This window comes from Ambystoma mexicanum, chromosome 6p, assembly GCF_040938575.1.
Source record: "Ambystoma mexicanum isolate Mex_15411 chromosome 6p, UKY_AmexF1_1, whole genome shotgun sequence".
NCBI classification, from domain to species: Eukaryota; Metazoa; Chordata; class Amphibia; order Caudata; family Ambystomatidae; genus Ambystoma; species Ambystoma mexicanum.
Window position 1 is genome coordinate 448,094,894 of NC_090935.1, and position 72,089 is coordinate 448,166,982.

Sequence of the window (72,089 nt, forward strand, 5' to 3'; positions counted from 1 at the left end):
ACACCATTGGAGGAATCATCGCAGAAGAGACAATGGGAAGGCCTGAGAGCAGCACGTGCACCGGAAGCCGTCATTATTTGCCGTTGTACTGCTGCCGTTTGAATTAACTGGATTTCTTGTTTTGATTTTCTTAACAGAAATTAGAAAAGCAGGTAATGCAATTTTTCCCTGGTGAAAGGAAAATAATATCTTGCTTTTTATACTTCTTCAACTCGAACACAAAACAAAACGAATAATTATCAACATGTCCGTTTTGGAGTTGAATACTTCATTAGGTTTTAAATTTGGGAAAATGGTGATACTTTTAAATATTTGTAAAAAAGCATATGCGTGTTAGTAAGGGTTTTCACAACAAGCAAACGATGTGTACGTGATTAAGGCTGGGACTTAAATTTGCTTCCACAGTGAATTGTGACAACATACATTGCAATAAAACAACGCTACTTTCTATAAATGATTAAAAGAAACATAACAGCAACATCAATGTATTGAAAATATGGTAATTAAAAAAGGATTATTTAGAAATCAATTTGAAATTGATTCTGAATTAAAATTATCCCGTACGGTTCAATAATTAACACAAACAGAAGAAATTCACTATTGAAATCGGGCGTGATATACACCAAAATTGGTTGTGCATCGAAATAGCTAATTATTCTGATATTCAACTCGATTTTGCATTTGCAGGGATCTAAAATAAACTACCCTTTTCCCAGTCTATTTATTATTTAAAGCATGGCACAACATCATCTTCCTTCAGTGCTGGGTATATGATAATGGCTTTTCTAATAGCATAGACTGATTCGGATTGCAAACTCGCTGCGGAGGTACAAGCAGAACCACGCATGCCGCAAAATACGCATTTAATTCCAACATGTCATCTTTCAGCCTTGCAGCGTTTCTGTTATTGTGCAATTGGTGACAGAAAAGTGTATTTCTTGCTTTTCGAATCCAGGTTTCCTACACATAGATTAGAGTGTTCATGGCAGTAGCATATTTCCTTTGACAGCTGGCAGTTGATGTATTTTTGCCTTGTAGTGGCTACCATTTCTTCAGTGCTTGTTATGTGTGAACATGCTACACAAAACCATAATACTCTCTATGTTAATGTCATTCGCACTACGTTATATTGCTGCAAGAGAGGCGACGTATCAGAGAAATTATCATGCATTCATTGGGTTGGTTGGGTAAGTACGCGAGTAAAGAGTTGCTCACTTTCAAGAGTGTATTGTGTAAAGCTTACACAGGGAGATTTCAGGCCAGGCACCTCCAAATGATATTGCATCTGAGTTAAAACAATACAATACAATACTGTTTTTTTAAAGTAGTTGTCTAACTTGAATTGTAACATGTTAACATGTAACCATCTACAGAGCACTTCACATGTGTTGTAACTTCCTAGATGAGATTCTGAAACTGATTCTGGAATTGTTGCACTGTTCAAAGTGAGTTTGCACTGCTGAAAAGTGACTTTCCACTGCCGACACAAACCCTGATTCATGGAACTGTGCAAAGTGTATTTTTGCAGTGCAAAGTCAGTGCAAGCGGCCATTTTTGTAGCACTAAATGACTTTGCACTGCAAAAATGCACTTTGCACTGTTCCATGAATCAGTGTGTTTGTTGGCAGTGCAAAGTCACTTTTTGCAACAAAAATGGAGCTGTGCCAACACCAAACCATCCATCTCCTGGTATACTCAAGAGAACTCTATCAACAAATTGTCCCTTTGAGAAATGTTGGTGAAAGGTCCAACTGAACAATTTTCCAGAAGGATCTCATGTATCAAGGTAGTCTATTCCTTAAGGCCTTATGCTCCAAATTGTGGACCTTGATATCTGAAGCCAAGGTTATTTATTACACAATCACCATTATGGCTGCCTCTAACAAGAGCAAACCCATTTTCGCTGCAGTAAAACACTACTCAAACCCCATACTAGACCCAAAGGCACCGGAATCCCATGGGAATTGTGATTTAAGTACTATGTGCTTTTTTATCAACAAAGTCAGACTCCAAATTGAGGGCTCCAAATCTTTTAATCCCCTGCTCTATATCCACAAACAGGCCATTCAACCCTGGGCTGACATTTCTCACATGTCCCCGAACACGTCTTGTACATACTTATATCCTTAAAACCAAGCTCTTACACCAATGACATACTGTCTACCAGCCTTTAAAAAACAAACCTGTTAAAGATTCCCTTTAGGGATGGTGCATTTCCAGACATCCTGACGCATGGTTTATAATCCCACTCCTCGACCCAGGAGACCCAGCAAAGTACTGGCCTATTAGGAGCTACCCTTTTTATCTGCAAACTTCATTAAGAAGGTAGTTGCTAATCAACTACTTATAAAAATCGAGCAACTTCATCTGATTTGGGATGACAAATCTTGTTCCACTTTAAATGCATCACTAAAACAGCCTCCATATATGTGGCCAATAATCTCCTTAAAATTATCAATAAAGGAGGCATATGCCTGCTAGTCCTCCTGGGTCAACCATCACATGCTACTTACAATCCTTGCACATAGGATTGGCACTTTCCTGAAAAGGTTCTTATCCTACCTATTTGTAAGACCCTGGGCTGCCTAGATGTGCACCCTCAGGTCCAAACAATGCCCCATTTCCTGCAGAGAACCGCAGGCTTCCATTCTCTGTGCAGTCATCTTTAACCTCTATATGGAACTGCTGGGCTCACACCTAGATAACCCCACCATGATAAACTAGCACTCTGAGGATACGAAGTTGTCCTAAAGGTCAATGGCCCATAAGAAATTGATTGCCTTCACTCGTGCCTTGAAACCATTCAAATTTTGATGACAAGTGCCTACTTAAAGTTAACTACAAAAATACTGAATTTTTATGTCTGGCCACCCAAACAATTAATAATGGACTCATGTGTGGCTAGATGAAATGCAAATTGCAAAGGTTCACTGATGAAATGACACAATCAGCAAAATCCATAGGTTTCATTGTGGATTGCAATCTATCCTTCCAACAACACATCAGACAAAACGCTCAAACAACTTTTTACAACATCTCTCTACTCTAACAGATCAAGCCATTCCTTCTGCCCGTAGATTTTCAAATGGTGTTTCAGGCCCTGGTTATCTAGCATATTGTCAAGGATAACACCCTCCTCGCAGGTCTCCCAGCTGCTCTCTTGACCCCCATCAAAGTGGGCCACCATGCTGTGGCATGCCTCAGCACCAGCTCTAAGAAACCTGACCACATCACCTCCAACCTGGCTGTGACAGATTGCCTTTTGGCATGGGTGTAGAAACCCTGATTAATATGAATTTAATTAAATTATGTAGGTAATTCCATCTCAAACGGGAAATCTGCTGATCAGATTCCACTTTCATAAACTCCATTCCAAAAGCATAGTGTACACCTGTGCACTGCTGCATCAGTAGTCTGATTGTAGCTCTGGTCCTAGTCTAGCACAGAACAGATTTAGGTCACAAGTGTGTTCTTGACATCTGAAGGGACAGACAAAGTGACTGCAGCACTGGGTAGGCATTTAAGATATGTACCCCTTTTCGAAAGAACAATGACTATGAGTAGCACTTGCAGGTTGCAGGGTAACCCCTAACTATACGCCATGCCTGACTTAAGGCATGGTGCATTTCACTGCTCATAATAATTGCAGCCACATCCAATTTGATATCACACATTTGTCAGCTCCTATGGGTCAGCTCTACTGTGGAAGGTGCTGTGTATTGTGGGCAGGCAGGCTGATCCTGCAAGTGACAGAACAGGAACCTGAATGGCTATGTCTCTTCTTTGTTTTCTTTGTGATGGTAGGTAATGCCCTCCACCAGAGAATGCAGCTCAACAGGGAAATGTCCTGGATCCAGTCATCAAAGGAGCACACTCATTCAAGTGGCATGGCCTCACACTGCGGTGCTTTGATGATATTTATGAAGGGGGGTGGTATGAGTGTAGACACAGAGAGCTATGTGCAGTTGGGGAACAAGTCCACCATCTTGTTTCTCTCTGCCTCTCTCTTTTTGTCCCTTCCACTAGCACAAAACACTTTGGGTGTGATGTAAGAAAGGCAAGGTCATCTAAGTATAAGAACAAGGATGGGACTCCTAAAGCAGACTAACTTTCACGTGTGGACCTTTACATTTAAAACAAGGGGTCTCACAACACCTCTTTGATTTACCCTGACCTAAACACCTGAGAAGGTTTCATTGGACCTCTTTTGGGAGGGTTGTATTTTCAAAACCCCTCAATCCCTGAGGTAAAGAAGAAGCAGTTCAAAGCAGAGAAGAGCTCTGCCTCCTAACCACTTCTAGGGCACATTGGGGGTGACTCTTGCTGTAGACCAAGGCATGCCACACTGAAGCATAATCTCCCAAGGTTGGGAGAGCTGACTCTGAAAGACTCATCCAGTCATAGAGCTCCTGGAGTGGGTCTCACAGCATCTGTAGGACCAGATCAGCAAAGGCTCACTGTACTGCAGTGGTGAAGCATTTGAGCTGTCATTGAACCATGTCCAGCTCTCATCAAACCAGAGGAACCCCACTGGCATTGACTTTGGCACTCCACCAAACATTCAAACTACAGTGCCTGCATCTCATACCAGCTGGACGCTGCATCATGAGGAGCTCAGCAATGGTTTGAAGCAAATGTAAATCAAAGGAACCAACTCGAACCACTGGAGAGTCACCTGTTCACTCCGTTACACCACAGCTCGACCCGACTCCCTTCAAACTGCTGCTTCGCTGAATCGCAAACTGGAGCAAAAGGATCATAGTTTTGAACCATCAACATCCACTGACTCGAACCACTGCAGTGTCATTCACTGACCCCTGTTGGTGGTTATAAAAGGACACAACCGGCTCGACTTCAAACAGATCCTGGTGCGTGCCCTGACCTGCTTCGCCCAAAGCTGCATCCAAACCACGCAGTTACAGCATTCAAACCTGCTCAATGCCTGCTTGCAGCTTGGACACACATGATCCAACGTCCCCATACTGATTTTGAACTGCTTGCACAACATGTCAAAACCTGGTTCAATGCTGTCCAACTAGAAAGAACTACGAAAATGTACTATTGACTATTAACTTCTACCTTGTGTCAGTTCTGGGCCCTAGAGACTAGTTAGGTAACTAATTCCCTTTTTAACAGAAATTGTGGTTTTCACTTAACTTACAACCCTGTTTCATTACTCAGCGTGCTGCATTGTGCTATATTTGCTTATTCTCTGTTATTTCCACAGGGGTTGGTTTTGTGTAGTGTTTTCTGTTTAGTTAGTTTGCAGATGGTATGTTTCATTAAAGTATATCTATGTGTATAGAACCTTGAATTAATATTCCCTTTATTTTGGGCTGTTATGCTTTACTGTTTTGGTTGCTACTGAATTACATTCACACCGCTCTTAAGAGTATAGCCTTCCCTCAGCCCACTTTACCACAAAAGGCAGATGAGGTATATATCTCAACTGTGCCTGTTTTGGAGTTTTGATTTTGCTGGCTCTTAGTTTGTAGCTGACTGGGCATTTTAGCCTTGTAGTTCTGGAGGCCAGAATCCAATTTGTCACATTGCCTGCAGCAGTTGGGATTTGAGACAGACTGTGCCTATAGCTTGGTTAGCCTAAATAATATTGTGAAACTATTGTTAGGCTCACTGCCAAAGTATTCATTAATTTTTGTGATGTGGCTATCCATGAACATGCTGTCTTCACAAGCTCTGTGAGAGGTTGGGTATCCCAAATGGAAGTATGGTTAGAACAACTAAGTTACCAGGTGCTGGGGGAATTTCATTTGATTGGGAAACTCACCAAATTTATAGTGAAGAAGATAGTATCACAGGTGGTGACACACAATGACAGCCTAGGTGCTCAAAATCCCCTAGGACATAGCCCAACCATCTGAGGTGGGGAGTAAACATGTCGAGGCATTTACACATCAGTCTTTCGACTATCTGGCCCTTATTCACAGATTATTTTCCCAAGGGGTTTTGCTATTATAAAAAACTTGAATTAGGCCTTCTGTGTGGATGAGCCACAGTTACCAAGGTTGACACAAACCACATCTAATTCAGATGGGTGTGAGAATATCCTTGAAAAGCTTGAGATGGACTTACACCACTGCTTATGGAACAAGGGTGCAGACAGGTATGTTAACACTCAAGTCTGCAAAAAGACAATCAATCTTACCAATTTCAAATGATAACAGTAAATGCATGAAGGGAAACAACAGAGGTTCTGACCCTTCTTCCAAGATAGGTCCCCAAAAAACTAAAGGGTGATCCCAGACCCAGTAGGTCAACTCCCACTGGAAAGCAGAGTGTGGGCACCTCTAGCTCTGAGGCCCCCACACGCTCCACAACAGAAGATTATTTCCAGTGTGGAGATTTGACAGATAGGGAGGGAAATCCTCCCTGCAAAGGGAAAACCAAGTAGGCCATTGTGAGTGATGGTCCCCTCGGTGTAAAGGCTTAAGTCAGTGTCTTAGCAGATGAAGTCCTACTATGCCAGGGAGTAGCAAAAGGTTCCCTCACTCTGAGTGGGGATGGTACCAGGTCCTTCGAGGGGGCTGCAGTTACTGCCAAGTCTCAGATGTTTCTGTATATTTTGAAACAGGGAAAAGTCTTCCACCTTGCGTCGCACTGATACTATTGTCACAGCTGTCCAGCAACTGGTGAAGGTAAGGCAGTTTACCACAGACCAAACTTGCAGCTAAGAGGTTTGATGGTCGGAGTTACCGTCCCTTGGAAATGGTAGGGCTTAGCTGGATGGGCGTACCTTGCCTGCAACATATTTCAGTCAGGGTCTCCATTCCAGTAGCATTTCTGGTAGATAATTATCTCCATGACCCAGATGTAGTCATGGCAGTGACTAGAGTGGAAGCTCTTGGAGCAGCACAGGAGGAAGTGCTTGAGGGCTACAGCCATGAGTCATCCTCAACCAAAACGTGCATCTGATGCCTGTCCTGGAAGCTCCCAGTCCAAACCTGAAGTCTCCAAAAAGGTGCCATCCCTTGCAAGAGAGGGCCCAGTGGCTATTGATGTGACTAGTGTGCTAACACCAGGTTCAGCAATCTCAGAGTTGCCTGTTGACATAGAAAAGCAGCCTGAGATGGAGGACTGACTAGCTTCTAGCCTGAAGGGTACTCCGAGACTGAGAGAGTTGTGACCCATTGGAGACCCAGGTTAAGCTGATTGCTCCCTGAAACAGGTGAGTTGAGGCAGACCACTGAGCAGATTCAACAACAACAACCAATGCAGAGCGAATGCCTTGGCCTGTTCCACAAATAGGATGATTCCTCAGTTAGGGAATGCAAGAGATCAGTCTCACAGGGGCCTACCCTTCCAGACCTAAAGACCCCTGATGCGTCTACTCTTGTGAGAGACTGTTCAGCATCCATGGAGGTGACTATTGTGTTTGCTCTGGTTTCAGTGTTCTATTGTTGCCTACTGGCATGTAAAATGGGCCTGAGATGGTGGATGGAGAAGTTTCAGACCTGAAAAGACTGCTGGTACTCTGTCCTACCAGATGGTCAAACTAGAAACATTGAGTGGTACACAGTCATCTCGAAATAAGATCATCTGAAGGCTATAAACTAGACCAACTCACAAGGAGAAAACTAGAAAATAGTCCTTCTCAAGTAAAGCTCCAGTCCTGGTTCTGTACAGCACCAAGTCTCTTTCAGTTTAGGACAGAACTGTAGACCTGACTCTTCCAACCACACCTTGGTGTAACCTCGATTCCAGCTATCGTGTGTGCGCCTCCATTTGTTTATTGTGCAGTGATAATTATACTGTAAACTTGATGACTTGTTAAATTCTTACTACTGTGATGATATATGTCCCATTCATTGCTCTGTTGCTCAGGAGCTATACGTTCCCTATAAAAATGCATAAAATAATAATAATAATAATAATAATAATAATAATAATAATAATAATAATAATAATAATAATAATAATAATAATAATAATGCATAGCTGATGGTTATTAGGGACTCATCTTTTTAAAGACACTTTGGAGCAAAAGGTGCTCATCCACTCTTTCAGAATTTGCATCTGTCTGGGAAAAAAAGAAGTGCAACACCAGCTATGATTCGTTATTCAATTTATACTTTGATAGGCATTGTTGTTCTTCAATATTTCTACTCTAAAGCTAGAGTAACTAAAGGAATACAGAAACCATATTTGTTTCCTCATGCTCGCTCTATAGGTGAGCCCCTCTGATTTGATGTACGAATGGCATAATTATTGTCCTTGATTTTTTCTACTAGTCTGTTTTGTGAAATTTTAGGTTACAAAATGTCAATACAGCACCTGATACCTAAAATACATTTTGTGTATCGCATAGTTTGTGCTTTCATGCAATTTTGAGGTGAAGACGAATATGGGCTACATTTAATCTTGTCTAATTATCAGAATCAGCTATAGCGGCCTAAGCTTTGGTTTCTAGAACATGTTTACTTCTTTGTTTCCAATGATAATGAGGTACATCCAAGTTTTTTCTCTTTATAAAACTGTCACTTAACAAGCTGATTTTGATGTGTTATAGGAGAGAATTCTTTCTTGCACAACTAATTTTGGATCTTTACCACCTAAAGGAAAACTGCCGATACTCTGCTGCCCAGAGAATCAAAGAGTGCTTTCAAATTTTTCATTGCATCTTCGTTTTCTGAATTGAGCAATTTGACATTATAAAGGAAGTGAATTCACAAGCAATGCCATCCCCTGTGTCCCTTTATTCAGACACCTCCTTTGGTCCCTGCTGCGGTATGAGGGAATCAATGGCTCTGTGTCGAGGTGGCAAGGAGTTCCAAATACGAGGGCCAAAAATGTAGAAACATCTGTCTCTTTTCTTTATTCCTGAAACATGACAATGAAGCAATGAACATGTTGCCCTCCAATGGTCCAATTTTCAGGGGGCTCTCGATAGTTGGTGACAGTGGATTTTGTTTTGCAGTTAATGAAAGGTTGGTCCATGTATTATTTTAAAGCACAAGCATGCCATCTAGAAGAAGGTGATTCTGACAGCCCTCTGGAGTAAATGAAAACCTCTAAACTTGGTTGAAACTGAAAAATGCTTTTAAGGCTATAGATGAAGCAGCAGCTGAATGTTGGACCTTTTGAAGATGATTAATTTGGTAAGACTGGAGGCCTCATAAAGCGTTTTGCCATAACCCAGACTTAAATTGAGAAATGGGCTCTTAATACCATAGTATAATTTTGACGTAGAATGTAGGTGACAAATTTACACTATAATTTCAGGTGCAAGAAGGATTTTTTGATCACATTGTTGATTGGGACATTCAAGCTCAGATCAGCAGTCAGCATGACACAGGTTTCATCCATAGGATGATAAGAGAGCAGCTGCTTGCCTTGCAAGTGTGGCTGCAAAGAATGAGGGCAGCAGTATTGAGGTCCATAGCAAGACCAAAAGAAGAGAGATACTTTTCTACCAGTTTGATGACAATTGGGCCCAGAAAGAGGATCATGCGTGAGGAACGAAGATGTTGGCTCTGTAAATCAGTATCCTGCCTAGAGACTATGCCACATTTGTTAACACCATGCCCCTCTCTGAAATTGTGGTACATGAAGTTGTACAGCAAATATGTAAATAATATACAATCGATTGAGTCAGAGGAATTTTGGTTGTATTGTTGTTCGGGTCCAGCTATAGCTCTCTCTGGCTATCTTTGTGGGCTTTGAGCCAATAATATGTAGAGATTGGAATCAAAATCATGATGCTATAGCTTTGTTGCTTTTAGAAATGTATTCTAAGTGTGTGTAGTCGGTTATTATGACAATGAGATATTTATTGGAAGTTCTGCATGTTTTTGCAATGTGTGTCATGATCTCTGCTTCCAAAAGGTCAGGGTTTTCCCAACTCCCTTGGAAGCAGATCCATAACCCAGGTTCCGAGTGCCAACCAGTCCCAATTGGGACCTTTTGGACCCAGTCCTGGCGCCAGTGGCACCAGGCTCATAAATATGCCCAGTCCCAGCGCTGGAAGCGCCGGGCTCATAATGCTTGGGTGGACTTACCTTCAGCAGACCATGCTGCTTACTTGCCTGCCAGTTGAGCCTCTGATCCTCTTCTGTTTGTAACTACTTTTCCTGTTGGGTGGGGCTGGAGCCACTCCCTAGATTCAGAACACTGGAACTCTTCTGGAAGGCAGGAACTCTTTTCTTACCAGGAACTCTTTTCTTACTTAGGCGTGGCTGTGGAAGGAGACACCTAAGCACTACAGGAGGCTATTTAAACCACACCCGGTGGATGAATCTTGCTTTGCGTTATTCTGCAACCTCTGCAGCAGAACGCTCATCGTGTCTTCTGCATCCGGTCCTGGGCCTAAGGAAAAAGGCTTACCATCCTGAATCCAGTCTTCAGCAACACCTATAAAGACAAGAAAGAACAGGTTAGCATTCCGGCATCTGAAAGGCAAAGGCTTACCATCCTGAATCCAGTCTTCAGCAACACCTATAAAGACAAGAAAGAACAGGTTAGCATTCCGGCATCTGAAAGGCAAAGGCTTACCTACTCTTCGTGCGCTCCGGAGGTCTTCACACTGCATTCCGGCATCTGAAAGACAAAAGTTTACCAACTCTTCGCACGCTCCGGAGGCCTTCGGCGCTGCATCCCGCATCTGAAAGACAAAACAAGGTGCGTTTAAAGACATTGGGGAACTTTAATACTCACGTGCCATTACTCCTTTCCACATCTAAAACAGTGGGTATTCCGGCACCCTGCAGCCGCTCCGAACTCGTACCTGCAAAATAAAAAGACAGTTAGAGCGCATAGTGAAGCAGGCAACAAGCGCTTACTTACGTGCTTCCAGGCGCTTCTATTCATCACACGGGCTCCATCTTCAACTCACTTCAGCCCGTCACCCGCCATCGCCGGAACCCTGCAAAACAAGAGACATCATTACTAAAAACTTTAAAGACATTTGAATGACTCGAAACTTACCGTTCGTGCAGTAAACGACGGACAGCAGTCCTCTGAAGTCAAGAGGCCTGCGCTACCTATCCAGTGAAGAAACTGGTTACAGCACCCTGCCCCGAAGCAGATGGAGAGCTCGGCATTCACTTACCTAAGACATCTTACTCTACACGTCAGGCATACAGTGCACAGAGGTACAGCCCAAAGAGCCAACCGGGTGCTACACATCACCTTTGAAGATACGGTAGTCGCCCAGTCAAGACCGGCGCCTCTGCGAGAATCAGGTGAGCGTTACAGAACGCAAAGCCTACCGCAAAACTCTCGCCCAGGCGCTATGGAAACCTCGGATACTGACCCCCTAGCCCGGTTACTTGGGGAACTAAGGGCAGAAGTGCATGCAGCTCGTCAGGAAACGAATGCTCTAACAAGGGAACTAATTATTTCCAAGGAGAGAACAGACAATCTTGCTAGACAAGTGCTACAGTCACAAGCCGGACAGACCCCGTTACCCGCATCAGGGGCAAATCTTCCTTCAACATCCTCTATGAATCCAGTGCAGATCAACCTACCTGGGAATGTACCTCTGGCTCCGCCCGAACGATTTTCTGGTGACCCAAAGAGGTTTGCAGTATTTATCAATCAGTGCCGGTTGCACTTCTTATGCCGGCCAGCAGCCTTTCCAACTGATCAAGCAAAAGTAGCTTTTGTACTTTCGTACCTTAGTGGCAATGCGGCAGACTGGTCGATCCCTCTAGTTAATCAAGATGATCCGGTTCTCCATGATTTTCAAGCCTTTCAGCTTAGTATGGAAAAACTGTTCGCAAGACATTCACAGGGGCAGGCCTTGGACAATGAGCTTCTTTCGTTGCAACAGGGTAATCAAGACCTTTTGGCTTATATTGCATCTTTCAATAGACTAATAGTGGAAACTCAATGGCCTGAGGACAAAAGGATTACGCTGCTTTATAGAGGTCTACGTGGAGAGCTCAAAGACGTTTTAGCCCAAGTAGTGAATCCCCCACAAGACTGTTCGGATTATATAGACTTGGTCGTTCAAATAGATCACAGGCTGCAGAACAGGAAGGCCGATCGTTCCAAGTTTGATGCTCGAGTATTTTCCAAACCGCCAACTCCTTCCAAAGGAGTAGACTCCGGGGAACCCATGCAAATAGGGGATCTGAAAGGTCCTCTAACACAAAGGGAGCGGGAAAGGAGGAAACAGTTGCAATTATGCCTATATTGCGGAAACTCAGGGCACTTTCTTCGAGACTGTCCGGTGAAACCTGCCAAGAAGGCAGTAGGAGCTGCAGTTACCAAAGTTACAAACTCTGAGCAGGGAAACGACCTCGCCCGACAAGAATAGAGGTCCTCTTGCCGAGCGTGTAAACCAGTTCCGTGACCTCGCATTTTGTGATACCTATGGTCCTCATTAGCCCTGATAATCCGGATCGATTACATGCAATTGAAGCTTACGTCGACAGCGGTGCCATCGGCAATTATGTGGATCATGAAATGGTTTTGAGGATGAATCTAACTCTTTGTCCCAAGGCTGTAAAGGACGTCATTACTACGGTGGATGGTACGGAGATAGCCTCCGGGCCAGTAACGCATACCTCTCAAGAGGTGACGCTAGTAAGTCAAGATGGACACCATGAGAAGATCGTGTTCGATGTGATCAATGCCCCTCAGTTTCATATTATTCTAGGAATACCTTGGTTAGAGAAACACAATCCTCTGATCGATTGGCGAGCAAGAACGGTCCAGTTTCCAGAATGTGTCTCTACTTGTCACCCTCCACCTGGTGTTGCACTGGCCGCAATTTCTTCAGAGACTCCCCAGTTACCTCCCGAATACCTAGAATACCAAGATGTTTTCCGGAAGGATCAGGCTAACTCTCTACCTCTTCATAGGTCTTATGACTGCCAGATAGACCTGATACCTGGATCTACTCCTCCTTGTAGTAGAATTTCTGCCCTCACCGAGCCTGAGAACCTTCACCTTCGACAATACCTGGATCAATACCTGGCAAATGGGTTTATTCGTCCTTCCAAGTCCCCTGCTTCTTCAGCTTTGTTCTTCGTTCCAAAAAAGGAAGTAGACCTTAGAACTTGTATCGATTATCGCTCCCTGAACCAGATCACCGTTAAGAATAGATATCTGTTACCTTTGATCCCTGAACTCCTGGACCAAGTCAGAAAAGCATGCATATATACAAAGCTGGATCTTAGAGGAGCTTACCACTTGGTACGAGTAAAAGAGGGCGATGAATGGAAGACGGCCTTCCGCACCAAGTATGGGCTATTTGAATATCAGGTCATGCCCTTCGGACTTTGCAATGCCCCGGCCGCCTTTCAATATTTTATTAACGATGTCCTCAGAGAGCTCATAGATGTATGTGTTGTTGTTTACATTGACGACATCCTCGTTTATTCTTCATCGGAATCTGAACATCGGAAACACGTGAAAATGGTCCTCGAAAGATTGCGTCAACACAAACTTTTCGCTAAGTTGGAAAAATGTGTTTTCAACGTGACTGAAGTTGAATTCTTGGGATTCATATTATCACCTGGGGGAGTGCGTATGGATTCAAAGAAGGTCGATGCAGTTCTCAAATGGCCATCACCATCCTCCGTAAAAGGTGTGCAAAGCATGTTAGGCTTCGCTAACTTTTACCGCAGGTTTATCCCCGAATTCTCTCGAATAGTCCAGCCCATCACTGCCTTGTTAAAGAAAAACAAACATTTTGAATGGTCTACCGAGGCGGAACAAGCTTTCCAGGATTTGAAGACTAAATTTATCTCTGCACCAATCTTAAAACACCCTCGCCCCGAACTCCCCTACTTCGTGGAAACTGATGCTTCAAGCCTTGCCATGGGGGCATTTCTATCAGAAAAGGACCCGGTAACCAATCAGTTGCATCCCGTGGCATTTTGGTCCCGCAAATTCTCGCCTCCTGAAATCAATTACACAATTACTGACAAGGAACTTCTGGCTATCAAGTCTGCCTTTAAGGCTTGGCGGCATTATCTGCTGGGGGCCCGACACACCGTTACTGTGATTACGGATCACCGAAACCTACAATATTTGAAGACCGCAAAAGCCCAATCCTCTAGACAACTCCGTTGGGCATTATTCTTTGCCGAGTTTGACTTCATAATTACCTATCGACCTGGTACAAAGAACGGTAAAGCCGATGCCCTTTCTCGGATGGGAGTGGAAGAACACTTGGTCAACCCTAAACCTGTACCAATCATTCCCGAACAAAGAATTCTGGGTGTAATCGCCACAGAATCCATAGAGGAAGTTAAGGATAAAGCCAGGCAACTTGTAACTCCAGCAGACATACAGAATTGGCATCTGCAGGGAAAGGACTTTGCAGTAAAGGACAACTTATTGTATTTCCAAGAACGATTATACCTACCCAGCACAGATTTACAGAAAAAAGTAATCTCTTGTTATCACGACTCTTTAATGGAAGGTCATCCCGGTATAGCCAAGACCTCAGAAAAGATCAAGCGCTACTTCTGGTGGCCGTCTTGGAAAAAAGATATCAGAGACTTTATAATGTCCTGTGGAGTATGCGCCCAAAACAAGAGTCAAAAGGAAAGACCAGCAGGCCTCTTACGCCCTATTGACATCCCACCTCGCCCTTGGCATACGCTTTCTATGGACTTCATCACCGATCTACCTCCATGCTCCGGATACAATACGATTCTAGTAATCGTGGACTTATTCTCCAAGATGGCGCATTTGATTCCGCTCAAAGGCTTGCCAACAGCAGCAACTCTGGCCCGAGAATTTCTCGAAAACATCGTCCGACTGCACGGTTTTCCTTCGGTTCTAATTTCGGATCGAGGTAGTCAATTTATTTCTCATTTTTGGCGAAGTTGCTGTCGGTCGGCTCAAATTGATGTGAGACTATCGATCAGTCACCACCCTCAGACCGACGGACAAACCGAGAGGACCAATCAAACTCTGGAACAGTATTTACGCTGCATGCTGCAACAAACTGAAAAAACTTGGAAAGATATCCTTTGGATAGCCGAGTATGCCTACAATAACTCTGTCCATTCGGGAACTGGGAAAATCCCGTTTTTTCTTTTGTACGGCAGTCACCCTCGAACCTCGGAGTTGGATCCCCTCCAAGATCTTGAAACACCAGCAGAAGACTACCTGCATTCTACAATCACCCAAGCCTTTAAGGAAGCTGTTTCTCACCTTCAAAGGGCTAAAGAACAATACAAGAAAGGAGCAGATCAACATCGGAAGGAAGCCCCTCACTATCAAGTAGGGGATCAAGTCTGGTTATCCACCAAATATCTATCTCTAAAAGGGCCACGCACATTCAACCCAAGATACCTTGGTCCCTATTCCATCACTACCATAGTAAACCCAGTAGCGGTCAAGTTGGACTTGCCCCCGCACATGAAGATACATCCGGTCTTCCACGTCTCTCTATTAAAACCCGTGCAACCTCAAACCCGACTAACCAAATCTCCAAAACCTATCCTAGTGGATGGAGAACTCGAGTTTGAAGTCAAAAGCATTCTGGACTCCAAGATCTCCAAATCTAAACTATTCTACCTAATTGACTGGAAAGGCTACGGCCCCCAAGAGAGATCCTGGGAACCTGCTGAATATGTCCACGCTCCTCGCCTAATCAAAAGATTTCACCGAACATTTCCTGACAAGCCAAAACCCCCGGAGAAGCCCGGTTTGGGAGGGGCCTTGAGGGGGGGTACTGTCATGATCTCTGCTTCCAAAAGGTCAGGGTTTTCCCAACTCCCTTGGAAGCAGATCCATAACCCAGGTTCCGAGTGCCAACCAGTCCCAATTGGGACCTTTTGGACCCAGTCCTGGCGCCAGTGGCACCAGGCTCATAAATATGCCCAGTCCCAGCGTTGGAAGCGCCGGGCTCATAATGCTTGGGTGGACTTACCTTCAGCAGACCATGCTGCTTACTTGCCTGCCAGTTGAGCCTCTGATCCTCTTCTGTTTGGAACTACTTTTCCTGTTGGGTGGGGCTGGAGCCACTCCCTAGATTCAGAACACTGGAACTCTTCTGGAAGGCAGGAACTCTTTTCTTACCAGGAACTCTTTTCTTACTTAGGCGTGGCTGTGGAAGGAGACACCTAAGCACTACAGGAGGCTATTTAAACCACACCCGGTGGATGAATCTTGCTTTGCGTTATTCTGCAACCTCTGCAGCAGAACGCTCATCGTGTCTTCTGCATCCGGTCCTGGGCCTAAGGAAAAAGGCTTACCATCCTGAATCCAGTCTTCAGCAACACCTATAAAGACAAGAAAGAACAGGTTAGCATTCCGGCATCTGAAAGGCAAAGGCTTACCATCCTGAATCCAGTCTTCAGCAACACCTATAAAGACAAGAAAGAACAGGTTAGCATTCCGGCATCTGAAAGGCAAAGGCTTACCTACTCTTCGTGCGCTCCGGAGGTCTTCACACTGCATTCCGGCATCTGAAAGACAAAAGTTTACCAACTCTTCGCACGCTCCGGAGGCCTTCGGCGCTGCATCCCGCATCTGAAAGACAAAACAAGGTGCGTTTAAAGACATTGGGGAACTTTAATACTCACGTGTCATTACTCCTTTCCACATCTAATCCAGTGGGTATTCCGGCACCCTGCAGCCGCTCCGAACTCGTACCTGCAAAATAAAAAGACAGTTAGAGCGCATAGTGAAGCAGGCAACAAGCGCTTACTTACGTGCTTCCAGGCGCTTCTATTCATCACACGGGCTCCATCTTCAACTCACTTCAGCCCGTCATCCGCCATCGCCGGAACCCTGCAAAACAAGAGACATCATTACTAAAGACTTTAAAGACATTTGAATGACTCGAAACTTACCGTTCGTGCAGTAAACGACGGACAGCAGTCCTCTGAAGTCAAGAGGCCTGCGCTACCTATCCAGTGAAGAAACTGGTTACAGCACCCTGCCCCGAGGCAGATGGAGAGCTCGGCATTCACTTACCTAAGACATCTTACTCTACACGTCAGGCATACAGTGCACAGAGGTACAGCCCAAAGAGCCAACCGGGTGCTACACATCACCTTTGAAGATACGGTAGTCGCCCAGTCAAGACCGGCGCCTCTGCGAGAATCAGGTGAGCGTTACAATGTGTGAATAGTGTTTTCAAGTGTAACATACTAAATGCTAAATAATAATAAACACAAAAAAAGGAAAAAAAAGCCCAGAGGTTGCATTAGCCGCCTGTACAAGGATGCTCCCTCGCGTGGTCCAAGGAAAAATCTCAAATGCGCAAAAATTGGAGTGCACACAGTGAAAGAAATAACAGAGCTTTATTAATCCAAATGGCCGGGGCAAAGACAAACAGTCAGAAATAAAAACCATCTAAATCAGCCACTTCCAGCCCACATTAATTAAGGCATACAACACATGAACATAAACTCATTATTGCAAAACTTTGAGGGTAATTATAACATGCCGGTTGGCTGCTCGTCAGCAGACCCCTAAATAACTCTATATATTAAAAACTCTAATTGGGGGAAATCATTTCTTGGAACAATGAACACACTGCCCCATCATGACATCAGAACACTGAACATCCTGCTCCTCAATGACATCACATTGTGCTGGTCAGCACGAAACTTAACATTTTAATAATGTGGCATTCGTCATTATACAAGTTGATAAACTGCTCAATGCTAATATGACCCTTATTTTGGAGACAGCGGAGGTGAGAGCATCCCACTGAGACAGTCCAATCATATTACGAGGTAACATCAGCAAGGTTGAAGACATTGTTGCATCCCCTGGAACAACCAATCCCTTGTTCCTGACTGGCTCCTTCTGCCCCTTCGAACCTCGCCCTTCTGCATCTGCTCAGTCCGTTGCCTCCCCAACTCCCATGACATGTTGCCAACTTAATTATAGAAACCTTGTGAGGGCCTGCTGGTGGAAATTAATCCCTCCTATTGTATTTGTTCTACCATAGCATTTTCATTGCCGGGCAACATGACTGTGGTCATTGGGGGCACTGTCGCTCCCATCCTAGTTACCTCTTATGGCAGCCTACATATTGGGCACCCTCACTCCCAGTATTGTGTCCTTCACTCCCATTGTGCATTGCCCCATACCTCGAGGGACTGCACCTGCTGTCTGGCGGTTAGATTCAGTCCAATGAGAAAATGTTCCCTTGCAACAATTAATTGGACATCTTCCTCATATTCTAACCTTGGCTGCTCAGCATTTCTTGGTCCATCAGCAGAAATAAAAGGTAATTAAATGCAAGCTGTGGCCTTTAGTAACAAGAAATGGCTGCAGCAGTTGACACGGGCCTGTTAAAATATAGCAGATCTCTTGCTCACCACTACATCCAATAATTATACCTAATAGAGCTTCATCTACAAATTCACCCTAATCCTACACACCTCCCACTATACAATAATATAAGTTTGTTGAAAGAGAGCGCTAAAAGGAAAACTTAATAAATATGCATGATTGACAGAACCTAGAAAGCAAAAGCTTTGCTACACGTGTAATATAAAAGTGATCTATAGCAAGGACATGCTTAACTGCATGTGTGATATAAGAATTCTCTATAGAAGAGAGCAAAAAGGAAGAAAGTACAGAGAAAATGCTTTTCTGCATGTGTATTTTTGTGTGTGTGTTTTCCTGTGCAGTGCCAGGCCCCTGACACAATTATGTGTACTTTAAATAAACTGTGACATCACTACTTTCATGACACTTGAGTCACCACGTCACTCCAGTAGCTTGTAGGTGTGCCCCCCCCCCTACCCCTTCAGGACACTGGATCTGCCTCTTCACACTCTGGTTCATTTCTGCAGTGATAGAACTGGCAACAGTTGACCACAAGTGATATTTCAATACAGTAGCTCTGGGAAATTGATACCTGGGGCAAGACTTGATACGTCAGTGCTAACCTCGGAATGATGTGTGTTTCAGTGTTTGTCTTTGGGTTATTTACTTTTGCACAGACATTGGATAAGTAAATTGAAAAAGCCATAGTCATCTGCTATGTTATCAAGCCATACTCCCTTCTATCAAGAATCACTGGATCCAAGAAAGAAAATAAAACTTGTGAGCCCAAAGAAAAGAAGTCTGGAAGATGAATCACAGTCTTCAATGCAGGCTAACATCAAGCAAGGTAATAAATCCAACAATGAGACAGATCACATTCTCTCGGACACACAAAGCACACATTGAAAACTGGTAACATATTAACTCCACTTGCAATTCGCTTAATGAATTTTGCCATTCTTAGTGTTTGAAATCAGAATTGGAGGTGACTACAGGAGACACTCAGGGGATGAATCCGATGCATCCAGCTGTTAATATGCCAGTGCTTTAGAAATATCTAAATTACTTGGAAAATGACTGCTCACTGTACAGCTGCAATGGCTCCTTCAGACAATATGATCTGAAGATGTCTTACTGCAAGAAACATTGAAACATTGATTGCATGACTCTGCAATATATCTTTGACTCCTTTTATTACGGTTAAACAATCTGATGTATGCACTTTCGATAAATAAATCAAATCAACCCATACAAAGTAATGCTCAAAGTCATGCGGAAAGCAATGCTCAAAGTCAAGCGGAATGATTACTTTAAGCAGATGGCAAAGCCTTAAATGACATCCCCCGACTGATTTTCAATGGCAATCAGATATTTAATCAATTGGACCCTGCAAATGAATAAATAATTACTCACAATGAACGGCAGAAAATATGATGGAGTTGGGTTTCCAGCATTAGTAACATGGACATGCCATTGTGACGATAGAGAGCTCAAAGTTATGAAACTACTATGTAGACTTGTAGACCCCACTTCACATACAAAGACAAAAAGAGAACTGGCCTGGGAGGTGAATTGGATGGTGATGCTATGGCCAAGTCCCCAGCAGAGGTGTCGAGGGTTTGACACAGGTCTACTGGGTCTGCTACTGTTACCCAAAAGGATGACATTAAACCTGTGACGTTTGCACAAACCATATTGTTGTAGATGGATAATTGTTCGTTTTGTGTACATCTAGATCAAATATCCCTTCATACAGTCTTTCTAATCCTCAAAGTGGGAGGTTATGCGCAGTATGCTGCACATGTTCCTCTACCTCATTATGGTGGAAGCAGTTTCTCTCCCTGAACTTGACTAGAGGCATTCAAAGAAATACTAAACACTCTGCTCTTGCTTGGAGTTACAGTAATCACATCTAATTAGAAATAAAACAAGCTTGATCCAGAAACATTCCCAGGGGAAACTGTTTTGCCATAGCAAATCATGTTAAATAGCTGCCTCCAATCAGATTAAGTCAATTGATATGGTAAAGCTCCAGGTGGAAATAAGGACTGCAGTAGAGAACAGACATTGATGATCTGGAAATAGCGCACAAGAACAGGTCAGTGATAGGACTAAGCTAATGATTAGTAATGAAATTGCATTCACTGGTTTATTTTTTCCTTTTGCTCGGTTCTGTTTGATTTAATTTCTAGTCATTTTCAATCGGCACCATAGTATATGCTTGTTTTATTTTAATTGGACCATGAAGCTTTGCTCGAAAGTTAATCAAAGCTGTGTCTCTATCTACCTGTGTTTTTCTTTCTCTTTATTCTTCTCCTCGCCACTTACATCTCAAAGGACTTCTAAATGTTGGTTGGTATATGCGGACAGTTTCTTTGTTAAAAGCCGACCTTTGTACGGTTTAATGACTTGCTTGGTTTGTCTTGGTTTGAAGAGATTAAAGTTAGATCACCTCTACATGCACCTCATACAGGTTGAAAGCATTTTGATGATACTTGATTGACTCTCCTCACATAGGTTATACAGTGATTTCTTAATTATCATCCTTGCTAGAGTGTTGACAATGTTTTCATGATAAATTATGTTTACCATACTGTATGGAAGCAGTGCTTGTATATTCAGTGAAAAACCTTTGTTAAAGTGGTCTTATGGCTAAATTTCACTAATAAAAACCTATCAATTTCAGTGAAAAACTTTGTCAAAGGGACATTATGGTTACAAGTAAAACAGAAAACCCCAGGAAATTCACCAGTTAAGGTATGCTAAGCAACCGTAACTTGCACCACCACTGTGCACTGCTAAAACAAACATGCAGGACCTCAAAGATGACATCACAAATGTCATTTATGACATCACTGATGACACCACATATATGGGCCACTTGTGTTTTTGCTTACTGACATAAGTAGGGTAGTTGTTTTTGCATACTGACAGTGATAGTTTCAAAAATTCAAAAGGTGCTATGTATCTAGACATTAACCTTCTCATATGTTCATATGGGTCGATCAGCGTTTCATAGGCTCAACCGCAATATTTTATGGGAGATCCTGTCCTGACATGGATGCCCTCCTTGGTTGGTTGAAATTTTGATTAAAGGAATAGTGTGCTCAGAAATATTATTGTCCCGAGGGTTCGGGCATGTGTTTTTAAGCATGCCTTGATCGATCGCATAAACATTTCCAATGCACCTTATGGTAGTTTTCCTCTTTTGTACACATGCAAAATCAGGCAGCAGGGCACGGCCATCTTGTGATAATCTGATCATTTTTCGCATCACCCAGGGTGGACTGCCCTGGCGGCACTAAATCATATCCCCCGCCCCTGAGCCTGATATCACTATACGCGTACCGCCCATTTCACAACGCCAAAGCACATCTCGTGTCAACATTCTTTGTGCCTCAGCTAATGACGTGTCGCCATGGAAATGGCAGGTCGCCTCTTTCCTCAATAAGTATAAACAGATCGCTTCAGAACAGACAACATCAGATTTTCTTGTGCATTCCTCTCACTGTATTTCTTTGAGTTCTGTGCCTCATTTCTGTGCTCTGGTCAGCTACCTTTGTTGCTTGTAGCCCATGCAAACAGATACCAGTACCATTACTATAAATTATTTTCGTTTGTTTCCCCCACAACGGCAACAATACAGCCCTACCAGTAAGAGCCAGAGTATTCCAAGGCGGAATTACTCGAAAGTGAAAGATGCGGAAACGATAGGGCTTCGGACGACAGACGGGAGGACAATTCAACAGATGAAGAGCCTGGTCCTTGTCTCCACCCGATGTACCTGCAATCTATGCGTGCTAATGCCAACCAAGGAGGAGAACTGCTGCTGCAGAGAAAACTCTGGATGCTTGTCCTACATATCGCAAGGTGAGCCATGGCCGCAATGCGTTACCGAGCTGCCAGACTTCAGGGCAGCCTGCCTCACATGTTCCGTGTTGAGGATTTTGATGGTGCTTATGCACGAACTTCACGCAACAGTTCGCCCTCGGAATCCAAGTAATGAATAAGTATACTCTGGTTGTGATGTCACTTAGGCCACTACTATTTCAAGGTTGTATGCTATATTGTCGTAACTTCAATATATCATTGTCAATCCAATTTAGTCTTGCAATTCTCTAGTAATATTCTTATAATAGTCATTCAATATTGTACAGTGTCTAGGTAGCATTTGCACTGGCAACAATGCCATTGGATACAAGAATTGTCATTGGCAACTAACGTTCAATAGACTTATCTTGGTCATTTAAAAACAGTTTGTATCTTTCTTTTTCACAGCTGGTACAGGCTGGTGGCCTATCGTTCACAAACATGGTGGCTTCAGTGTTCCGGCCCTTGTGTGCACGCCTCAGGCCCATCCATCCCCCCTCCATTATCAAAGTCAGTTGGCACCAGTGGATGTGCACTGCCAAAGGTGGCTGGCAGGGGCGGGAAAGGCCAAGTTGCCAAAAAACATGTACACTTCAAAGGTATCTTTCGCACAGGGGCCATTCTACACATGGCCTATGCAGACCCATGTCTCCAGGCAGGATCCCCTGAAGCAGGCCGCGCCCCTGCAATCCACATAAAACCACAACATATACACGTCATTCATTTACATACACACCCTCTTTTCTAATTCTTTACAAACCACTTGATATTTATCGTGAGAGCATCATTGAGCACTGCAAGTCAACTTGTGAACGTGCTACCAGAGAACCTCAGTGACCACTGCAAATCTGCTCATCGTCGTGCTACCTGAGAACTTCTGTGACCACTGTGAATCTGCTCGTCGTGCAACCGGTGAACATCTCCCTCTTCTCCTACCACTAACTACCCTGCTTGAATCTAACTGTTTGTTGGTAAAGTTAAGGGTATGTCTCATAATCATATCTCCTCCTTCTCTAAATTTCTATCTATTTCAAGCAAACGTACCCAGTAGTGTTATGTTCATTCGTCTCATTGCCATTGACTTGAGTTTAATTTCTTATGTTATCGATATATCAATTGTCATCAGTGTCAATTGGCATCGAATTGCATCCTTAGCGGACCGTGTCAATATTAGAAGCATGTTTCCTTTTGATGCACAATAGTACATTCAAGGGACGAGTAACATGTTCTGATTTTCGTCACATCAAAGAATTGTTTATGAAAGTTATCCTATAATACAGTCGCCCACGCTATAGTGGTTTTGCTGTGGTGACCAAAACATACCTTACATAGAAGAATGTATTGTATTATGCTTCTTTCTCACGTTTTTATGCAAAGTAATTTTCGAAAAATGTTGACTTTTTTTGTGCAGAATTTACAATGCCTGCATGTGCGATTTTCAGTTGCCCTTCTAAGACCCATGAGAAATCTGAAGGCACTACAATGCATGTATTCCCAAAGACTGTAGATCGAATAAGAGAATGGGTCAGATTTTGCAGATATGCGCTGAAAGATCTTGAAAGTAGAGTCAAAGATGTCTCGGAAGACAAGAAGGGTGATCGATTCCGCATCTGCAGCCTGCACTTTACCCAGAATATGTATGAACCATCCAAGTATACAAAGAAGATTCAACTCTAGTTGTATCTCTTGGGGTCATGAACAGGTAACTAAATGGACAGACTGCTGTTTTAGGTGTTTTTGTCCCTTATAATACATCATATTAGTAAGATTGTATTGCTTTTTAAATAAAGACCGTTTTGCTAAACATCTGTCCTTGGTTGTAGAAGCCTCATAGAAAATTGATTTATGGGCACGGATAACTATGCTAAAGTGTCCTTTGAAATAAGCATAATGTTTTCGTAATCTGTCTATTTCCATGCCAATTTTTAAGATTAACATTTCTAAATCAAATAATATTTTCTCTTTCAAACTCCATGACTATGCACTGAATATGAAGGAGCAAGATTCAGCATCCATGTCTTGCCTGGAGTCAACAACCACTTCGATATGTACCAATGTCTGCGTCACAATGTGTGTGTTCAATTTCATTTGTTTTATCCATTCTAATACTGTGTTTCAGGGAGATGCTGAAGCTTCGACTACAATTACATCATGCCTTGTAGTTGATCCAGAGCCAGAGGTATGCGTACTGACATTTCCCTCGAATGATAGAAAGTCGGTCCTAGATCTGATACTATTAGACAGTGACAGTATTAGAAACAAGTAGTTTTTTCAAATTGCTTGAGTTCAACATTTCGAAAAGTGTGCTTCGGACAATCAACTTTGATCGAGTACACTAGCCATCATTCAGGTGAAATCCCAAATGCATATTTTGACTAAATGATGTACACAATGTACTGGCTTATCTGTGTAAGCCATGTGTGCAAAGGAATAATTTGATTTAGAATACAAATGACTTAACAAATCACTTATTTTAAATGGATACTCTTTTCTAGGGATGTATGCAAGATTCAGATATAGAAGAGGAGGCACGTGGATCCGAGTGATAAACTAGCTTGCTGTTGCTGACGTTACAGTAAAGAAGGTTTCAACGAAAAGCAAGAACAATAAGGTAACTTATAAACAATTTAAATTTTTAACCAGTGTTTTGTGCTGGGGCCTTCATAATATGATTTTTTTTAAATGTAAACTGTCCAATACTGTATGTTGGATTTACATTGAACATCTTTTTCCAACCTGTCCTCTAGTTGCCTGATGGTATACGGACTATGCAGACACAGACAGCGACGCAAATGAGAGATGCTGCTTGCCAAACTGATTTCACCATGGAGCAACTATTAATTGAGGTGCGGCATTTTTAGACTCGAGATGCATTTGCCCAATGGCCAGAAAATGAAATTAATGTGACCAGCGAAGCCAGCAAAGTGTTTTTAGACTATTGCTACAATGCGTCTGCTCCACCAGATGAAGATGAAACTGAATGTATTGAAAATGCTTTTGAATTGGTTGCAGACCACTTGACACAATCCACACCCGCCAAAAAAGGGCCACCCAAAAACCAGTCGACATTGATGTTTTCTCCAATTCAGGTTCAAGTAACAGATGCTGAAATGACAGAGACTGAAGCATCAATAGAATTGACCAAGGAACTAGACAACGATCTCGACTACAGTATGTCCAGTTTGGCTGTTATGTCAACCACAGTTCAGTCAGAAACAACATTAATGCAGGATGACATTGTAATAAAGGAGGCCAAATACATAATATTCGACAGCAGCTTGATGGAGATTATAAAGATGCTGAAATGTGTACATTCAGTGAGAGGGGAAATATGTGGGAAGCCATTGGTGAATATGACTCGTGTATCACAAGGTAGTAACCTCAAAATACATGCCACCTGTGAAATGTTCCATGAAAAATGTTCATGGACCGCTCAACCAATACTGGGGAAACTGACAGCTAGCAATCTACTGTGTGCTTTACTTTTCAATGGCTCTAGTTTCATTAAGTTGTCCAGTTTCTGTCAATTTTTGGGACTCCATTTCATTTCTAAAACGCAGTACTACAAATATCAATGTCAATATCTATTCCCAACCATTAGTGAAGCTTGGAAAATTGAACAATTGTCTATTCAAAGTACATTCTCAGAAAAACGGTTCAGGCTAGCTGGCGATGAACAGTGTGATAGCCCTGGATTTTCAGCAAAGTACTGCACATACCACTTTCAGGACATGGAAAGTTAAAAAATTGTGAGTTTGGTGGTCGTGCAGGTGTCCGAATGTAAATCCTCAGTGGCCATAGAGAAACTTGGTTTTCAGAAATCACTGGAATCGAGGGGAATGCAAATCAACCTCATAGCCACAGATAGACAAGTTTCAATAGCCAAGACAATGAGCGAGCAGTTTCTGAATATTCGCCATCAATTTGATGTATGGCACGTTGCCAAATCGATCAATAAAAAAATCTCAGCTGCAGGGAAAAAAAAGGTTCCGAAAGTATTTCACAGTGGTCCCAGTCTTTCAGCAACCATCTTTGGTGGAGCTCCAAAACTTGTGATGGGTCTGTGGAAATTCTACTAGAAAAATGGCGGTCACTATGCACCACTAATCCAACGTTCACTGTTGGACAGAAAACCAACATGTCACCAATGTGAACATGGTCCTTTGTCGCCAAAGCAGGAACAGAAGAAGAAGTGGTTCATTCCATCTTCGCCTCCACACAAAGCCCTGGAGAAGATTGTGTTTGAAAAAACTCTATCAAGAGATCTGAAGGGACTCACAGCATTCTGTCACACGGGAGATTTGGAGGTTTTCCACAATATGTAACTAAAGTACAGGCCAAAGAGATTGCATTTTGCCAACATGCCCAGTCCACCTAAAGCAGAGCTCGTGGAACAGTTCAAATCCAGGTACAAATGATTACCATCTGTTTTTTTGATCAACAATGTTTTTATGAAATGTCCAAATAAAGCATCCAATTTGTCTGTTAAAATGTATCCTCTTTGTTAATTTTTTTTTCAACTAGTGCAGTTGTTACAATTGCCTTACAATGTAACGCTGCGCTTTGACAGTTCCTAGTATCGTCGAGCTACTGTGGGATCTTCACTGAGCGTGGGAGGGCCAGATGGATAATAGTGTGAAAGAAACTTTGCGGTTCGGAAGTTGCATTACCATACAGCTGCCCAAATAGCTGAATAACTGCCCGTTCCACAAAAGGGATGAGACCTAGGTTACATAAGGGAAGGAAGCAGTGACATAAGCAGAGGTGGGGCTATTGCTAGACACACTTTGACTCTTTTTTGTGTACCCTCGACTCCAATTTTGGAGTAGGGCGCATTCTGTCATTGCCAAGTTTCCCCTACCCCTCAGCAGCGCCACAATCATCGAGCAAGGACAGCCCCCACATTTTTCCTCCTGTGCCCGTGCATCACAATTCCAATTCTCATGTATGCAGTGAGCCAAGATGTTGTAAAATAGGAATGTATCTTCATTCTGAATGAAGGTCACCAGCTTTGAATTTTTGCTTGTGAGCAGAGGAAGCCCACGCATCGCACACACAGTATAAGGTTCAATTGTTTTTTGACATTGAGAGAAAGGGACCATTCCGAAAGCAGTTGAATCAAAGGAGGGGTGTAGTAATGTAAGAAATGATAAGGTTCTCCATTCCCAAAACTGGACTACGGAACATGTACGTTCAGTTTATGAAAAATTGTTAATTCGAACAGAGTCTGCGTTACGGTCTGAGTTACGCCAAGAGAATGGAAATGCCGAATATAATGTAAGTTTGACTTTCAATGATTTTATACCCGAATGAGCATCAATTTATCATTAGCTGACCATTATTTCTGGCTTACATTGTACTCGTTTGTTCTGTGTGGCATATTGCAATGAAACACAAGTACAACCTTTGTGTGTACTGGTCTTTCTACCGGGCACATGGGCAGTCCAGCATCGAGATGCATGTAGACAACCACTCGGTTCCCCCAGGTTCAACGCTAATATTTCATTAAAATGCCAACTATGTGCACCTCGATTTGTAGCGTCAGCTTCTCTAACCGGTTTACAGCTGAACATACTCCATAGCACTATTATCGGAAGCAAATTGTGTAGTACTTTCCACGTTGTTTTCTCTCTGTTGACATTGTTTCACATCGGTGCTAATCGTTAGTTTTAACTCAATACCAAATTAATAAGTAAAATGATACATTGTAATAAAGATCGGCTATTGAGACACATTTCTATTATGTTTTCCAAACAGGTACATCCTGCCATTCTGCGATTGTCATCGATTCCAGATATCAACTGATGGTTTCTTCGACCGACAGCTGCAGATACATGTCAATAACTGGATATATTTGACACTTTTTTGGGACGATCACCAACGGCCGATGTGCCCTTACGCAGTACCAGCCATTAGGAGCAATATAACATCCTTTACGGTGGTCTAGCCCCAAGTTGATGCACCTGCAATTCACCGTGAGACCAAAGTGCTTCTTTTACCCAAAATGAACACCTTGTGTACCCAAAAGGAACACCATGTGACTCACGATAAACATTTTCGGATCGAGAGCAAAGAAGAAAAGTTCAATTTGATTGAATATGGCAATAGCTGGATGTTCTTGGAGCGTTTATTGTGAAATAAAAGTACTTTACAAATTGTACAGTCTTGCTGTTTCCTTTTAAAGTACAGTTTTATATTCCAAATTGTGACGCGCTGTGTTGTGAGACGATGTGTGTTGATTTCTGGGTTCTGCGTCACGTCTGGGTGCGTTTGGCTATGCTGCCCAGTAACGTCATGGAGAAAGGCAGAGAATATTACTAGGTTTGGTGATGTCTGGCTCAGGGGTGGGGGATATGATTAGTGCTGCAAGGGCAGTCCTGCTTGGGCGATGCAGCAACGGATAAGATTATCACAAGAGGGCCATGCCCTGCTGCCTGATTTTGCATGTGTACAAAAGAGGAAAACTACGGTTTAGGTGCATTGGAAATGTTTGTGCGATCGATGAATGTATGCTTAAAAACACATGCCCGAACCTTTGGGATAATAATATTTCTGAGTGCACTATTCCTTTAAGCTACATCAAAATAATTCAACTCGGGAACACTTAGACAACAATGGGAGGCTAATTGGTCCTATCCCAATAAATAAGGGTTTTAAACAGGGTTGCCTGTTGGTGACCCTGTTATGTAACTTATGTAACTTATATATTGATGACCTACTTTGCAGACTTGAGAAGCATGCCCATTGTCCCATCAAATTTCAAGACACCAAGTACATAGCATTATTATATGCGGACAATCATACGGTTAAGAGCCTGAAAGCAATTCTTGAAGAACTTGGTCGGTTTACTACTGAACACATGCAAAACCAAAACTATGCTTGCATCAGCCAGTTAACAGACCTGAAATGAGAATCAGCTGGGTTGTAATTGACTACACTACTTGTTACAAATATCTTGGTGTTGAGATGGAGTGCACATCAGGATATTCCACCCTGATTGAGAGGAAATCACAGTGCGCCAGGCATATCTCCAATTTGGTGCGCAGATTTGTTTTACATCATGTTGGATACACCTACAAAGGTATTATGCTACTATATAAGCAGTGGTTTATTCCTGTGTTGGTGTATGGTCTTCAGGCACTTACGTTAAGAACCTATCTTGGCTCGATAAAATGGAAGGGTACTTCTGGCGGACAATACTTAATCTATCCCCAGCATGTCCAATTCAATATATCAGAGTGGAAACTGGACTAATTTCAATTAGAGCTATTGTTCAGTAGCAAAGAGCCCTCCTCCCACTGAAAGCTTTCAGCCATCAGCCCAGCGATATGTTGAGGAACATGGGAAAAGGGATACTTAACTTCAAGCATAGTGAGATGTTTGAAACATATAATCTGTTTTGTATGGAGTCATAACTGATCCTGAACTGGTCTCTGGAACAGTCTAAATGTGGGAGATATGATCACATCAAAAGAGCATATATTTACAAGCCCTGAATGAAAGATTGGACTGATAATTTTGTATATATGGGAAAACTGCACAATTATGCCCACTTGGAAGGCATTGTCTACCAGTACCGTTGTCCTCAACAATACTTGATAAAATGCCTGCCCATCTCCAGCGGTACACTGATTTAGGCTGCTCATGCACCAATGCAAGTCAACCAATTGCCGGTGAGAGCGGCCCATGGCACCCAGTGGCAGCTGGCTTTGACCCAAAGGAATTGTCGGGTATGTAACATTGATAGTAACCTTGAAACAGTACGGCATATACTGAATACATGCCCTAAACTTACCAACTTATACAGAGGGATATATGGTCGGTAAGTGCACAATTATGAACACATTGCATCCATTTAGTTTTGGCATTTATGTCTAAATACGTTATCTTAAAGATTGATTATAGCCTTATATCATGCATGGAAAACAGCAATGCTCCTTATCAGTCCTATGTCTATGTCTATATGCTTATAACGTGCCGGTGGCCCGCAGGCATCAGGGCGCAGAAAACCTGTAATGTTAACTAGCCAATGTGGCACCTCAAGGATCTTACCAAACCGTGTGGTGAAGAAACTGGGATGGTACTGTGAAATGTATTGGCATAGGTGAGTTTTCAAGGCTTTCCTAAACATAAGATGGTTTTTATCAAGTATTAAGGCCATTGGTAACTTATTCAAGCCTATAGCAGCCTGCACTGGGAAAGACCTACCCTTTCCTGACACTAACTTTGCACCTGGTAAGATCAAGAATCCTGCATCCGCTGATCTCATGCATCTCAGAGGGACATACAGTGGGAATTGTTTTTTACAGTAATTTGGAGCCACACCAAAGAGGCATCTATGTACTGTGGTCATAGCCTTAAACCTGACTCTGTGCTCTATTTTGAGCCAGTGCAACTCCCTTCTACCTGTCGATATACGCTCTGTTTTTTTCATTTTCGTTACACAGCGAACGGCATCATTTTGCATTACCTGGCACCTTTGAATTTCTCTCTTGGTGGCTCCCAGTAGCAATGAGTTTCCGTAGTCTAAACTTGACATTATAATTGCTCTGGCAATCGTTTGTGTGTTTTCTTCATTTAGGAAGGGTCTTATGGCTCTTAATAGCCGCAGGTAATAAGCATTATTCTTATTTAGGTAATTAACCTGGGCTTCCGAGCCAACTGACACCTCTACCGTCATCCCAAGAGTTTTTACATGGGGCATTACTGGGATGATGGCTTCTTTGATGGAGAAGGCTTTGTACTCATCTCCCAGTTTGGCTCTTACCTGGCGAGATCCGAAAATCATCAGTTCGGTCTTCGTGTTGTTAAGGCACATCCAATGTTTTTGCATCCAAATATCAATAACATTGTAGACCTCTGCTATTTTAGCGCTATCAATGTCATGGACGCCACTCATTTCGAAAATAAGCTGCTCATAATCCGAGTAATTAGTGAAGAATACGCTGATGCTTTCTAACAAGTCACAAAGACTTCTCATGTACAAATTGAAGAGTAACGGGGATAAGCCAGCTCCCTGGGGGACTAGAAACATGATAGGAGCTGCTTCTGAGAAATTATCACTGCAGTGTATTCTAGCTTTCCTATCTTTTAGGAATGAGGTTAGCTATTTCAGCGCTGTTGTAGTGCAGCCGGCTATCGTGTCGAGCACTGATTGCAATAGCTGATGGTCTACTAAATCGAATGCTGCGCTAAGATTGAGCAACATAAGTATACCTGATTTGCCCTTGTCACTCAGTTCCAACATGTGGGTCTGTAAGTCGAGTATGGCTGACTCTGTACTGTGAGCTGCCCGAAAGCCAGATTGTTGCTTGTGTAGTATCTCCAGAGATTCAACATGCTTTTGTAGCTGGTTAGTTGCAATTTCGTCCAAGATCTTTAAGATGAAGTTGGAGTTAGTAATTGGACATAGATTGCTGGGTTCTTTTGGATCTAAGCCCTCCTTTTTCACTAGTGGTGTAATTGTGACCTCCTTTACAGCTTTGGGAACTACTCCCTCGCTGAATGATGAGTTTACTATTCTGGTTAATGTTGGCATGAACAGTTCTTTATGCTCCAGGATAATCTTTGTCGGTAAAAGATTTTCCGCACATGAAGTGGGCTCCATTTTGGACATTACCAGTAATAATTCCTCTTCAGATATCGCAGAGAAGGTAAATTTCTATATACTTGCATGCAAGGGGATCACCACAGGAGAGATTTCCGAGCTGGCAGCTGCCCTTGCTGATATAATGCTATCTCTAGCTTTAGTGATTTTCGCTGTAAAAGCATCTTAGTAGGGCTATGTGAGGGTGAGAGTAGCTTGGGTTTTTCGGTACTCTTGAGAATCTCAAACAATTTACTAATCGAGTTAGAAGCCGCTTCGATTTCTTTATTATAGTTGTTCTTTTTTGCTTCCTTAACTCCCTTCCTGTAGAAAAGATTGGAATGTTTCCATTCCTCCCTGTTTTCCTGGGTCAGATTATGGCGCCACGTTCTTTTTTTGGCTCGTTTGAACTGTTTAAGTATATTAGTTTCTTCATTTTACCATTTGGCTTTATTGTCATTTTTCCTAACTGACCTACTTTTTAAAGGAGCATTCTTTTCCACCATCTCCTCTATGTATTTGGTGTATTTAGATAACATATTTTCGCAGTTCTCGTTATCACTGAAAGACTCCATGATCTGCTTTAGGCAAGGTTTCAATTGCTCTAGCCCAATTTTTTAAAATGTTCTGCTCCATACTTTTACATGCAGATTCTCTTGTAGTTTGATGGGAGGGTTCAGCTCCATCTCAAACGTTACCAAACTATGGTCAGACCAGATACAAGGCTCTGTTGTTACCCTTGAGGCTATTAGATTATTGGTGCACACCCAATCAGCTGGTTTCCCTGCTGAGTAGTGGGTTCATTATTTATTACATGGAAACCCACGTTTTTTAAAGAGTTTTCCAATACTATGGCTACTGTGTCTGCTGGATTCCCCTTCCATCGATTCATGTCCCCACTAGTAATGTAGAGGTGTTATTAAACACAAGCTTACATGCATGTGATCAGACTTTGTTTTCAAAGTCAGAGGGCCTCATTACAAGTCAGGCGGAATGGGTTAACTGTCTCCGCTAATGGTGGCGGGCCCGTTAACACCATTCCGCCTGATTACGAGGTCCCTTCGTGGGACGCGTAAGGACGCCTGGTAAAATCAGGCGTCGTTACCGGGTCTTGCGAGGAGAAGAGGGAGCTAACAACGGGCCGGTCGTAATAGGCCCGTTGTTAGCTCCCTCCCCCATTCCCATTGAGCCCTATGGGGGCTGAAATGGGAATGGGGAAGGTCCGGGTACCTGGAAGGAGGAATTACTGGGCCCTCCGAACTCGGAATAGCCCAGTAATTCCCCATTCAGGGAACTCAGACCCGGACCCGGTTTTGGTGGCAGCCATGCCGCCAATAGCAGCATGTCTACCACCAAAGCCGTAATGAGGCCCAGGGACTAAAAAAGGTTGTCTATACACCACAATGATGTTTAATCAGTCATTTAGTGTATAGGTCAGCTTCAAATGGATGGACTCACAGCCTGTGCATTCGAATTTAGCTTTAAAGAGTTTCAGTGTCTCTCTTACTATTACTGCTACTCCCCCCCCCTGATCAGTTTTCTCTATTTTTGTTGTACAGTACATGACCTTCTGGCACGGCATTGATGCCTGTTGGGCCAATAGGGTCCTTCAGCCATGTTTCCGTAATGTACATCATGTGCATGCTTGTTAAGTGATCACGTGTTCAACAAGCCCACTTTCAGGGTTGTTATATCACCTATGTGATCTTTTTTAGGGATTAGATTCCTGTTAGACTTGTGTTTGGAGCTCTCCTGTTTATTTTTGCTCTCCTTCACATATCCATGTACTTGGATACTGGGTGACTGGTGTGATTTACCTCTGCTGGCTGACTCGTTAGCTAAACCCTTAAATTTCTCCATCATTAGTTCTCGTCTAACACTGGGACGTAATGAAACCCTAAGTAATATAGAGCTTCAGCAAAACTAAGAGGTCGCTGCAAGTTTGAGGGAAAAGGCAGGGAGACATGATCATATAAGCTTGGCGTTCTGAGGATTGTAGTTCTTAGTAGTGAAAAAACACATGCAGATTGTCAGAATCTGAGCAAATTACACAGCTAAAATGCTAAAATGCAATTGTCCTGCAAAGTGCTAACTCCTTTTCAGCTTCGGTAACAAATGTTTTAAACATTTCTATTTGTACAGAAATTCAAAAACAGCCTGCAACAAACAATATTAAAAGCCTAAAAATATGTGGATTAAAATTAGAGGTTCTAAACAAGATGTCTGGCCCTCAGTCTTATATACTCGACAGACTGTGTCGTCCGGTGCGCGCTGGCACGTTCGCGCCGGGTTTGTGGGAAAATAGGGCCTAGGACTAAAATCCTTCTGGGGATTGTAGTTCTTAGTAGTGAAAAAACATGTGCAGCTCATCAGAATTGCTATGTTTCTCTGGATGTTTCCTCCGATAAAGAATCTGTGCAAAATACATGGCGAAAATGCTAAAATGCAATTGTCCTACAAGGTGCTAACTCCTTTTCAGCTTCGGTAACAAATGTTTTAAAAATCTCTATTTGCACAGAAATTCAAAAACAGCCTGCAACAAACAATATTAAAAGCCTAAAAATATGTGGATTAAAATTGGAGGATTTTAATATGTTGATTGACATGCATGGGATATGACTTACCCTAACTGGTGTTAATATCTACATATTCATCTATACACATGAATTTGAATCTTAGAAGTGTGAGATGAAATGTGTGTTATTGAAGTGAAAATGTATGGTACTTTAATGCAATTAAATGAGTAGTATTTGTTCTCTGTGAGAACTTGTATATGAAATATTTCAGAAATGAAAGTAGGCATTTTTAACTTTGGTTATACATTGTGATGTGTAAGTGTTATGTGGAAACGTGCTGAATTGTTAGGAACTTATAATGAAGTATGTGCTTACTTTTCATGTGAATGATGAATTGTTGTAAAAGTTCTGTTTGAACTATGAACAACAATAAATAAATAAATAAAAATATTTTCATAAAATACTTTCCTTAGAGTTTGATCTCAGCTCATGGTGCACACACATGAGGCAATAAGCATGCCTCACAAACACAATTCACTTTTTTACATGATGATGATCTCTAATGTTATTGTCATTTTCTGGTGATGTTGTTTGTTTCCTGCTTTCTGCCGTTTCCCTGTAAGTGCCTCAGATGTCTATGCATTGTGGCTCTGTATGTGTATTGTTTGTACTAACACAAGTATGTAGTAAGCCAGTTGTATTGCAAGCTGTCAATTCCAAGTTGAACATTAGTCAAGATAGGTTTGCATTTATTATTTTACTGGCCAACATTACCAGACTGCAATTCTGTGGTGCATGCTGGACCCATTGCCTATGCGTATGTATTATTAGGTTCCTGTATTAACAACAACACTCCAATATAACGTTTTGTTTGTGTGAGTTAATTTTTTTTAAATACATTAAGTAGTTCATGAGAGATCTCCTGACCACCCCTGACATCTTACTACCATCATTGTAAAGACAACCCCCTGTAGGGACATTTCATCAAAATATTTGTATATGTGATGTCATCAATGACATTTGTGATGCCACCTTTGATGTCCTGGGCGTTAGTCTTACCAGTGAACAGTGTGATGCAAGTTATGGTTGCTTATCTGAACATAGATGGCTATTTTCTGGGGGGGTTTGGTTTTATTGTGACCATAGATCCCTTTAACAAAGTGTTTTCACCGAATTTGATAGTTTTAGTAGTCCAACCTAACCATAATGTCCTATCAACAAAGTTTCTTCACTGATTTTCAAAGGTTTTTACCACATCCCTTCTCAATTTGCCACAGGTCATTTATATAATACTCACCCCATTATGGAAGCCGCAGAGGCCACGGACAGTGCGAATGTCCACGAACATCAAGCAGCATCCACATAACCTACAATCACAGGGGACAAAAAGAAAAGTTGTACCCATCAACCAACAAAAACATATACATAAAACAACAGTACCTACATTTACTACACCCAAACATACCTTTTTTTGTAAAATTCATCATTTCAAAATATAAACATTATGTTTTCATTTAGCACACATATTATGGAATGCACCAAGTACAAACCATAACTGTACACCTCATATTATCACTTCAGATACAGCGGACACTCATTCCAAAACAACCTTGTAACAAATAGTAAGTAGACTTTATTTCTCTATTATCGCCATGTATTATATAAACATTTCTTATAAGCAAATATCAAATATCAATATCTAAGAGAAATGGCAAATACACTTGAGTGGTTGGAAGACACATTTCCAAAAGAAGAAATGAGTGATGACAACATCTCTAATGGTGAACAATACATCTTTCCATAAAAACAAATAGTGTCATTTATACAGAGCTCATTCAAATAATAATGTTGTCTTTTCTTATAGTACATACTTTACATGAAGAAATAACACCCCAATGTAATTATTGAGAATCCCAAGAATCACAAAGACAATCCCCTTTCCCAAATGTACACAATGGAATCATTATCTTGTCTGCAAAATTGGATAAACTTACTAATGATTTGAATGAAGTTTTAAATTATTTTAAAAATCATGTTATTTGAAATATTGATTATCACTGTCCTTCTTGTAACGATCCCCCTTACCACCAGCAATCACCCCCATCAAAATCCCAAAATATAAATGAAAGGCGCTTCAATGAATCTTCTCTCCCCCCTCCAACGATTATCATTTTATAGAAATTCCAAATACTCCCATTTATGTTTCCTATTCCGATCCCCCATCCCTTCCATAAAAAAATGTATGTTTTATACTATAAATATGTTGTATCTTTTTATTAAAACTCCAATGAATAGTCTGCTGACAACACGACTGCCCAGGGTGTCCGTTCAAGCACTTAAGTGTCCACGGACATCGTGCCTAGTCCCGACATGCCCAATCTCGCCTGACACCCTTTTAATTGGTACGCAGACAGGGTGCCCATTTGCGAACATCCATGCGCATACACCCAATGGTCTCCTGCTCAATGGTGTCTGAGGACAGCCGTCCAATGCGCAGATATCGGAGTATGTCATCATGAGATTGCACCTGTGCAGCGTGATGGCCTGTCTGCGAAGGGTGTCCATGACTGTGGACAGTGTAAAACCACATTTCCTGCAATTCTAGGATGTTTCAAGTGAAATGTTTACCCTTGCAGGCATCTTAGACCTATTATTTGTTGTTCTGTTGACTTTTTACAACTTGTCAAAGGCCTATTTCTGACTCAGTACTCTGCGAACAGTCCCTCTGAAGGGATCCACCGATTACTTTTAGTCATTCTTAATCTGGAAATCCAGGAGTGAGCATCTTTTTGCAGTTCCTGAGTTCCTGCTTGGACTTACCTGCAAAATGGCATTACTTATGGCCATCCCTCCTCCCAAGCCACCATCACCACCACAACAACCTGGAGGTCACTTTTGAACCATACCTTTCGAGAGTCACAGTACCATGTTTGTACTGCGACAAACCAATCTGTGGGGGAGAAATTTCAAAGAGCTTTTTTGAGGCCGTGGTCAAGAAGCACGAGAAACACTGTGACCAACCTTAAATTTAAGGCCCACACAACATCTTGCCATGTACACCTAAACTCCATCTCTTTGATTGGTTCCCCTTCCCTCTCTGCTCTCCTTTCCGCCCCACCTTACTTTGCCTCTCCTGTAAAAAAACCAAACATTTTTTAAAAGAATAAAAAATCACAAAATACTAAAAAAAGTTACTTTAGAAGCCACCTTTCACGGTTCTAAAATAGTTCTAAAACACATGACCATTCAGCAGCCTGCATAGTCTGCAGACAGTTTGTGTGGGGTGAGGGAATTAACATTAATTAACTTGTTTTTTATTACAAAATGGTTTGTTTATTATATTTTTTTGGCTTTTGTTTCTTTTTGTCAGAGAGGCAAGGTAAGATGGGGAGGAAGGGAGGGAATGGGCACATACTAGATTACATACTTTGTGTGCTCACAGATACTGTTTTTAATGCATTTTGAACATTTTCAAGAAAAATCTAATTGCCAACATCAGTCAGATGCACTCCATCTCTTACGAAAAAAGTTCACACTTTCAAATTTGATATTTGCATTATCAAAAGATGTCATGCTAACATCCTGCAAAAAAGCACATTCAGCTTTGTTAATATTACGACTTGCTTTCTCAATTTGTGGACAAAATAATATCAAACGCTTCCACATTTGTCTCGGAGCAATCGTAATAGAACAATTTTAGAATATGGAAACAATTCCATCAACTTACAAAATGTATCCTTTATTTTAAACTCTAATAAAAAATCCAATTACAAAGCCCAAAGTATTGCCTCCATATTGAGCAACAATAATGTCTGGATGCTTCAAATGAACCATTCTCTTTCAAAATGACAGCTATTCCACCCACTTCATTTCACAAACTCCATACCATGAAACATCTAATTGCTCAAATCCATGATTCTCAGACAATCCACAGTGCTCAGAATACACCTTCAGCCAATGGATCCAAGAGTCTCCCAGAATCCATACACTCCCTTCCTCAAATACATAGCCATAGCCATCTTCAGTGCACTCAACAAAGCAAAATTCCCGCTACCCTGTCTACCTGTACAGCACAGCCAAGAAACATGATTGGATAATCCTCCTATGTACGCCAACGTCATTGTCTGCAGACTAACATCATTGTCCGCAGACAGCATGTTCAAATAAAGGGGATGGGGAGGTTTAAACTCAATTCAAAACGTTTATCCTACAATGATAGCTCTTAAAAGAGCCTTTTGGGGGGGGTTTGGTTTTCAAATTTCTTTTTGTTTTTCTCATTTTTATATTCTACACCTACTAAGAAATGCATTAACATACACTCCACATTTTCCCATTTATGTTTTTCATATGAACTTTTTCAAAGCATTTTTAATATTGAAATATGTGATTCCCCACATCATTTGAACGCACTCCATTACCTGAAAAGTATTAACATTATCCAACATGATATTTTCATACTCAAAGATGCTATCCCTGGAGCATATATAAAAAACACATACACCTTTATTAACAAGCTTCCTGGATAAATCCATGTCTGGACTGAATGCAATATTCATATTTGGCTTGGCTACAAAACAGAAACAAATCATCTGCACAGTTGGAAACAGTTCCATAAGGCTTTTCAAGAACTCCTTACTAGCAAACTGCAATGATACAGCAATCAAATGGCCCAAACTAATGTCTGGATGTTTAAAGTGAGCCATACTCTCACACATTGATGAAACAGTTGCCCAATTTACCCACAAACTGCATGCCATGAAATCTCCACTTCTTGCAATCCAATACTACCAGAGATGTCACAACATTCACTATAAAAATTCAATGATTGCATCCAGCATTCTCCCACCATCCACACACTCTGCCTCTTATGCTTAATAGCAAAAGACACATCCATATTCACTGCACAGAATACACAAAACACCTGCTACACTCTCTTCCTATGAACCACAAACACAAAATGTGACTGGCTTATCCCCACAGTCCTCGTTCCATTCCAGGCATCATTAAAGAATCTGGATGGCACTTCTCATGTTTGCGGAGAACAAGGCAGCCCTTCCACCCTTTCCACTTTCTTGTTTGTAACACTCCCTCATTGGCTGTTTTCAAACAGTCACTGGTCCATCCACTAATCACATCCAAAAACTCAACATCTAATCCTGTCATCTTAGTACAACACTTCATATGCACACTTGAACTCTGAGAGGACATATCTCCTGTTAATCACAGCCACCTGCATCAAGAACTACTGTGAAACTTTCCAAGATTTCTACTTGCAGAGTTAATATCTGCATCCAACAAGACATACAATAGGTAGGATTATATTTGATAAAGTATTTTATTGCAATACTTTCACAAATATATTGTAACTGTAATAGTTTATTTTATACAGAGCTTATACCCAAGTGAAGTCTCCAAAGCACTTCAAGGCGGGAAGGGAGCAAGGGAATACAGAAGTCATTCTTAGGCCTTGAAGTTTCCGAATGATCTAACAATAAAGTAACAAGCATACTAGGCCTGACAGAATTTCTCCTAGTGCAAGTGCATGAAATGTTTCAGACGCAACCAAACTAGCGAGGGGAGACAAAGGGGTGACAGGATAGAATTTACTGGGCCTATTAAATTCAGGTCAAGCAAGTATACAGGCGGGAGTGCGAGGGAGGGGGGGAGTATATATCAGTGAAAAAACGTTGTTAAAAGGGACGTTATGGTTAAGTTGCGCTACTAAAAACATATCAAATTCAGTAAAAAAACTTTGTTAAAGGGACGTTATGGTTCAAAGTAAAACCGAAAAACCCCTGAAATTCGGCAGTTATGGTAAGATAAGCAACCATAACTCGTGCCACCTGCACTGCTAACACTAATACCCAGGACATCAAAGATGACATGACATAACTTTTTACCAGTACCTTTAATTACAGACTAGCTCATTCATATTAAGAGCCATAGTCCTATTTTTCTAACAAAATACTTAACATGCTTTACTACACCACCCATAACCCACCTTTATTAACTCTTTTCCAAAAATCTTCCACTACCTTAATAAATTACAAACTCTTTTACTAAAAGTACTTTGCCATTACCACATATATGCACTAACTTACTTTTACAATTACAGGAAAAAAGAATATTGAAGAAAACAGCTAACAAAGAAAGAACACTCGTCACCTCCTACAAAGTAAGTACATGAGTACATCAAGTTTGCTGCTCTAATTGCAACAATGTACTTTAATATATTAACCTGGAATATTCTGTTCTACCTGTGATGCTGGAAATGCATTGGAGGGACAGGGCCTCCATGTCCTTTTCCTGTACTCTTTTATCATGTGTGTTCTGTGTTGTTTTCTGCACAGTGCAGGTCTTCCTCTTTTTGGTTGTGGTGAACAGACCCATTGGATGCCCTTATGGCACCCATGGGTGAGGGGTAAAACCCTGTACCCCTAGTGTATGTTTTTGTTTCTCCTGTGTGCGGCCCACAGAGCAGGGTATGGACTGCTGGCAGCTCCATGCTGAATGTGACAGGTGCTCTGAGTATCCTCCATTTTGGGATACCCAGGCTCTGACATTGGAATCAGTTCATTCCTGATAGGAGGCAAGATGGCCTTGCTTTCTATTGCCTTTTACCTTGTTTTCCCAAAGACCTGGGAGGCCCTTACTCTGTTCCTTCCCCTGACCTGCTGTTGGGTGGAGATTCCATATATGATACTGTGGGGAAGTCCAGGCCAGACTGTCTGGACCCTTCCCAATGAATGTATGTTGTGGGGACACCCTTGGGGTGGACCTGGATGAATGGAGTGTGTGACCAATATACATTTCATGTTATGGGTGTCTGGTTTCCTGGGTTGTGACACAATGAATGAGACAGCCATGCCTAAAACGGGTATGAATGCAGCGTGGTGTGCTGAAAGGCTGGATACTTGTCCCAATCCGCATTCCTTGTTGTGAGTGACTGGGTGGAAGAGAATGGCCTGAATACACTGTGAGCCTGATTGGGTGCCTGCCTGCTTAATGCCCTTCTGAATGATTGGCTGCCTGAGCCTGGCTCAGCAGTGTGAATGAGAGACTGACCCATATATCTGGGGACTGCTCACTGACTAGAATAATTCAGAAGCTGAAGTCGAAACGTGATGCTTAACCTTGAAACCCAGCTGGAAGAAGAAGGCTTTGCTACTGCTTTCCTTCGACGCAATACAAAAGCTGTTGTGTGTCCAAGAACTGATACAAGAGAGGACCTGGCTGGAAGACCTCTTCCTGAGCTACAAAGGAACATTGTGCACCAGCTCATCTTCATCAAGGCACCCTGGTAGTCAGTCCCTAACAGCTGTTGACCAGAGACGGGGTCCGCCGAGAAACATTGAAGTAAGCTTCAGTATATCGAAGCCATCAACGACCATCACTGTCGACCGAGGTTCGGAGGACTGCTGTAACCTCGTCGACCGGAGCCGCAATACTCCATTGCCTAACACGCTTTGAAATCAAGAACTCCCTTGCCATCAACGTTGACCGCTTTGTCCTTTCGGAGAAAGTCGAGGTCGCAGACGAACCAAGGAGAATTTGCTGGCAGGTTTCCTGCCACCTGAAGTCCACAAAGATGCAGACGAAGATCTGAAAACCAGCTGTTGTCGATTCCTGATCACTGACGCCAAATGCTGACGACCCGATGCCCTTGCTGGCCTATGTTCTTCATTAATCTGCTTTGCGGCAACAAACTCTCATCATCGAGGTGTACCTCATACCTCATCTTCACAGGACGTCCATGACCGATCGTCGTCGAGCACCACGAAGGTCGGAGCTGCTCCCTTGATGACAAGGTTCACCTTTTCCTTAAGGAATCCCGCTGACCCGTGGATCTCGCCTTAAAGGGAGTCCACCCAAGAGGGATCCGTCGACGAACCATCGAAGAACTCTGCTAAACCAGGAATATTGGGGTAGTAGAACATTTCTAGCAGGAAAATAGACGTTTTAAACATATATGGACTGTGCTTGTTGACGCACTTTATCTTTATTTACAGGTTGCCCAATTGGGGGGATCCTCACCCAGAACTGTGTCTTTGGTAGGGACAAAGTATTCTGCCATTTGTTTAACCCAACTTGTCTTCCTTCCCATGTCTATTGTGGATTCACTTTACTATTTGATTTGTCTGCCATTGAGACTGTCAGCAGTTGGTGCATTTTAAAGGAGTCAAGAGTTAACTGTGGTACCAAATAGACCATATTTACCATATTAAAATTGCCAGAGTACAAAGTGTGTTATTGATTGTGTATATATATTGAATCCTATTTATATAAAGAACTGTGTTATCACCTTACATAGTGTGTGAACATTCCTTTGTGGGTGCTTGGGGACTACACTGTACTTAAGAACCACACTGCATCACATCCTGAAAGCTTAAGCCTTGATTGCTCATCCATTGCTACCACATAGAGAATCATGGCAGGGGTGGTATGTGCTTCTACTCTGCTAGATAGAGCCTTAGGGTAGCAGGCTGAGTATATCCCACTCCTACCATCATTATCACTATGTTCTCTCACATGACCTCTGCCATCACTACTGTTAATGATATGTTGACATTTCAATCCATAATTATCTCTGCCCAGGCTTCTGTCTCTGTATATAAAACTCAGCACATCCAATTAATATTTCTGCATGCATTCTCAAAAACATACCACATTAGCAGGCATGTTGCACCAGTATTACAAAATGACACTTTTTCCCCCGGAAACTGCATAAAGTGTGTGTCCTAACCATGCCTTTTATACGGTTTGGACTGACAAGTGGTTTCTTTTTTTTATGTGTAAAGAACACACAACTCAATGCACATTCACCGTCTAATAAGTACAATTGTTCAGGAAAGGTTTCTCAGTCATATCCGACATGTCTAAAGCACTGCTTTAAGGAAGAGCTAACTTAATGGAATGTAGACACGAAGTCAGAGGCAACATTAAGGGAATTAGCATTTGAAGTAGAGTACAAGAAGCAGAGAGTACGCCGATGCAGTGATTGAATAAACCCGCCTGCAATCAGCTGTGTGTAACAATATTCTCCAGAGCTAGCTGCAGCTGGCGAGTGTCATATTGTGATCTAGGTGCTCTCTCTCTCCTGTCTCTCTTTCTGTCCGAGGAGACACTTAAAACGTGGATTCTCTTGTCTTACATGCGTGTCACCTTAATCTCACATCTAACCTACATATTAGCCACCTTGCACGCGTTAGTGTAAGGGGCGTGCCCTGTACACTAATGTATTAACGCCTCCGAGCTACCACGTGGGTGCAGGAACCACATTTCACAGAGGCAGGCTGTTGAAGCGCTTTACAATGTGTTTCACTCATTTTCAGTATTATTTTAACTCTCAACTGCCTCAGCAGTATGCAGCAGCTGTAACCATAGCTACCATCGTTCCTTTGAATGTAATATTGTATGGCACAACGTGTATTTAGAGAATGGGTGACAGAACGAAGAAGCAAGGAGGTGGACGCCGGAGTGCCTTTCCCAAATACATAGATGCTATTTAATGTGATCATGTTGTTTTATCCCATTTCTCAAAACACACGGATGCAAATTATAAGTAGAAAGAATAGTCTACATTGCCTAATACCGGAAAAAAGACGTGTTCAATGATTTTGTAAATAACCAAAGAATAGTCCATGTTCAACTAATTAGATTGGTTGTACTTCCTGTCAAATACATATCACCCGGTTTAAATCCTGTGAAAATAATTACTAAAAGAAAATAGACAAAAGTTACTAAAATGTCTCTAAAAGCTGTGTAGCCTTTTAAAACAAAGTATAGCTATACAAAATGAAATGGAAACATCGGCAGTATGTGTCAGTGTATTGCATTTAGGCTGCATTGTGCAGAGCAGGCAGGCAAGCTAGTTATCAGAGTGTAAGAGAGGGCTTGAAGGCGAGCATCATTTCAGCTGGCAATAATTGTGGGCATGAATATAGGGAGATATTTTGATTTTTTTAGAGATACCCGTAGATACCTTATTTTATGAAAACAGTACATTTCGTGTTCACAATAACAGAAAAATATTTTCTCAAAGTGATATCAGTTTTCATTTTCTAGATGAATTTCATTTTCGTGCAAATGAAGGGAATACCATAGATGTGTACGCTCAGATGCTCTTTTGTCCCTTCCTCTGCAAAATTGGATACATCAGAGGTGAAATAAGCTACAAGAGAGCCGGCTGGTCCTCTTTTTTCGAGGGCTTTGTGGATGAGGACCGAACAAAAGTTATGTATACACAAATTCCACAGAACAGCTTCCCTCTTCACATACATAAATTGTGGCAGTCCACACACAACACAAATCGGGAGTTGTCTTAGTTAATTAAGACTGAGAAACATGGAATTATAAATACTTATTTTAATCTTTATCTCATACAAAAACACAAAATCTTACTAAAAAACATAAAAAACACACACAGTTTGATGTTTACCAAAGAAACAGATTCACGGAACACATAATTCATCCAAACCCCTCAAACTTATTTGAAATGAGAGTGAGGTTAGTATAGGAAAGTGCGGGGAAATTATAGTAATCAACCCTTTAATTAATCCTTCCTAAACTCAAATACAAAAAAGGTAGCAGGCGCCCCTCTTTCGAAAGAACACAGCATGATAACCTGTTCAGTGGTGTTTTTTAACCACTTTGAGAGTTCGCAGCCATCTGCTTTTTGCTCACTGTACCTTTCACAGATGGAAAATATCACTTTGCATATAAGTCTTTGTCCCGCCCGCAGTCCAGCACCAAAATGCTATGGCAATTCCCTTCTGAACAAGAGTACCAACTCTTATATATACACATAGATATATATGTTATATATGTTATGATATATATGTTATATATGTTATGTTATTATGACTTGTGACTTGTACCATGACTTGTACCGTGCACTGTGCACCGTTGCCATTTTTTATTGTCTCCAGGCGTTCAGGTGGATTTAAAAAAGAAGGCAGTTGGAGCAGTTGTTTAGTAGGGTTGAAAGGGACAAGCGTATGACAGCTCTGATGTGCTGTTAGAGCTTTAGTTTTGGAAAACATGTTTCACTGTGTTCTGGTATGGCTTAAGTTGATTGTCATTCTGTGACATTTTTTGTGTGGTTGAGGGTGGCTGTTTCATGTGTGTGATGGGTGTTGTAGATAATTGGTAGAGTGTCTACAGTTTGGGTGTATTGTGGTGAAGGTCTGTTTTGGGTGGTGGGTATGCAGAGTGTTAGAGAGTTTTTAGCAGGGTTATTTGGGGGTTGTCTAGTTTGTATATGCGTTGGGTTAAACCTTCGGCTTGTTTTGTTCTTTTTCGGGTAAGTGTTAGATAATTCTTTGGCTGGTCTGGTTTTGTAGTGTTTTCTTGCATTGCAGTGATGAGGTTTCTTTCTCTAGTGATTGTTGTATAGTGCTTGTCTGTGAATGCATGAGCTGAGACAATGGTGGAGTGGTGATGTAGAATGTTGTCCTGTGAGTGTGTGTCAAGGTTCTACTCAAGTTCAGTTGAAGATGAGCTACCCTGGATGATGGGACCCAGTGGTGTTCCTCAAGTGATCCTATTGTAAGATTCTGATGTAACTTTGAATAAAGCTTAAGTGTGAACCTACAGAAGAGTATCGAGTCACATTACTTTAATGGCAATGAGGAAAACTGAAACTAAGACAACGCATGCTGAGTAGAAGTAAGAAGACTGCTGAGGGAGGAGCAGCAGAAGCAGAAGAGGAACCACTGCCCCCCAAGAAAAAGAAGTAGGTCCCATTACCCAGGGCAATAAGTAGGGGGAGGAAAGCTCTAGAATGAAAGAAACCCCTAATGTTAAGTGAAACCCTTTTTACAGGCCAAGGAATAAGGGGTGGAAGAATTACTAGAGCAGTGGAAAAAGGGGGAAGAGTTAACTGCCTTGATGCACCCAGCATAGAAAGAAAGGGAAAGTTGAAACCCTACTGCTAAGAAAAAGGGGATGAGAGTCCATGGCGATAAGAAGAGTCCATGTACTGGTCCAGGGTACAGCCCCAGCACAAAGATAAAAGAAGAGGATAAGACACCGTGCTGTGTTCAAGGGGTACAGCAGTTAAAATGCATGTGCTGAAAGATAGACTAAACGGAATCTAAATTGAAGCTCCATATCCATAGCATACTAAGCATTTTTTTAGTAAGTGGGATGGTGCGTTTGAAATTCTATGAATAGATAAGGGTGATTGATTTAAGGACATGCAAAGCAATGTTTTATTATTACCGAGCTGATGGTTGAAAGCGGGAGATCTGTTCTGCTCCGAGTTAGTGTTGTGACTGGTGACGTCACACAATCAGCAGCGAGTGATGGCGAAGGATAGAACGGCTATGCAAGTGCCGGCGCGTGCGGCCATTGTGATCATAATTGTAATGCCGAACATTGCGGCAAGTATGAAAAGAAATAAAACAGCACCGCAATACCAGATGATATGAAGGTCGTTGTGATGTAAGAGGAAAGGACCTTCATCAGTATTGCACACTTTACCTTAGAACCAGGAAGAAAAGTGGGACCATCGGGACACAGTTTAAGTGATGCAATCTGCAGAAACAAGTATCAAGACATCTGCAGAGTATGTCTGAAACTGGAAGAAACGAGGAAACGTGGAACACAGTTCAAGTAGGGCGACCTGCAGAAGCGGAGAGTGTCGCAATGAGACAAAAGTTCCGAGGACATTTACACCAGTGCATTGGATTAGCAGAACATTGACTGTGCATGCACCATGTTGTCATAAGGTTTGAGAGGAAAGTAAACAGGTCGGCGAGCGTGGATAATGGTAGACTCTGCTAGTTAGAAGAGTTACGGGGGAAGAAGCGATAGGACTATATTGCAACAACGGGGTGCGAAGGTCCCCGAATGCAGAAGATGCATTTTTGGTGTGCCGACACACGGCAGAAGAATGTATCTGTTATATTTTTGGAGTAGTACATGCCTTATCCATTTTAAGACAAATACGTTTTTAATTTTAATATGAGTTTAAGTGGATAAGTGTTACATATGTTGTAACAAGTGTATGGGCCAAATATGTATGAAGTATGTATGAAGCAGCAATAACTGATTTGAGGATTTGTGGGTTTCAAAGGACTCTTATGGACATTATGATGATCCAGTTATGTCTTAAGGGTTACATGTAGAAGTGCTTGAGGCATGCCTATAATGGCAATGAGAATGAGCATGTGTGAGATAGTGTTAGCAGGTTTGAGAGAGTGAGTTAGTGTTAACAGTGTTTAGGCATTGCAGGGTTATGTCGTCAAATACAACAGACTTTTAGTAAATGTTACAATATTATACCATGTATGTTGTGTTTGGTCCTAGCAAAACTGAACAGAATTTTGACAATTCCAACGTGTAAATTATCTGTGGTAAAAGTGTATGAAGTATACTATCAGAGTGAGTGACTGTGGATGTACCAGAGATAAAAAGGAAATAGTGTTTGTAAAAATCTAAAGCCGTGTACCCTCAAATGGTAAATTTTAGGTTTTGCCTGCTTTATATGGATAAGGGGAGGTTGTGCCTGCCCCACAGAGAGAATCTGGAAGCAAGCTTACAGTTTAGTTGTCTTTATGAAGGGTCATGCCCTAAAAGAGATGTTATGGTGAGGTCATGTCTCTGGGAGCAGTATGGGTGTTTACATCAGGCCTTCATCCCTATAAATGTTGTCAGAGTAGTAGTTTTACAAAAATTGATGAGTTAAAGGTCACACCTCTAACAAAAGGTAACGGTTAGGTTGCGCCTAATGCCATGTGTCAGTAGGAGAATAAAGATTTTCCATAATAACTTACAAGAAAGTCTTACATCTATTATACACCAGGAGACACATATCATGCTTCTCTTTCTTTTATTAAACTTATAAAAGAGTCTCAGCAGCAAGTATTTTATGTATCTGACTGCGAGCAAAAGAGGCATTCATGACAAAAGGTGCAATAAAATAACAATGAACAATAACATTAGTCCATAACTGTCTCTGAAAGAAAAAACTCAATTTCCCAGAAGGGCTTAGCCCGCGTTCATAGTAGGTCAGCAAACATGTGACATCTGTTCACCAATAGGCATACAGCTGCCCTACTAAATAGCCCTTAACATGATGTAACATACTCTTTTGAGGATGCAAACTTGGCCGTCCAGAAAAGAATAGGAATGAAGCCATAACTTGTGGACGTCTTGCGGAAGGAAATCAGAGCAGATCCAGAAATCAGGCAGACTTCTCTGTAGACACTGCCAAAATGAAGAAACAAAATAACCAGGGTTACTTGATGTATGTGACAACCCTATTCCTCTTGCAAGGGTGGGAGGGAAATGAGTGTGTTATTATGCAAAGTCGCATAGCTCGTAGAATGGCAATTTCATTTAATGCAATGACATTGAACAACTGTACTCAAGCGTATCTTGCGCCAGTATTTTCCTAGTCGGCGGGATAATGCTCGCCTCTGTGTCTTTAATAGAATTAAGACTTTCTTGTAAGTTATTATGGAAAATCTTTATTCTATGTCAAGACTGGAGGCTCGCATTATGCTCGTTTAAAGCTTACTTACCACAATGGAAGCAGGTTGCTCTACCGGTTTCGGGAAGAATTTTTTGAAAATTGATTCACCTGCCCAATCTGCCATTCTCATGATGTCCTCCAGATGGTTACTCCCACCTGAAAGGCTTTGGAAGCCATGGCACCACTCAGAGAGTGAGCGCCGAAGTGAGTAGTATCCACTCCTGCCTGGGACAGAGTTCAGTGCACCCAGCGAGCCAACGTCGGAGTGGAAACCGCTCTGTGGGGTTTGCGCAGTGCTATCAATAATTGTCTGTTAGGACAGGTCCTGAGAGGCACGGTCACCTCTTCATAGACCTTTGAGCACTTGACTAGACAAAGCTTGGGTTGTTCTCTAAAGGCAGGATAAGAGATCAATCTGGAATTGCATTTTGTCCTTCTGGATATGTGGAAAACTATGCCATCAGGAGGAAAGAACCTGCCTGCTAAGTCGAGAGCTCCTACATCAGAGACCCTTCTGCAGGAGACCAAGCATAGCAGTGTAGTAAGTTTGCCGGAAAGGGCAGTACGGGATAGATCCTCATTATGAGGCCAAGAAAGAAAAAGGTTGAGCACCTGATTAATGTCCCAGAGCTTGTCATAAGGAGACTGGGGCGGCGCTGTAAGCTGGATACCTTTGAGTAGTCTGCAAACCAGGTGATGTTCTCCGCATTGACCACCCTGTGGGCGAGTCCTCTCTCAACTAATGAGGCCAGGAAATTCAGAATTTCCTCTATAAGTGCTGAAATCGGATGGAGCCCTCTGTCCAGGCACTAAACTGATGAGGTGTTCCAAGAGTTGGAGTACCTCTTGAGGGTAGCAGGGGCCCAGCTCCCCTTGATGAGACTGATGGCCTTGAGTGACATCCCTGGAACTCTCCATCTTGTCCTGAAATCCTCCAGGCTGCTAGGGTCAGTGACCCACTGAGGAGAAGAGGGTGGCGTTGCCCTGTCGGATCCAATAGTAGATCTGGAATTTGGGGTAGGAGGATTGGAAAATCTGAGGAAAGTTCCCAAAGAACTCGATACCAAGTCTGAGATGTCCAGACTGGGGTTATGAGGACTAACTGTGATCGTTCCTGACGGGCCTTCGCCAGGGTCCTCGCTATCATGGTGAAGGGGGAAAGGTGTAAAGGATCCCTTCCGTCCAATGCTGTAGAAACACATCTGCTGTGGCCGCAGCTAGATCTGGTCTCCAGCTGTAAAGCTCTGGGATCTCAGTGTTGAGGCAAGAGGCAAATAAGTCCTTGAACATGGTACCCTATATCCATTGGAGGCGGAGGAAGATGTCTCTGTTGAGCCTCCAGTCGCTATAGTCAATGGATTGGCGGGGGTGCCAGTCCGATACTACATTCTTGTGTCCTGGGAGATACTCCGCTGTGATGGAGATCCGGTGTTCCAGGCAGAAATGCAAAAAGTCTTTGGCTAGCTCCGCTAGAGGTCTTGATTTGGTTCCACCCAGATGATTGATGTATCTTACTGCAGAAATATTGTCAATTTTCAGTACAATACAACAACTCACTCTGTCTCTGGCAAAGGACCGCACCGCGAAAGAGCCCGCAAGGAGCTCCAGGCAGTTTATGTGCATTTCCACCTCATGAGGAGACCACCTTCCTCCAATGGCTACTGTGCCACACCTTGCCCCCCAACCGAAGCGACTGGCGACTGGCGTCTGACTCCATGACTATGTCTGGGGTGGACCCGAAGATGGCTCTGCCGTTCCAGGCTTCCATATGTGTGAGCCACCAGATGAGTTCCAGTCTCGCCTGAGGCAAGAGTCTCAGGCGTTGAGAGTAGGAGAGGCTGCGCCACAAGTGCTGCCCTTTCAGTCTCTGTAACTCTCGGTAGTGAAGGGGACCAGGAAATATTGCTTGAATGGAAGAGTATAGGAGACCTATTACTCTAGCTAGTTCTCGAAGGGAAATGACATTCCTCTGAAGAATGACAGAAGGATATTTGTTAAAAAGTTATTCCTCAAGCTAAGTCCTTAGCAGTAACTAAAGAGCCCTACGGGTAAGAAACCTCATAGCCCATTCTGTCAGCCCTAGCACAAGGTAATGTGCCGACTACAAATGGGATGTAGAGGTCCTCTCCCTCTCCTCTCTCATCACTTTTCTGTGTCCTAAAAGTAAGTGCATATGAAGTGGGGGTAGGACAAACAAATGGGGCTGCTCTCAGGCGTGAGGGTTCCAAATTCTGCACAACGTTCTCCGACGCCAGCAGGAAGCAGCTGGCGTCAGAGACAGTGATTCACAGAGGCAGAAAGAGGATGCGGGAGACTATGCTGTCCTCACGTTCATAAACAATGTGAAAGGAAACAACATATTCAACAATCTACGTACATAAAACGGTATGCGTCTGACTTTATAAATGTTGAGATAATCTCAAAACAAATATATATATCTTATAAATCAATGAACAAAGTAATTTGATAAAAGAACATGCAGATGTACTTATCTTCTTGTGAGCAGCAAAGAAAGAGGAAGTTACATCATGTTAAGGGCTATTTAGCAGGGAAGCTGTATGCCTATTGGTAAACTGAGGTCACATGTTTGCTGACCTACTATGAACTTGTACTAAGCCCTTCTGGGAAATGGAGTTTTTTCTTTCAGAGACAGTTATGGGCTAATGTTCTTGTTCATTGTTATTTTATTGCACCTTTTGTCATATATACCTCTTTTGCTCGCAGTCAGGTGAATAAAATACTTGCTTCTTAGCTTCTTTTATGAGTTTAATAGATGAAAGAGAAGCATAATGTGAGCATATGAATTCTCACCTTGTGGAAAAAGGGGGGTCACACCTCCTAAAAGTAATGATGGGGCGGTCATGCCTTCAGCCATCTATTAGAGATGGGATAGTCATTTCCTAGTTGGTAAGAGGGGCCATCTCCTACAGGATTTTACAGAGTAGCTCACCCTCTCCAAAGGTGCAATGTTGTGGTGAGAGTGTGTGTTTGTTGTGCAAGTGTATGAAAGAGATGTGTTGTAATGATGTGTTGTGTGTGTGTGTGTATTTGGTTTTGTGTTGGTTGTAAGGGAGGGAGATAAGTTTTACAGTGCTTGTCTGTGAATGCATTAGCTGAGAGAATGTTGGAGTGGTGATGTAGAATGTTGTCCTGCAAGTGTGTTTCAAGGTTATATTCAATGTCAGTTGAAGATGAGCTATCTTGGATGATGGGACCCAGTGGTGTTCCTGAAGGGATCCTATTGTAAGATTGTGATGCAACTTGGAATAAAGCTTATGTGTGAACCTAAAGAAGAGTACAGAGTCAGATTACTTCAGTGGTTTCTTCAAGTCGGTGCATGTTGTAATAGCTTCTTAAATAGCAGGTGATCTTCTCCTGTTCTTATTTCCTTTGGAAGCAAGTTCCACAGTTTCACTGCCATGCAGGAGAATGCCGATCCCCAATTTTTTGTTCAGCATATTGTTTTGGTTGGAGGCAAATGTCATTGCTGAATCTTAGTGTTCAAGTTGGTTTGAAGATGGTTTCTCTTTCCTGTATGAATTCTGCTCCTTGGCCATTGACCACTCTATGTTTTATGCAGAGAGTTTTGAAGAAGATTTGTTTTTTTAACGGTGGTCAATGCAGTGTTCTTAGTGCCGAGTTAAGTCTAAGCATCTGCTTTGCTGCTGGATTTGCAGCAATCCAATGCTTAATTTCTTCGACGGATATGAGCAGAGACAAATAGTGGCTTCAAATAACTTTCCCGCTGCATCTTGTATCCATCACATAGGAGCATAAATGATGTGATTGTTTCCTCGCCCTGTCCACAGACCAGACTGTTACTGGTGTTTGTTCTAGAGAATCTGCCTACTCTCAGTTTATTCATTCTTAGTTCTAAATTAGTTCTTCCCTTCCAAAATTCTCTCTCTTCGCCAGACCATCCTCACCTCTCCTTCTTTCCCCCTTCCCCTCCTCCCCTCCCTTCCCACCTCTGCTATTATGTCCACTTTCTCTTCTATCACCCCAGCCTGTGCCTCCCATCTCCTGTCCAAAACTCACCCCACTGCTGCCCCTCTGATCCTATCCCCACCTCCCTCATCCCCAAAGTCTACCCCTTCCTTATCCCCTACCTAACCGACTTCTTTAACATCTGTCTCTCCTCTGACTCCTTTCCTTCAGCTTTCAAACACGCCACCATCATCCCTATCCTGAAAAAGCCCTCTGCTAACCCTCTTCTCACCTCCAACTTCTGACCAATCTCCCTTCTCCCCTTCATCTCTAAGCTCCTCGAGCGCTTAGCATACTCTCAACTCTCATCTTTCGCCTCCTCCCACTCCCTCTTCCCCCCTCTCAGTCTGGATTCCGCCCTAAACACTCCACTGAGACTGCCCTCACTCACGTACTTAATTCCCTCCTCTTTGCTCACTACGCCAAACAATCCTCACTTCTAATCCTCCTTGACCTCTCTGCTGCTTTCGACACTGTCGACCACCCCTTACTTCTCAGCACTCTGTCCTCCTTTGGCTTCAAAGGCACTGTCCTCTCCTGGCTCTCCTCTTACCTCTCCAACTGATCTTTCACAGTCTCCTGGGGTGGCCGTACCTCAGACAGCCTCCCCCTGAGCTACGGAGTCCCTCAGGGTTGCGTACTTGGACCAATTCTCTTCTCTCTCTATACTTCCCTTCACGCCCCTGTCTTCTCTTCCTTCGGAATCTCTCACCACGTCTACGCCGATGACACCCAACTCTTCCTCTCCTTCTCTTCCTTCACTGCTGACCTCCACCACACTCTTTCTTCCTGCCTCACGGCCACAAAAAACTGGATGTCTTCCCACTTTCTTTCCCTCAACACTGACAAGACGGAAGTACTTTTCTTCCCTTCTAACACTACCTCCCCATTCCCCCTTTCATCTACTTTCCCCCTTCCAATCTCCCCATCTCGTCCCACGCCCGCAATCTTGGCCTCCACCTGGACTCCTCTCTTTCCTTTTCTAACAAAATCTCCCTAACCTCTCGCGCCTGTCGGCACCACCTGTTCAACACATCCGCAAGATCCGCTCTTCCCTCACCTTCCACGCTTGTAAACTTCTAATTTCCTCCCTTATTTTCTCCCGCCTCTTCTACTGCTCCTCTCTTCTTTTTGGTCTCCCCGCCTCTCACCTGACTCCCCTAAAATCCATCTACCACTCCTCCATCCGTACTCTATGTCTTCTCGGTCCTCGTGACTCTATCTCTGCCTCTCTCTCTCAACAGGCTTCCCTTCCTCTCACAACTGAAATTAAATTTCAATTCCTCTGTCTTGTCTACAAATTTCTCCATGACCTCGCCCCCCCTATCTCTCTTCCCTCCTCTCATTTTACCATCCCTCCCGTTCTCTCCGGTCCGCTGATCTCTACCTTCTCACAGTACCCCCTGCCCCTTGTGCCGCCTCGCGCTTCCGCTCCTTCCATCTCCTGGCCCCCCTCCACTGGAATTCTCTACCTCTCTCCATCTGCTCCTCCTCCACCTACTCATCCTTCCGCTCCTCCCTGAAATCCCTTCTTCTCCACTCCCCTCCCTGACCCTCTCCTTACCCCCCTCTCCCCTCCCCAAACCCCTACCCCCCCTCCACTCACCTCCCCCTCCTCCCACTGACCTCACTGGACACTGCCACCTAGAGGCAAGAGGCCACCTGGGACTCCCCCCTGATCCCCCCGTCTCCCACCTTGCTAGCATCGATTCTAATTCTCATACCCTCTACCTTCCACCTCCCCCCTCTCCCTGCTCCTCCCCTCCCCTTGAGTAAATTGTTCCACATACTGTACTTCTGGTTTGTTTCATGATTGTAATAAGCTTCTCAAAATGTTTGTATCTTGTTGTTTATCTGTAAAGCGCTTTGGCGTAAAGCGCTATATAAATTCAATAAACATAAACATAAATAAAGTGCACATGCATGTGGCGGGATAATAATATCTAAATATCTTTTAAAGCAAAACTTCATTTTCCTTAGACGATAATCTGAACCAAGCTCAGTTTTAAACATGCTTCCTCAATTTTCTTCCTTGAAAGTGATATGGCTTCATATTTCACTCTGTTTGCACATTGTTAATCGATAGATGCCGGAATATACCACAAGCTGCTCAAGTTTAAATCAATGAGGCATTTCTTTACATGAGCTATCCAAGGAAGCGCTTTCCCCTACTTTAAATCCAAAACATGTACTAGCACTTCCCTATACTTTAAAAGCCCTGGTGAGCCCGACAATTTTGTCCAATACATCACAGCCTGAAATACACCTAAACCGCTATTGGGCGAAAGTCAGTTTCCATGTGAATAAATGCCTTGGGGCTGCCTGTGGGAATCATAGGAAGGCTCTTGAGGAACTTGGTATCTGCTGTAGCTAGGACCTGAACATTTGCATAGCCCCATGTGTCATCATCATATAGGGCTGAAACTTTTGGCTGATGACCAAGACCTTGCTTTTCCCTATATTTATTATGAATTATAATTCCTTACATTTGCCTAAAAACCTTTTTCAGATGAGTTGTAAGACCCCTGAGAGAAGTTGCCAAGAGAACTGCATCATCAGCAAAATACAATGCATGGATTATATCCTTCCCTAGTTTAAGCAGATCCAGGATCTTCATGATCAACTCGTTGATGACTTCATTAATGTAAATACAGAATAAGAAAGGAATACTGTGTAAATTAGTAGAGGCTGACAGAAGAAATTGGGATTCTATGATTCCATGGGCCTTATTTGTGGTAAAAAAAAAAAAAAAACCTCAAGCTTCTCTGGGATATTCCCTGTTTGAAGTTCTATATGGGAGAGAACCCTGTAACTTATTAGAAATGTTGAGAGGAACATTTGAGGAGAGAGAAGATCCCATCCTACACATTTCTCATACTGCCCAGAAGCTACCATCTCATATGGGCACGCTTAGATAAATGGTATGGAAACATGTGGGGGAAGCCTAAGAACATCAACAGGCTAATTATGTTTGTGAATTAGGTGACTTGCAAGGACAGTGAATCCTCTATGTTGCTTTACTTGTGTGATCCTGTCATGACCACCAGCAGTGTGACCCTGCAGATAGACACCCTCCCACCACAAGGCTAGTTGGGCACATTCTTGGTGCACATGGCTCTTGTCACAGTCAAATATATTGTCAGGGCATAGTAGAAAAGGGGACTTTCTGGTTTCCACCAGGATGGCTGTTCAGCAGGCCATGAGTCACTTATGGGGCTCATTGCTAGTTGCTGGGAGTGGCTGTGCTCTCGTGCTTCGCGTTACTCTGCAAGTTACAGCGTGACGCTTGTTGGTGATTCTATGACCTAGAAGATGAGGAGAAAACAATGTTAAAGGTGAACAAGGCCTTTCCTAAGACAGACTTAACCTTGACTTACCTTTGAAGTTGCGCAGCATCTTCCACATTACAGAGCGCATCAGGGAATTTTCCACAAGGTATTCAGCATCTCATCCCTCACCCGGCTCCTCACGTCTCATCGCTTTCACCGCCCGAAGCTTCAGCAATGAAGGACATCACTGAGCAGGATCAGCAGAGATAATAGAGCGCATAGCCAATGCACGCATCCTACAGCTGCTCACCATGAACATTGCAAGCTGATCATTCCAACTCACAGCTGTTCACTATGAATGCCGCAAACAGCTGCATACTGGTCATTCCAATTCACTATGAACATTGTGAATAGCGCTCTGCAGTCAATCCAACCGCAGACGACGTCACAGGAATCGCCACAGCATCGCCAGTAGAATGCATCGCTCCAGTACGCTCCAGAGACAGTACAAGCAGCTTACAAGACCTCAATAAGGACACCAGACCCCAGTAGGCAGTCCAACAAGCTTCAGCCATAGAAGGCAGACAAAGTGCATTCTCAAGCCGCAGCTGGACTGGGTTTGAGCCACAGTGATGTATCTTGTGCCACATTTGCACAACTGCAAGAAGTATAGCGCCCCTGCAGGAGACAGCAGGACGGAGAACCCACTGTTACAAACTCCCAAGTGAGCAGAGCAACCATTGGGAATACTGGAAACCAGGAGGTGGGCAGGGAGGTGGTCAAGGCTCACAGGTTAGGATGAAAAGCTAATATCTGATCCTTCGCCTTAGGTGCAGCCCCTACAAACAGCCTCAATACGCACTCCCCAGCAGCCACCCTTGTTTGAATGCCTCCATTCCAATCTAACATAAAGCACCCAGGGTCATTTCGACTGCAAATATAATTCGAGGAATTCAACACTAGATTGACAGAACAGGCACAACTTCTTAAAAGTCGTGCAAAAAGTTATGAAATCATCTGTAATATCTAGATGTTGTGCTTGAATGTGTTGCTGTTCCCTTTAGCTGCTTAGGTTTACGTGTGCTTTACTTTGTAAGTTGGTATTTGGACTGACAATAGCATGTTATTTTCATTTTTCATTTTACTATGTTTAATACATGAATATCTTGATTATAATTCAGTGATACAGAGTTTTGACCAAACATTTGCCTATTCCCTTTTCTCAATTCAATGCATCCAGTGCTGGCTTTTGTCAAAAGCTGCAAAGAGTGAGTTTAATTTCTTAAACAGCACCACAGAACAGAGAATGCAGCGAATCCATCACTCACATGTGTCTGTACTCAGTTTCCGATGTTGACTCGCCATGTTATTCTTTGGCATTTCCCGACACCCCTTTGTCCATTCAAAGCCACTGTACGGGATTCCTGGTCCTTTACAATCTGAAAAATCTTATCATGGATGTTTGTCAACAGATCATTAGATGAACGAGGAAGCCAATTAGCTGCTTTCTTATGTTTGTGGAAAGAACGCAACTTCCCATTGTGTTTTCAACCGTGATTGGGCCAGGGACATTCAAGCTCACTCATGAGTTTGTATCTCATTTCCTTTCACTGGAGTTGTTCAAAATAAACTAAGGAAACTAATCATCCGGCTAAGAAAGGACTATGACAGTCGGCATCGGGCTCAACCCAAAGGACCAGCATGTGTGATCGCACAGATAAATTGCATTGCAACAGAGGATAGTCAAATTAGGCTAAGCACGTTCATTTTTCCTCCATTAATTAACGTTAGGTTATTTTGTCAGGGTTGGTTTATACTTATGGACAATCAATCACTTAATGAAGCCATCAGTGCATGTGTTAAATTCTCTTTGGCACTAAAGGCACTTTCAGAGAACGATCCAATTACTGCTAATTAATTTTAGTCTGCACAAATCACATGACATACCCAGTTAACAAGGCTTATGGTTGAATCGTCTGCGTAAGATTCCCAGAAAAACTGATGTGTGCAGCGTCTTTAAACAATGTCTAAGACTGGAATGGTAGCAAAGGCATTGTGTCATAGTCGCATTTAGACCGTGGGAGGGCATCTTGCCAGGAGCCTTGCCACTTTTCTAATATGTTAAGACTTAACACTTTAAAAATAAACACGAGCATTGCCACTTAAAAACGGAAGACTTAGCATGTTTCTGAATTGCATCTACATCCTCTGATTTGCATTGTAAATCATTTGTCAATTGTAACTATGGCCGGTGTTGGGAAATACACGGACTCTTCTCCCCAGCTATTACATTTCAGAATGAATTCTCACCGGCAGATTTAAATCTGAAATGGATTTTTCGGGGCGAAATAAATTCGCTCCCCTTCATCCTTGTTAACCAGCTTGATTCTATTATTGTTATGCATACAAATATATATATGCATTATTTTAAATGCCCAAGGCAGTATACGAACCTGTGTATCAAGCCATAATATTAGACCATGCTGGAGTTTAGTCCAGTGAGCTATCAGATTGACTGCTCTAATTCTGTGAGAAACAAGCATTATAATAATATAATCATAATATAATCAAGATAATTCATCAAGAAGATAGGTCTTAATTGATGAATTATCTTGATTTAGGGATTATGATGGAAGGAAAGGAAGAGAAAAAGACGAACAACTAATATGTTATCGATGTGATACATTGATAAATGTCTTTTGTATGTTTTTTGTAAAAGATTAATAAAACTATGGAGACAATGAAAAAAAAGATGTTAACTTTATACTCCTGTGATTAACAAAAGTCCAGCGTTGAATGTTATGTTATGTTTTGTTATGTTATAGGGCATTTGTATAGCGCCTCTTACCATTGGTATGATTCCAAATCTCTTCTTCGAGCATTCATTTAATTTATTTGTTAGGATTCATTAAGCGTAAATCTAGCTTTGGTAAAGGCTTTACAGAGTAATTGATGGCAGTTTGATTTTGTTAATTTGATTTTTTTTTTTATTTAGCGACCGAACACTGGCCCAACTTCAAGCACATTTAGAAATACATTTGGACTGATATTCCTGCACAAATACCCAGTGCGCTGAAATCGTAGTGCCCATGGCCCAACTTCACGCCAATTTATTTGAATTGGTCATGTGCACTACGATTTCAGCGCACTGGATTTTCGTGCAAGTTTAATAGTCCAACAGTATTTTCACGGAACAGTAAAGTAACGCACAGGCCAAGTTTGCTTTGCTTTTACAAGTTTGCACATGCCACAGGCCTGTCTAAATGACCGTTTGTGGTGTCATTGGCAACTCTCAGTATGCCTGCCATTTCTTGCTTGTGAGTGCTACACTCAGCGGTGGTTGGTGAATTTATTTATTGGAGGGGTGTAAATATTTCCTAGAAACATTCACGGGGGACTCAGCTTTGGGAGCAACCCTGAACCAATCAATGGGAGGGTCGTGCGGGTTCTTCCTGAGAAATATTTTTCAATAATTGGTGAAAATGGTGGATTTTACAGCACACTTTAAGTGGAAAATTGGTTGGAGAGGCAGACAGTTTGTAATTGGTTTTGTAGACTAACTCATGAAAAAAAACAATAGATGAGAGTCACCAGCAGTGTAAGCTTTGGGAGGCAACATGAATGAATCACAGCGAGGCTCGTGGGGGTTCTTCCCTGATTGTGCCCATACATTTATATATGCCAGTATTCACATACATCGCCATATTCATGTTTGCTTTGAGCATAATCTCTGTAACGATACTTTAAGACAACATGTCCAAACTGGTTCTGGCAAATATGGGGCAGTATTCCAACCAAAGAACAAACATGCCATGCCACAATATGAATACATGTCAAAACTGGCTGCACCAACATGTCAGTACAACCATGTGATAACACATTATGCTTGCTTTATCACAATGACCAGTAGAAATGTCATGTCACAGTAATGCATAGCCAGACTGGCTGCACCAAAATGATAATCTAGCCACGTAATAACAAATCATGCTTGCCATAACACAGATGCCTAGTAAAACAAGCATTGGCAAACCCAATCATTTTGACATGTGTAGTTGTTCAAAGCATTTAACATTCAGCATGAGGAAAGGAATCGGAAATGACAGCCCAGAGATGTTGGCAGCATGGAAGGGAATTAAGGGCAATACTGGCAGATGGGGGTGAGAAAATCAGTTTGGTGGGATGAATAAGACATAAATGGCATCACAAGGAAGAATACAAAAATCTATAAGCTGAAAGGTAGGCCAGCAACAGTACACAGGGGTATTGTACAACATTTGAACAAAGGAGTGACAGCGCAAATGGGGGGGGAAGGAGTGGCAGGGTAAATGGGGTCAGAGCAACAGCAGAAGGGGTGCTGATCAATATCGCAATGGTGAGTAGAATGCCAGCAGGAAGGTGGGTGGAGCGACAGCGCCAGAGGGGGAAGATGTGACAACGCAAGGGGGAAAGAGCCTCAGCGCAAGTGCAGAGGATCGATAGCAAAAGGAAGGAAGTATATACAATGCAAGTGGGATGGGAGGGTCAGCGCAAGGGGGAAGGACAGCAAAAGGCAGAGAGGAGGGACAGTGCAAAGGGGAAGGAGTGACAATACATGGAGAAGGAGAAACAGCACAAGGGTTAGGGAGGAGGGACAGTTCCATGGGGAGAAGGAACAGTGTAAGGGGGTAGGAGCAACAGTGGAAGAGGTCGAGAGGAGGGACAGAGCAAGAGGGAGGAGGGATATCATGATGGGAGGAGTGACAGCACAAGGGGAGGAGGGACAGCAAAGGGAGAAAGTAGAAACAGTGAAAGTGGGGAGTTACATCCGTTAGTTTTATGTATAATTACATCCTTTGGTCATAGTTGTCCTTTATTGTAGTTTTGATCTTATGTGTGTGTGGAAGTTCACAATGGCGCCAGGCAAAGTTGGGTAAGCAAAATGCCCATGGGCTGTCATAGCACATTGGATATCCAGGCTGAGGAACAAAAACTGGAAAAGGGGAACCACATGTCCCTTTGACAGTTTAAGCCAGCTCAGGAGTGCTCACTTGGCTTCATAAAGCAGACACGGGAATGCTTGGTGTTTAAACTGGAACTGTCTCATTGGTTCCGCCATAATGAGCAAGGGTTCTGGTGGGTCAGTACTCCCTCACCCATTATGGATGTGCTGCCACTTGCTATACTGCAGGTCAAGGAGGGGAAAGAATAATCCCCATACTGCTTGTGCATTCAGAGGAGAGACATCCACATGCAAAAGCTGGAAAAGAAGGCTAATGAAAAACTTAAGTGTGATATGTAAGGTGAAAAGTATAGCATGAACCATTCAACGCTGATGAGGAGGAGCTGCGCACTGATGAGAGTTTGATTTTCTAGACTACAGCGATGAAAAGAGAATATTCACCCCTTCTCCCCCAGGGAGTAACCCCTTTGAGGCTAGGGGCATGAGTTCACTTTGCAAGACGCTCTGTAGGGAGGCAACTAGGACCTCACTGAGAGTGACTCCCCTCTAGGGGACAAGGACTCTCATTCCGACAAGGAACACCCTACTGAAGAGGGAAAATCGAGATCAAACCCATGCCCCCTCACCCCAGGCGCATATACAGAAGAACAGCAGGAAGAACAAGGAGCGCACTTATCATTTGAACCAGGCCCCAGCGCACCCATGGGTGACAAATATGCTGAAACACACCCACTTCACCAACAGTGCAACTTCCATGCTACATCAGAATCAATGCTGCAATATCAGAATCTACAAACACAAAAATCCCTGTTTAAAGGCTTGCAAATGCCTATATGAATTAACATGGTCTAACTGCACAGTGTAAAGCCATGTTTCAGGAAAAGTACAGCCAAGTTCATTTCTCTCACTGAACACTGGCTGCAGAAGCCTTCAGCAATGCTACTCGCAAAAAAAACCCACGAGCAGCCATGGTCGCGCATTCAAGATAAGATTGCTTTCTGCAGACAAACATTTTTAATTCTCCACAAATGCGAATAAACCACGGCAACCCAGTGTGTTTTTTCTTTTCTTTCTGGGAAAGAAAGACATTTTCGCAAAGACTCGCACAACATTTGAAACATAATTGTAACAAGAATTGCTCAGCCCAGCCAATCAGCGCTCCGAGCTCAGGTGCAAACTGCTTCCTTCAGCTACAAAGTCATAATGCAACAAGTTAGAATTAGGTAATGGGGGGCTGGCACAGCTAAACCAACCCACTGACGCAAAAGGCTAACATCCAATTGTCAGGCTCTCTATAAGGGCTACATAGGTAACCTATCACTTAGCAGCCAATAGCAGGAGGAGATAGGTTTCTGGGAGCTGATCCAATTCTGTGAGGTCAGCCTGCAGTGTGATTACAAAGCTGGCTTGCAAGCCAGCCCCGGGGGAGACGGCGCCTGAACTCTCGATGTGCACGATGCTCTGCATGTTTTTTTTCTTTTTTGCTGCCCAGAAATAAACGCAGTTTGGAACATGCAGCTGCCTGCTTTCTGCAGACAAACATTTTTAATTCTCCACAAATGCAAATAAACCACGGCAACCCAGTGTGTTTTTTCTTTTCTTTCTGGGAAAGAAAGACATTTTCGCAAAGACTCGCACAACATTTGAAACATAATTGTAACAAGAATTGCTCAGCCCAGCCAATCAGCGCTCCGAGCTCAGGTGCAAACTGCTTCCTTCAGCTAAAAAGTTATGGGAACAAAGTCATAATGCAACAAGTTAGAATTAGGTAATGGGGGGCTGGCACAGCTAAACCAACCCACTGACGCAAAAGGCTAACATCCAATTGTCAGGCTCTCTATAAGGGCTACATAGGTAACCTATCACTTAGCAGCCAATAGCAGGAGGAGATAGGTTTCTGGGAGCTGATCCAATTCTGTGAGGTCAGCCTGCAGTGTGATTACAAAGCTGGCTTGCAAGCCAGCCCCGGGGGAGACGGCGCCTGAACTCTCGATGTGCACGATGCTCTGCATGTTTTTTTTCTTTTTTGCTGCCCAGAAATAAACGCAGTTTGGAACATGCAGCTGCCTGCTTGGGACTCTGTTGCATTTCTGGGGGCCATATGGGAGGTGTTGGGGTCTCCCATAGATGGCGAGGGTATGGCTGCTGGCCCCCCACTGCCCTGGTGGGGGTCCAGCTTCTCCCCAACACTACAGAAGCAACACTGTATGCCTATATGGGATTGCCTTCAATTACAAGTAATGTGCTTTCCTTTTGCTTGGCTTCAGGTAATGCTGGATCAAATATGACACCGGAAGAAAAACAACTCCCATTTGAACTTGAATTACTATGTAGCAGTATAGAGCCACAGACCCCGCGACAACCAGCAAAAAGAAAGAGCGAATGCTGGGGAGCCGACATCGAGAACAGTGGGAAAACAGATGTCAGGACAGAGTCCTGGAGACAATCATATGTGGTAGTGTGACCACCCTCCCGTCCTTCTCTTCAATCTCTCCACTATCCCATTCAGAATGTTTAAAACTATTAACTAACAGCCACACCTCATGATCCCCATGTCAGCCTTGTTCCCTGTCCCCAAACTCTTTTAAAATAAATCCTAACCTCCACCTGTGTCGGGGATGTCACAAGATCAATTGTCAACTTATCTCTCACCTCTGGCATCTTCCCAGCAGAATTCAAAGCCTCCTACAGCAAGCCACTGCTCAAAAAGCTCAAAAAGTCCCACTCTGTGGGATGTCTTAACCCACTTCTGCTCTGCCATGCGGCATCACTGTGTTCTGATGGTGCCAGAAACATCAAAATGGGCGCGAAACCCTTGTACGTGCCAAAACCTCTGAAAATCACGCTTTGCAAAGCACAAAAAGATGGCTGCACAATCTGCCATGCATGTTGTCAGTGGTGGAACAGAGATCTCACTCCTGAAACATGTCGCTGTGCTCCACAACATGTGAGGATGGAGTACAGAAGGAAAAGCAGTGCTTTGCTAAAGGAAACCCCAAAATCTTACTTTCAATCCTTTTTTAATTGTTGATGAAACTGCAGAATGCCGGTACAACACTCCTTCAAACATCCAAAATTCTTGCTGGGTGCTACAATTCACTTAGTATAAGAAATCATTGTGATCATCCAATGTCCTGAAAAGCTGAAAGCATCAAGGGATTTCCACAGCAAAAGTGACCTGTCTGTGGGTCTGTCAAAATCTGGGTGCAGTACCCTGGCCTGCCTGAATGACAGCTGTCAGTAGCCTGCAGGATTAAAATATAAAGATGTATAAACTAAAATCAAATGTTTGCAATCTAAGAGTCCTGTTATTGAGAGTAGCCCATCTGGTAATTGTTTTGATTCCATGGTATAAAATCTTGAATAAGTATTTAGCTGTGATGTGATCCCACAGGTTTGTTGTATGTTAAGGCAAAATTCAACAGATTTAACAGTTAAAATAAGCTGACTAAAGCTACCAAACCGGAATAACAGCTTTCCTCACAGAGGCAAGGCCTCTCCCTCCAGCTCCCTCCACCAGGAAATCACACCAAAGCGATAATTATAGCGTTGGGGAAGAACGTGGTCTGCAGTGGGGAAGGAAACAATGAACAGCTGCAAAGCAGGAAAGGCTAGGTGTGAGGACCATCATAAATGGACACTGCCAAGAGCCAACGGGGAGGAGATGCTTCTGGACTGAAGGGAGAGAAAAAGAGGTGGACCCAAACAGCCATCTGTGGCTGAACATTCACAAAGAACATTTTGTTTAAAGATATATAACTTGGCAGTTAAAACATTGTCAAAAACACAAAAGTAACAGAATTGTAAATCTAAATTTTTGCTGCATATTTCAAGAGGCGGCAAAATCGTGTGACATAATTTGGAAGGAAATGGCATAAATTGTGATTTTACACAAAATGTGTTGCTGTTAGAAGTATGAAACTTTATGCACATATGCCCATGTTATACGCGCACACTTGTAGAAATTTGCTGATAATTTGGACATTGTGCTCCGGATGAAAAGGGCAGATTTCTGTGAAATGCAGATCCCACAGCTATGGGGTTTGGAGGAGTAGCTGCTGTACAAAATATGTAATCATATATGTGGTTGTTACAGAGGTTGCACATGTGTAAATATGTAATGTGTCAAAAGTAGATTTTGTGTTCAAGAGGCTAGGGGTGGACTCTTAGCCTCATAAACCCACACCATAAATGTGACACACTGTTTTTCTCCTCCTATCAAGGCAGAGATGAGATTCTGACCAATCCATGTCAAAGGGGCGAGCTTATGATAGACCAGCACACACATGCCGTTTATCATAGCATAAATAGACACAGCAGAGGGCAGATAACGACAGACAGATTCACCCACTATCCGAATGCTGGCGGAGCACCCTGCTGCAGAACTTTACATCTTCCTTGCTCCAGACTCCAGATCTTGGCAAAGCAGAACCCATTGCATAGCTGAACCATTTTCAGCTAGGCCTCAATTTCCAGAACCAGAACCCACCCCATAAACCTAAGGGGAAGCATCATACTACAGCCGGGCTGTGCTTTACTGCTGCCTGCTAAAAGAATTTTCATCAGAACCAAAAATGGCAGATCCCATCCAGTCCTGTGCCGTGCTGTGACAAGAGTGCATTGCAGATCCAGTCCTGTGCCGTGCTTTGACCAGAGCGCCTTGCAGATCAATCTGATCTGCCCAGCTGTCTGTCCAAAAACCAGATCAATTTCCCTGACCAGAATCTTGACGGACCAGAATCCTGACGGTTCCGTTTAAAAACACATCTAATGAATATCTATAGATAGAACTGTGTCACTAGCATATGTACTGTCCATAGTCAATCCCTATCTTACACCCATCCTATCTTGTCTTCAGAACCTGCATTGTTAGGAGTACTTTTGAATTGTCTGAACTCTCTATCCTATCCCTACTATCTTCCTCCTGTGCTAGTATTGCTAAAACTATCTTTGCGCTGATCTTTTCTCATCTGAAGAAGGCGAGTCCCGAGCAGGCAGTCATTCTGATCAAGTGGCTGTGTTCTTGTGGGGATTTGTTTTGTTCATAGTCATCCTCTAGTGTTAGAAATCCCATTTGTCATTTTAAAAGTGCATTCCCATTTTCCATTCTTGCACCTATCTCAAAAAAATGACCTCCACTAAGCCATTCATAACTTCCTCAGTTTTTGTGCTAGAAACAAAATGTCATGTAGCTAACATCCACAGCTTTACACCGCATCTAAACCTGCATCCCAAATCCATACAGTTCTCCCGTTATTGCGATTATAAAACAGTGAAAAGTTTGCCGCAAATTTTGTTTTTGGGAAAAACAGCTTTTGATTGCTCCCGATTTGAATTTTAAGATTTCAAATTGTTTCTTGGTATTGAATCATTGCTTGTGTTTGTGTGCAACCATCCAAAGCGGCTCCCATAAGAATTGATAGCAATTTCAGCAATTTTGACCATATTTAGTGTTTTTGCCCAATCCATTCTCAAGATAACTTTAAAAGTCATTCAAACAGCTTGACAGTCAATTTTGTTTTCTCTTGTGTTTGCTGGGGGAAAGCAAGATTGTTATTTTGTTTGAATTCTGCCATTCTTGAATACATGCTCTCTCCTCCAATCTCTTTGCATTGCCTATAGGGGGTTGAGGGGTGTGCAGGGGAACCTTTAACCACAGTGCTATCTGATCTGCACACACACACACAAAGGTATTATTTCTGTGCTGAATGGTTTTGCTCATTATTACTCCTTGTGTATTAAATAGATTATTCACTTTTACATCACCCCATTTGTGATTATTGTATACCCATAAAAACATAGTGTGATTAAATTGTAATTACATAAATAAATACTTAGGCCCTCATTACAACTCAGGCGGTGGACCATGGTGCTATTAGCACCATGGTCCATTCCGGATTCCACCATGGTGGATGGCGGAATTTCCGCCCCATTCCAAGGTGAGTGGGGCGGTAATTCCCCATTCACCATTTGCCCTTCCCCATTCCCATTTTTGCCCCATTGGGTATAATGGGGATGGGGAAGGCGCTAATTACGGCACCGTACATTACGGTGCCGTAATTAGCACCAAGGTCGCTTAGCGCCTTGGACTTTAACGCCTGCAAAAAGCAGGCATTAAAGTGTGAATCAGGCGTTAAGGGTTAACGGCGCCGATGGCGCCCTTAAACCCTTAACGCCTGACTTGTAATGAGGGCCTTTAACTTTGCAAACCAGCCTGATTCCTGGTTCAGTGTGACCGGGGGGGTTCCAGGAGAGGGGAGTGATATGAGTGGTATATCGTTCAGAATAAAGAACTTTGAGACAAAAATAAATAAGGATTTCAGTTGTGCATTACACGCTAGGCGTTGACTTGGGTGTGTGCCGGATTGAAATCACTTGCAGCTTGGCGGCTCGTTGCGGGATCCTGAATTAGACATACCACTTGTGACAGTCTAACACAGCATGCTAACTGACGGGGTACATAAACCTTGTCGGGCTACCACACTGTGCTACACTGTAAAAACACCCTTCAATAGAAATACTCAAAGGAGTTGGGCCTGTTTTGCAAAGGTACAAGTAACCCTGAGATAAGTATGAAGGAAATTAATATTTCCGGAATGGCGACCCCAGTGGAAATCAATATGGGAAAAGACCACCTACTGCACAAGTTGTTTGTCAGGGTTTAATGGGTAGAGCAGGATGACAATGTTTGGCTGCAGGAAATCAAATAACAAGCCACTGCCACAGAATTAGATATATGACAGGACCAGGGTCCATTACACCAGGCACTTAGTGAACTGTATATGGCCACAAGGGTAAAAGAAGAGCAATATAAAATTGCCAAAATAGCGGCGTACCTGTACCTACACATTGGAGTAATAGAGAAAAAATCTGCCGAAAACCTAGACCTGGCAAAAAGGCAATTACAATCCCTAGAGAAGACCCAAACTGATCTGGAATCTGCAGAGCAAAGGCTACAAAAGAGCTAAGAATCAGAGAGTGAAACCAGGCAGTACCTGACAAAAGTAAAAGAAGATCTGGATCTCCTGCAGCAAGAGAGGGTAGAGCAAGACACCAAATTACTGACACTGCAAAAAGAGTGTCAGTAAAGATTGGACTCTCTACAACAGAGTCAACAAAAACTGGTGCAACAATTAACTTTTAATAGAGTCTGCGCAGAACAGATGATTGTCTTACAAGACCAGATAAACCAATTAAAAGAAGAAAATAATAAATTAATTCTTAAAGACCTTGAATCCCAAACAGAGTTCGATGAGGAGCACCAGAAAGCTGGTGCGTTCAAAAAACAAAGGGACAACCTGGCTGCACAGAGGGGTACTCTAATTCAGGAAAGGGACGCCTTAGGCCAGGAAGTCAACCATTTAAAAACCAAGGTGGAAGAAAATCACCTGGCCCTTCAGGGACTGAATGAACTCAAAATGGACTATGAAAAGCTGTTAGAGCACACCAGGAGGGTGGACGATGCTCTGGCAAAGAATGACCAGGCCAGTAAGGACAGAACTCAGGAGGTGAGCCTCCTGCAGCAGAAATTGGCCAAATACTCCCAAATCAGACAGGAAGAACAGAGAGACAATGATGCTCTCTGTGAGAAAAATGACAGGCTCCATAGACAGATAGCCATGCAGGAACAGCTAATAGAGACCAGTAAGGCCTCAGTAGAAGAACAAAAGAGTCAGATTCTTGCATGTCATCAGGGAGTAGGGGCTGAGAGAGATGAGGTTAGATGGGAGAGGGAAACCCCTGAGCATAACCTCAGGAACCCTGGCACCAGAGACTTTAATCCTTTCAATTCCATGGACTCTGTCACCCCCATGTCCACTGGCTCACATGAAGCAAGGGCCACGGTAAACCCAATGGGGAATATGGGGCTAATAGGTCAGTGCCTTCCAGAAATGGATCGGCGGGCATCTATGTACAGGTTCCCAAGTGCTAGGGCCATCTTTTCTAATCAGGAAGACTCCAGTGAGGGGAGAATCAGAGAAATGGATCCTCAGAAATATAACTTACCAAGAGATTAGGCGGGAACATTTGGTGGGGTATTCCATGAGATTAGGCCCACGAAAAGCATACTAAAAACCTCTTCACAGCTAGGACAGTGGGGGGGGTACTCAACCAATCCGGGGTACAAGGAAGAGTTAGAAGACTCTTCTGAGTTCCACAGGACCCAAGGAACTAGGCCCCCACATTCTGCCAGCCATTCCCAAGCTCGCAGAATCCAGGAGAGTCTAGAAGACCAGACAGCCACCCCTGGTAGCAGTGCCTCTGAGTCAGAGGATGAGTGGACCAGGGTGACAAGAACTAAAAAGGCTAACAAAGTTAAGAGGGCTTTACTCAAGGATGCCCTGAAACAATAAAAGCTATTAGTAGCATCATCACAACCTACCACAAAAATGCCAAATATTCGGTTTGGGAGCACCTTGAACTATTTCAGCAGATGATGGAAACGTTCCATCTGAACGACAGCCAAAGTTGTATTCAGTATGTAAAGTGGACGTTTTCTCCTGAGTCCTCCAGCTTCTTTGCAGAGCTGGAGGATCAGAACCATTCCAGATGGTCCACCTATAGGGCGGCCATCCTGAAACATTTTTCCATTAATAGGAACCATCAAGAGGCTCGCAAGGCAGCCTACAACTTACAACGTGGGGAAGACCAGGCCCCACAAGAATTTGTTCAGGAATTAAAACGTGCCTTTGCGCAGACCACTAGAAGGATGCGCACTGACAGTAAGGAATTTGTGAACACCTTCTTTCATGCTCTACCTAAGTACATTATGATCCAGCTAGTGAGGGACTTTCATGAGAAAAGATCACTAGACTGGGTCATTGAACAAGCAACATGCATCTATGAAGTACAAAAGCCGTTGGAAAGTAGAAATCTTAGCAAGAGCCCCAAACCAACCAACACCCCTGCTGCTGCCAAGGTGGCGGAGGTGAAGGTTGCCCCCATTTTAGATCTGGAGATGGGGGGGCCTAAAAACCTTCCCGTGCAGTATCCAGCCAACCCCAAACAGGGAGCCAGGGTGGTAACCCCACAAATGGGACCCCTAACACCCCTGATTACATCAGCCACCCTACAAGGGAAATAGACCCATCGTGGGCTATGTGTGGACTCCTCCAGCTCAAGGGGGGATCCAACTAAACATCAGGAAACCCAGGAAACCTTCCTCCTCACATTCCCCAGAAGGGCAGCAATCACCCAAATGCCGGACCAAATTTCTTTCCCGGGTACCCGACAAACTTCAACCCCCAATACAACCCTTCTTTATTTTCCTCACTTTCCTGTGCCCAGACAGCCCAATCCAGGAGAGGGGAGGCCAAGGGTGGAGGGGTACTCAAACTTTCCTGACCAGGGGTATTATGCAAGAAGGTATAGTTACCCTTCCCGGCATCAACCCAGGGTAGATCTGAGGACCCCGTACCAGCCAGAGCGGGTGTCCCAACTAGAGCATCCGGTCTAGAACATGACACAGGATCTGGGTCGCATGCTGAGGGCCCAACAGAACCCTCAGATGAGCGTGGCAGCTCAGAATTCCTCAAATCCTGGGTCTGGTGCTCCAGAACAATGACGGGGGAAGAACCCAACAACCCACCGGTTCCCAGGGAGGAGGCACAAGGGGAAGGGGGGTGTAAAGCCTTAGAGGAAGCTTATTTACCCACTTGTGGAAAGCCCCTGGAAACCCAGGAACCGGTACCAAAATCTCCTGCCCCCGAAAGTCTGCAACCCAAGGAACACAGGGGGGGCTAGGAGAAATAAAGAGTCTAAAAAGGCCCATTTTGTGGAGGAGGTGCAAATCTTACAGTTTGAAGGAGAGGGGTCCTCAGGATTCTGGGAAAAGGATCTTATCCTTCAGGGATGGGAGAACTCCTCACAAAGAAAAATGGGTCCCAAAATATCCAAATCCAGACTGGGTAGATGTGGGGACCGAGTTAGAACCGCCCATCATCAAACCCCAGAATGACCAGCACGAAAATACCTTTGTTCAAACCCATTCTGGTGACTGCCTCCAAAAAGGGGGGGGGCAGCCCAGAATCAGAACCAGGGGAGACCAAAACTTCCCCCATATCTAGCTGTCACCTTTTTCTTACAGGTTCCCAAGATCTGAAACAGAATCCTGCCCAAATCACCTCTCTGTCATTATCGCAATCAAAGAAATTAACCCACCAATGGCCAAAAATGTGCATTATCTTTGGCCCCTTGAGGAAAAGGAGGGAAGATTTATGCCCCGGTCCAAATACAGGGGCAATGTACAATTTTGGCACTGGTGGACACTGGATCCCAAGCCACCCTTCTGTCAAAAAGGGCCTTTGATCAACTGAATTCGGGAAGGGGGAGAAATACCAAATTCCTCTCACCCCTCTTCCTGGACAACTTCAGAACTTCGACGGGAAGGAAATTCCCGTAGAGCGGAATGCAGATTTAAACATTAAAATTGGGCGACACCAGGTGAAGCACCCGGTCATAGTTGTGACCCGTAGGGCACACCTTGTTTACTAGGGAATGACATCCTGCGTAGATTTTCTCCCCTCATAGATTGTGCAAACAAGGTCCTCTGGACCCAGACTAACCGACCAATGAAATTAAAACAGAGTATCAACCATGTTAGTTTAAATGGCACATGCCACATGGTTGAACAAAAACCTGACCAAGTCGAATTCCACTTCCAGAATAATCAAATCCCAGACGTGACAGTAATTGCAGTAGGACAACAAACTGGTGATGGGGGGTCCCCTCTATTTCTGAAAAACCAAGGTGGAAGAAAATCTCCTGTAAATAAGGATTTCAGTTGTGCATTACACGCTAGGCGTTGACTTGGGTGTGTGCCGGATTGAAATCATTTACAACTCAACCCCCTTGTTCTGACCAACTAAAGACTAATCTCTAACTATCGATTTATAGCTAAATGAATTGGTGGAACAGCTTACTCTCAACTTCAATGCCATTGACCACCAGACCATTATGAATAGACTTATGAATAAACTCGACTCTCACAGCATCAGGGACGCAGCTCTGCAGTCGATATCCTCTAGGCCAACCCCACCTCCACCTGCAACACAGTAACAAAACTCAGATGCATGATGCATTATGGACGGGGACTTGACCCTATCACATCACATCAATTCTGTGACAAAGAGGTGCTACCTGCACTTGCGTATTCTCCACCACATCTTTGACTACCTGACCTTCCAACACAGATTCTCTGTGATGGACGCTTTTATCCTTTCACACTCCG